Source organism: Xylaria bambusicola, assembly GCF_022495145.1.
Source record: "Xylaria bambusicola strain CBS 139988 unplaced genomic scaffold F5B22scaffold_102, whole genome shotgun sequence".
Taxonomy (NCBI): Eukaryota; Fungi; Ascomycota; class Sordariomycetes; order Xylariales; family Xylariaceae; genus Xylaria; species Xylaria bambusicola.
In genome coordinates this window covers 1-65,924 of record NW_025953655.1, presented here as the reverse complement: position 1 = coordinate 65,924, position 65,924 = coordinate 1, and the positions used below count along the sequence as shown (strand labels likewise).

Sequence of the window (65,924 nt, the reverse complement as noted above, 5' to 3'; positions counted from 1 at the left end):
TAAATGCTAAAAGGTATTATATATAAAATTTAATATAGGTAAATAGGGGCTTTAATTATTTTAATATTTATTAATATAAAAGTATAACTATTAATTTAACTTTTAATTTATAAATTCTATAGCTCCTTATATTTAAAGGTAAAGGGCGTTTCTATATTAGTATTTAATATAGGTTAACTTATTAATCTTTATTAAAAAGTATAAAATAAAAAGTTCTATATTATTTAAAATCTATACCTTTAAGAAACTTAAAAAATAATAGGTATATTTATAATATTAATATATTATATTTTTTACTATATTATTTTTTTTATTAAGTATTATAATTAATAAGCAGTTAAATTTATTAATAAATAGTTATATATAATTATAGCTATATTTATTTAAAGATATATTGTCACGGGTAGGTTGAATCTCAAAGGTCAGGTACAATGTCATAAGTCTCTTCAGTCTCATAGTAGGTATTCAACAAGACTAAAGCTTGAAGAAGGGAAGAATCTCCTTCGAAGCGTGTATGGGAAGGGTACGTGATATATGTGAAGTACATGTACTCCAGGGGTTATGCTTGTTGTTGTAGTGTTCCGCATATTGTTCTGATGTGATTCGCCATTGCTCCACCATTTCGTTTCTGATTGTTTCTAACTTATTAAGTTGTCCTTGTATAGCTGGGACTCCCTTCAGTGTGAAGTTGTCCTCAACGAACAATCTAAATTCAGGAATGTAGCTATATAGGGCTTTAAAAGGTAACTTTCCAGTTGTTAAATTAACTGCTAAATTTATAGCAAAAAAGGCTTATAGAAAAAGTTAAGGCCAATTAGTTTATTCTTTATTAATAAAATATTATAAATAACCTTTAATTACTTAGTTTATCCGTTCCGTTTAACTATTAATCTTAGGGTAAAACATAACCAAAAGGCGTTATTTTATTTTAAAGTAATAATAAAGGTTAAACTAAAATTAGCTTATAAAAATAATACCTTTATTTAAAACTATACCCTATAGGCTATTATATAAGCATTTAATTTTATTATAAAAAAGGATAGCTAGTTCTACCAAAGTAATAATGGTATTAATTAAAAATAAATATATAAGCTTAATAAATCTATTAATAATAACTAATATAAAGTTAACTAGTTTTTCTTTATAAAAGGTTTTAAGTAAACCTATAATAAAGTTTATAAAAAGTTCCTATATAGGTTAATTAAAAATTGGTAAAGCATTTAATTTACTATATTTTTAATAGTATTTTACCTTTATCCTGAAGTAAATTATATAGGATTTTATATATTTTTAAATATTACTTTATATATTTTTTTAAAAGAACTTATAGCGTAAAAGTTTTAAAGTATAAGTTTAATTAAAATAACTAATAATAGGTTAATTATAATATAATTTAATAAGTTAAAAATGGAAGAACTTTTTAAAGGGAATATAAACCCTTTCCTTATAATAAATTAGGTCTTTTTTTATTAACTATTAAAGGTCCGTAGCTTTTCCAACTTTAAGTTGGCGTAAAATTGCCTAACATTTAAAATCTTTCCGTTAAACCTTTAAAATTAAATTACTTAAATCTTTAAATAGCTCCGGGTTTTTACTTTTCTTAATACCTATAGCTATTTATACTTATTTATATATAATTACCTATATAAAAATAATCCGTTTAATAAATATATATATAGTATATAGCTTGCCGGCTAATACTTTAAAGTATAGATTAAGGATTTTAAATTATTATATTATAGTAATTTTCCTTTTTAATATAGGAAGGATATTTATATTAATAGGTAAAATAGCTATAAAATTAAAGCAGTATAAAGGTAAATTAACCTTATTCTTTTTATTTACTTTATATTTAATAATAAAGTTAAAAGGAGCTAAATATATATATTAATAAACTTACTTTCCATTTAACTTTAAAGTCCTTATAAATCTTTAAAAATTATTATAATTAATTAATACCTTAATTAATAAGTAGCTTCTTTAAAGGTAATGCTATTAATACTTAAAGCAATTTATTATTATAAGTATTTTTTAATTAAAAGTACTATACTGCATTTTTTATTTAAAAAACTTATAGGAATAAAACGTAATTAGTTTAAATATATTTTAATTATTCTATTAGGATAGGTTACCTATAAATATTACTTTAAAAGAATTAATCTTTAATAATATTTGCTTTTTAAGGTTAAAATATATAAGGAGAATAGCCTCCTTAAATATAGTTTAAAGATCTTTAAATACTTTTATTATAATTATATTTAATAAAATTCGACTTTTTTTTATTTTAAATATACCTTTTTTCAAATAATACATTAATAATAATATAATTTAAAAAAACCTATTTATAAAATAATAATAAAAGTTATAAAACCTTAAAAATTATTATAATTCTTTATAAGAATTTAAAATAAGCTATTAATTAATTATATTAATCTTTAAAGGATTTATTTTAATACTTTAGCTAAAGATAATATAGCTTAAAAATTTAATCTTTTTTTAATAAAACTAGCATTTAAAAGGCTTAATATAAAAGTCCACTTTTTATAGTCTTTTAATAATAGCTTAAATATATTTTATATATAATTCCCTATTTATAAAGAATATAAAGATATTATTTAAATAAGCAATATAAAAAATATTTAAAATATTGTTAAATACCTTTTATATATAGTTTTAAAAGGTAGTAGGAGCATTTAACAAACCTATAGGTATAATTAAAAATTTATAATAGCTATAATAAATATAAAAGGCTATTTTCCATTTATTTCCCTTTTAAATATAAATATAATAATAGGCATCCTTTAGGTTAACTTTTATAAATATCTTTATTTAAAAGATTTTATCTAATAGCTCCAAAATAAAGGGTAAAGTATAGCAATTTTTGCGTAAAATATAGTTAAATCCCTTATAGTCCATATATAAATATAAACCTTTATCTTTCTTAAGAATAAAAAGGATAAATGCTTTAATTAGATTAATTAATTTTTTAATTTTCTTAGCCTTTAATATTTTATTTAGCCACCTTTATAACTTTTTAAGTTTATCTTATATTAAAGGATATATAGGATAATAGGGAACTATAGCGTTTTTTTTAAGTTTAATAATTAAATTGCTTCTTTTTAAATAGGGAAATATATTAGCTTTATTTATATTAAAGAAATTAATAAGGTTATAAAATTCCTATAAAACATTATTAAATCCTATATAAGATATATATAATTCCAACTTTTTTAATTAAATTAATTTTAATAATTGGATAATTATTTAATAATATAGTTCATTTTTATAAGCTTTTATAAACTAGTATAGGGTAAATATTTTAAAATAATAAGCTTTAAATTTAAAGAACTAATGATTTATATTTAAATTTAATATAATTCCTTAATCCTTTAAGGTAATTTAAAATAATAAAATAGGATTACCTTTTAAATAATAATTATAATTAATAGCTATATATATATATTTAAACTTATAAATAATATTATAATTGTTAATTAATTTATAAATAACCTAATAAGCCTTATATAATGGAAAATTACTATTTATAATATATTATAATAAAGGGGTTTAATAAGGAGCCTTTTTTAACTTATAATAAAATATAAAAGTAAAGCTAATATAATTATATTTAATATAAAAATCTAAGTTAACGTAAATTTATAAAGGGGATTTCTTTAGGCTAAATATATAAATTATATAAGGGATATAAAAATAATGTATAATAGATATATAAAGGGGTAGATTTAATTTAATACCTTTTATTAACTTAAAAGGTATTAAACCTCCGATCTATTTCCTAACTATTTATTATATTCCAAAGGATTATAATATTTTAATAAAAGGGGGATATAAAAATAATATAATAATTATCGTTTATTTTTAGCTTTATCCTATTCTTTATTTATTTAAACTTTTTAAATAATTTATTTTTATATTATATAGTTTATATAATTAAAGTTCCGGTTTTATTTAGGTTAAATATAGTTTAGAGTAATATAACCTAATTAACTATAATTAAAATAAATTACTCTTTTATAGTTTCTTTAATTTAATCCATTTTTATTATTACTTTATAAATAATTTAAAGGAGCTTTAAAAAAAGGTTAACTTTTTAAAATAAAGTTATTAAATTAACAGTTTTCCTAATAATTAAAACTTTAAAAACATTAATAATAACTATTACTATTATTTCTTTAATAGCTATAACTATTATTATTACTTTAATAATTATTACTATTATTATTACCTTTATAACTATTAATATAGCTATAGTTAAAGCTATTATTATAATTATTGCTATTATATCCTTTATATCTATTTTTATAATTATTATTAATAGCTTAGCTATTACTTTAACCTTGGCCTATATTTATAAATAGTCCACTATTAATCCGGGTATTCTTTAATTTAAGCCTTTTTCTTTTACAATTAACCTATTAGTCCTTATTTATTAATTCCTAATATTATTATACTATATTAACTATTTTAATCCTAATTTTTAATAAGGGGTTATAAAAATTTATTAATTCCTTTTATAAGGGTTTACCTAATTTTTAATAATATAATAAAGCTCTTTTACCTTTACTTTGTTTTAAATTTTAACTTTTAATATTAGCTAAATATTAATTAAAGAGTTTTAAGTTTTAATTAGCATATTATATAGCCCTTTTAAATTATATATTAATATTAACCTATAAAAAGGATAATTAGCATAATAAGGTTTTAATTTAATTTAAAAATATATCCTAATTAAACTTCATTTATTTCCTTTCTATATATTTAAGCTTTTTCTTTATAATTTAGTATATATTTTTATAATCCTTATCCATTTTACTATATATATAAAGAATTTTAAGGGTATTAATTTTAAATTTATAATTAGCCCTATAGAATATAGTTTTTAATTCTTCTACCTATTTTAACTATTTTAAATAAGTAAACTTTATATTAAAGGGGTTATAGTTAAATTTAAAAAGCTAGCTTAAATTAACTTCCTTAAAAAAATAGCATTTATAATAATATATATAATTTAAATATAATTAATATATATAACTATTTTAACTATACTTTATATTAAAGCTAGATAATAAAGGGTTATTATTATTAGAATTACCCTTTCTTTAGTCCTAATAATATTATTAATTATTAGGGGTCCATAAATTATTAAAGTTAAAACAATACCCCAATTTATTTAAATTTAATATTTTTAAGTTCTTTCCTCCCTTATTTAAATATAATTCGGAAGGGGTATAAATTACCTTTAAACTTTAAGCAACTTTCTTTCCTTTAAGAAGTTATTTCTTTAGCTTTATAATTTTAATTAAGAATTAAGTATTTATTTATTATAATAATTAAGTATTAGCTTTATTTATTAAATTAAGGTTATTAAAAGATTTTAATAATTAATTTTAAATTTATTATTCTTTTAGAAATAAATCGTACTAGCTTTATTCTTAAACTATTATTAAAAACTCTCCTTAATTTAAATTTCCTAAAAGAATGCTAACTTTAATTATTTATTTATATATAGGTATATTATAATTAATAATATTATAAATAACCTTAAAGGGAAGCTTTAAAATTATTATAAATAGATTAAATTTTAAAAGTTAAATATAATATTATAAGTCTCTTCAATCTTATAATAGGTATTTAATAAAACTAAAGCTTAAAGAAGGAAAGAATCTCCTTTAAAGCATATATAGGAAGGGTACGTAATATATATAAAGTATATGTATTCCAGGGGCCTTAAAATACTGTAATATAATATATATCCTTTTTATTAATTATAATATAGTATTAAATAGCTATAAGGATTAATAATAGGTATAATAATCTAAATATTTTATTTTAAAAATTTTTATTTTATTAATAATTATAATAATTATAAATATATATTTAAATATTTTATTTTAATAAGGGCTAATAATAATCTTATTTAATTATTTTAATATATTTATTTTATTTAAGGTAAATAGCAATTATTAAATAATAAGCTTCTTTAATTAAGGCTATTTAAAAATAAACTTTTAAGTTAAAGGTTTACTTTAAAACAATTAATTAATAGTTTTTATATTTTAAACCTTATTTTTTATTTTTTTATTAAATTAAATTTATTAAATTAAAGCTATATAATATTATTATTTCCTTTTTTATAATAACTATTAACCCTTTTAAAGCTTTAAGTAAAATTAAAGCTATATTATATTTTTTAACTTTATAAGCTTTAATAGTTAATAGATCGATTATTTTATAAAATAATATATTTATTATTTCGTTTTTTTAATTAAACTAATATTAAAAGGTAATATTAAAGTTAAATAAAAAGTTTACTTATTTTATTTATTTTATAAAAAGGACTCTTTTAATAATAAAATATAATAGGGCTTAATAATTAATTATTATAAAGAACTTTATACCTAATAGCTTTAAATAATTATACTTTATAATTTAAATTATAATTAATAGTTCTTTATTTTATATAAAATAAGCTTATTTAATTAATAATATAGTTTTTAAAAAGTATTTTATAAATTTTTAAATGCTATTTTTTTATTATTATTAAATAGTTTTATTAATAATATTTTAAAAGGTATTAGTTTTAATTTTAATAGGTTAATTAAATTAAAAGAAGGTTAATATTAATATTTTATAAGCTAATTTCTTTATTAATTTAAAAGCTTTTTATTATTTATTGCTTATTTTAAATAATATATCCTTCTTAAATAAATAGTTTAAAGGTTTAACTATATTATTAATATAATATATAAATATTTAAATAAAGTTATATAGCTTTAAAAATAAGCAAATAATTTAAATATTAGTTAAATTTTTAAATTTTTAATTAATAATAATATTTATCTTTTTAAGGTTTATTTAAATATTTTATTTAACCTTTAAAATTATACCTAAATAATTTATAAAGGTTATATTAAAGTAGGATTTTTTTATATTTCTTTAAAGCTTAGCATTATAAAGGTAATGTATTACTTTTTTATATTATTTTTAATACTTTTTTTTATTATTTATAAATATTAATAAAAAGGTTAAATAGTTTATATAGTTAAAAATTAATAAAGTTTTATTATTAAGTAAGGTTAATTTTTAATTTAAAGGGTAGGATTAATTATTAGAATATTTTTTATTAGCTTTAAAATGCTATTAAATATTAGGATTTTAAAGCTATTTTTAATTTATAAAAGGCTTTAATAATATTAAACTTAATATAATATTTAACCCTTTAATTATTATATATAATATTATTTAAATTTAATATTAAAATAATATAATCTTTTAAGTATTTATTTCTTTATTAATAATTAATATAAAACTATCTTTTAATTAAATTTAATTTAAAGGTAAAAAGGATAAAGGAAGTATTTACTTTTATATAAGGTTTAATAAAGCTATAAGTTAATAATTTATTTATTATTTCTTTTTTTAATAATAGGTATTAAATTAAAATTTAATATTAAAGGGAGCTATTTAAAGGGTTATTAATAATAATTTTAAGGATTATATTATATTTTAGTTATAATAGGAATAATTTATTAGCTTCCACTTTTAAAAAAAAACCCCTTTTAAATAAGCTAACTCCTTAAGGATTAAATAATAAATTAACTTAATATATTTTAGGTTTTCGTTTTATAAAAAGGAAATATATTTATTATTAAAGGTTTTTTAAATCTTTTTTAATATTATTATAGCTACCTTTAAAGCTACTTTAATAAATTTAATAAATATTAATTTATTTAAAAGTACCTTTTTCTTTTATTATTTTTATTTAAGGTTTAATTTAATCTTTTTAATAAGTTATTAAATAATTCTTTTATTTCGAAATTGCTTTATTTTTAAGCTTTCCGGTTAAATGTTTTTTTAAAGGCCTATAGCTAATTACTTTAAAATAATGTATTTCTTTTCTAAAGCGGTATCCCTTTAATTAATATCCTATTGGATAATAAGGTTAACTTATTAATTATTAAAAAACTTTTATATAATTTTAATTATAAGTAAAAATAGGGTAAAGGGGAATAAATCTTTTAATTAATATAATATTTAATAAGTATAATTTAAAGTAACTTTATTTTTAATTAATTATTTTAAATTAATTATAACATTATATTTAATATTAATAACTTAAAAGGTTTAATCTTTAAACCTTTATTTATTTACTTTTAAAGTAATAATAAGATTTTAATTAACTATATTAATAAATTACTTTTAATAATTATTTAATTATTATAATTATTTTAAAGTAATTAACTTAACTTTTAATTAATAGTTAATATAATAAATTAATTTATAATTAATTATTAAATATATTTAAACTTTAATATTATATAATATAATAGCTTTTATTTTAAAATTATTTATTTATATTTAAATAGGGTATATAAATTAAATAATATTTTAATTATTTTTTATATAGGTTAAGGATAGTTTATAAATTATTAAGGAATTTTCTAGCAATTTAACTAGTTTTTTAATTTAGATTTAATAAAAAAAGAATTAATAAGCTTTTCTTTATTCTTTTTATTTTATATTTAAGTTATATTTTTACTTTTAATAAAGCAATTTATAATATAATATTTTATTTTATTATAGTTAAAGTAAATATTATTCTTTTAATAGGTTTTTTTTTTTCCTTTAAAAGCTTTATCCCTTTAGGGTTTATTATAATATTTCTTTTATTTATATTTTTTTTATTATTAAAATTATAATTAATAAAGCTAATAGCTTATTTTTTCTTTTAATAATTATAATAATAATTATAATTATATATTACCTTTATTATTTTATTATAAAAACATTTATATAATATTAATAAATTAATATTAATTTTAAATATTTTAATTTTAAGGTTAAAGTTAATATATTTTTATAAAAATTAAAATTATTTAAATTTAAATAACTTTAACTTTAATATTAAATTATTAAATTAAAAAATAAATTAATAAATATTAAAACTTAATTTAAAGTAAAACTTATTTAAAGCGTTTTATATTTAAACGGTTTAATTTAAGTTATAATAAGCTATTTTTAACATTTATACTATTTTAATTAAATTATTATATAGTTAAATAATAAAATAAAAGTAAATTTTAAATACTTTTTTAATATTTTCCTTTAAAAGGAATATAATATAATATATTTAACTTTTTTTAATATAATATATTATTATATTTTTTTTAAATTTATTAACTAACTTTTTTAACTAATTATTAAATAAGTTTTTATTTTTTAAAAAGATATTTAAATTAACTTTATAAGTTTTAACTTTTTTTATATATTTTAAATTTAAGTTTATAGGGTTACCTATTAAACTAATTATTTTAAAAATAGTTTATATAATTATATTAATTAATTTAAAGTTAATTTTATTAAAGGTACTTTTAACTATACTTTTTTATAATATTAAAGTTAGGTTACCTTTTTTTATTTAAGCTTAAAAAGTAATAATTTATTTTTATAGTTATTAAATTAAAGTAGCTTAATTAATAACATTTATTTTATTTATTAATTAAAGTAGTTTTATTAATCCTTTATTTAAATTAAGGTTTAATGGTAAAAATGTTATATTTTCCGGTTTAAGGTTTAAGAAGTTTTAAAAGTTATTTTTAAATTTAATATTAATATTTTCTTTTTTAATAAAAGGGATAGGGTTTTAAATTAATTATTTATTAATTATAGGAATGTTAAGTATAATATATAATAATAATTATTAAAATTGTTTTAAGTTATTTATTTTAATTAGGGTCTTTTTAGTTTTAAGGGGTATAAGGTTTAATTTTATTAATTAGGTTTATTATAAGGTTATATTCATTTATTATTAAGTATAAAATATAATAATAAGGGGGGGAAAAGGTTTAATTTATAAATTATAGATAATAGTAATTAAATATAGGTAATATATTTAAATAGTATTTGTTAATAAAAAGGAGGAGCTTAGAATAGTATTACGATTAAAGGTTTAAAGTATAGCTATATTAATGCTATAAATAAAGATTTTAAGCTAAGGAAAAAAGGAAGGAAAGATAAAATTAAAATATAAGCGTACGTAGAGATATATACATACTAATGGCTATTATAGGTTATATAACCTTATTAGTATAGGTTTCATATATTTTTATAATATCCCTCCATAGTATATATAATATTCCGGTATAGTATATATTTAATATATTTATTATAGCATTAATAAAAGTACTTAAATATATACCTTTATATTATATTAAGTATTATAATAAAGTAATATATAATTATAAAGTATAGAAATGGGCAATTGGAAAAGATAAAACTTTTTTTTTTATTTTTTTTAATAAGTTTTATAATATAGGATTTAAAGTTTTTTATAAAATCATATAGGTTAAATAACTATTTATACTGTTATTATCTTTTATTAAAAAGTTAATTTTCTTTTAACTATTTAAATAGCTATTTATACCGCTATTAACTTTTAATAGGAAATTAATATAAGAAATTATTATAACTATTATCCTTTAATATAAAAATATATTATTTATCTTTATTAATTTATACTATTATTTTATTTATAATAAAATCTATAAAATATTTATTTACTATAATATTATTAATAATTTATTAAATAAAGCTGCTTAATAGGATTATATATATTTTAATTAATTTTTATTGTTATTTAATTTAATTAAATTTTATAAAGATTTAATTTATTACCTATAAACCCTTATTTATAATAGTTCGTTATATTTTTTTATAAAAAGCATTTTAATAGTTATAAATATATTTAGATTATTTAATTAATACATTAATAATATAATGTTTTACTTTTATAATATATTACTATATTATTATTTAAAAGGTATTAAAAAAGCAATTAATTAATTATTATAACTATTATAAGCTTATATAAAAAAAAGCTTAACCTTTATAATAATAATTAATATAAGTTTAATATATATATATAAGGTCTTCTTTTTAACCTATTTATAAATTTTAAATTTATATAATAATAATTATAATAATATATATTACTTTTTTAATTTATTTATAAAGATCTTAAATAATAGCTATAATAGTATTTTAGGAAAAAGTTATAAGGATTAATTTTATATAAATAAATAGGGTTATTAGGAATTAGAAATATAAATATAATTATAGTAATTATTGATTAAAAGGGATTAAAAATTTCCAGCTTTTTATTTATAAAAGGATTAATTATTAATTTATTAATATTTTTATTAATTAGCTTACCTATTCTATAGGATTTTATAATACCTTAATACTTTAATTATATAATTTTAATAAATAATAAATAAAAGAAAAGGTATTTATATAAAATATATAATAATAAATATATTTATAATTCCTTAATTCCTTTATTTCATTTTTATTATATAAAAAGCAAAAGTAAATAATATAATTATAAGTTTAATTATTCTATTTTATAATATTTATAAATATATATAAATATTAATAATATATTATTTAAATAAAAAAACTTAATATAATATAAAAACTTTTATATAATAATTTAATTATAATATAGTAGCTTAATATAAATTAATAAAAATATAAATGCTTAATATATATTAAATTATTAAGGAAATATATATAGGACTATATTATTTAATTAACTTTTAAAGGGTTTATTTAAACCTATATCTATTTTATATCTTTTTAAATTATATACCTTGAAATTTATTATTTTAATCTTTAATTCTAACATTTTTATTTAGAATTTAACGTTTTCTTATTAAAGTTTAACAATTTATATACCTTGCTTATTACTTTTCTTTTATTAAATAACAGTTTAATTTTAAAACATTTAATTAATCTCTTTTAAATAAGTTTATTATATTAATTTTATTATAGTTATTAATATTTAAATTAGGTTATAAATATTAACCTTAATAAATATATCGGAAAATATTCTTTTAATAAAGCTATAAATTAATCCCTTAATAATTTTATATTTAAATATAAATATAATATAATTAACTATATTCATTTATATAATACCTTTAATAATAAGGGTATTTTAATTTATTAAATTAGTAATATATTACATTACTTATATTATAAACTTAAAATTATTTTAATATTAATAAGCTTTAAAATATTTAACCCCTATAGCTTTTATAAAGATTTAATAAATTTTTTATTAAATTTAATAAAAGAATTAACGTTAAAAGGGGATATACTTATATTTATTAATTTATTATAAACGGTAAAGGAATAATCCAGCTTATTAAGATATAATAGTTCGTTAACCCTATTAAAACATTATAATTAATTAAACCCCTATAAAAGTTAAATTATAATATTTATAATAAATAATAATGGAAAGATAGGTATATTATATACTATTAATTCTTTAATATAAAAGTTATTTTTTATAGCTTATAAACCTTAAATTTAAGGAAGTCTTCGTTTATTTAATTCTATAAACAACTATATAAATCCAACTAACTTTAAACGAACTATAAGGTAAATCGGAAAAATTCTAAAACTATAAACCATATTATTAATAATACATATAACTTTAAAAATGCTGTTATAAATTAAAGGAATATTAAAGGTAATTATATTATTTTACTTTATTTATAATTTAAGCTTTATAATTATACTTACTTAATTATTTATAACCTTTTAATACTTAATATTAAATAGCTATATACCGCTTTTAACTTTAACGAAAAGATTTAAAACATTTCTTATAATATATTTATATATATTTAATAGGACATTTTTAATTATTATAGTTTAATACTTTTAAAAGGTTATATTAATTAAATTATTATTAATTTAAAAATAGTTATTTTTAAACAATAGTTTTTATAGGTTATTTATTATAGGTATTTAAGTATAAGGTTTTTTAGCATTAAATAATTCCTTTAATACCTTTATTTAATATTTTTAGTTTTTAAGGTGTAATACTTAACAATTACCTTTATAGTTAAAACCTGCTACCGGAAAGAATATTACGTTAAGCATTTTTTTTTTTTATAAAAGGTGTTTAATTAATATAGGTAATTTATATAATAGCTAATATAAATATAAGTAATATAAATATTATAAAAATATATATAATAAAGCTATTATATAATATATATATTATTAAATATAATATAAAAAGTGTAACGATAGTTATTTATATAGGTATAAAATAAGGTAAAATAAAGTTATTAAGGAAAGAAAGAAGTAAAGTTTTAAACTAATAGTAAATAGGTAGAAATAGGTAGGGACTTTAATTAAGCATTAAAACCTATATATTAATAAAAGTATAGTTAAAAAGGTATATAAGGTTTAAAAATTAAAAAGATATAATAAAAGGTCTCTTAGGTTTTTTAAGCCTTTATAAATGCTTATACGGATTATAATAATATTCCGCCTTTACCTTTCAGCAGTTATTAGTTACCTTTTCCTAAAAGGTAATATTATTAAGTTTTTACCTATTACTTTAATTTAGCGCTAAAATTGTTCCATTAATTTAAGGATATTAATTTTAATAACATTTATTGATTTCTATATTTTATTATTATATCTTATCCATTTAACCTTATAATATAATTATATTAAAATATTTAAAAATACATTTATAGATTAAATATAAGTAAAACTTATTATTTTATTTATAATTTATTTTTTAATATTATTGATTTTTATATTGTTTAGTTTAAGTTATAGCTATTTAAGGGCATTTTTTTTTATAATTTTAAAATATTTAATCGAAATCTCCTTTTACTATTTTAGCTATTTTAATAATTTAATATAATATTTAAACGGGTTAATAACCTTTTTAACTAAAAAGGGGCTAGCTTTAAAAAAATTAAATTTTATTTAATTATTAAAATAATATTTTAACTTACTTAATTTTATTAATTTAATATATATAAAATTGTTTTTTTATATTTAAAAAAGCTTTATATAATTATTATTATAATATATCTTTATTTTTATTTAAATAAGGGTTATTATATCCGCTGCCTCCTAATTTATAATTTATTATATATAAGTATAATCTTAATTAATTGCTATATTTATTAATAAAAAGGTTTTAAGCTTATAGCTATATAATATTTTAAATAATAATTTATATATTATAATAAATATAAAAGTATTTAAATAATAAGTAATATATTTTATATACTTTTTTTAATTTTATATATTAAATTAAACTTTAATTTAAATAATTATATATATTTAAAAGGTTTAAATTATTTATTCTATTTAACTATTTATTACTTAATAATAGGAAGTAGTAAATTTTATTAAAATATTATTAGCTTTATATAAAGCTATCTATAGATCATTAAGGAATTTTGGATTTATATTAAAGATAAAATTATTAAAAAGGCCATAATTAAAATATATAACGCATCTCCCACTTGACCTGGCCACCCAATTGACCTGGCCACCCCAATAACCTATATAAAACCCCATTATTTCAATCTTTAATAACTTTACGAATATTAATCGTACGATTTAATAATTAATACCTTTAGATCCGTTAGTTAAAGGGGAATCCAGAGGTATTTTTTACTATTTTGTACAAAATTTATTAAGCGAGATATTAAGCAATACGCTAACGGGGCGCTAAGCAAGGATTAATTTAGCGCTTACTTTAGCGTATTGCTTAATAACTCCGCGAATATAAATCGTAGAATTTAGTGGAGGGTACCATTAAATAGCTCTTTTTATTACGAATCTAATGGTATATTTTATTATTCTATACGACTAATATCTGTAAAGTTATTCAATTATCACGTGATTAGCGCACCGATGTTTCTTGTATGGGCTGGGGGGGTGGCCAGGTCAATTGGGTGGCCAGGTCAAGTGGGAGATGCGTTAAATAAAATATATAATTTAGCTTATTTTTTAACTATATAATTTAATTAGCTAATTATAACTTTAATAAATTTTAATGTTTTATATATAATATTTAAAATAGTATTATAGCCTTTTATTAATTTTAATAAACTAATTAAGAAATTAAAGCATAATATTAAAATAGGAATAATTAATATATTAATTAACTATAGGTTACTATATAGTTTTTATTAAGATTTTTTAACCATTTTATAACTTAAATAGCCCTTAATATATTTTATAATATGTTTTCTTATCTTTAAAAAATAGGTAAAAGTGTAAAAATAGATATAAATTTATATAATTCCGTTATATATATAGTTATTATAAGCTAGCTTAATTATATATATTTAAATTATTATTAAAATAATTAATTTATTTTTTATTAATTATATAAAGTAAAAAAGCTTTAAATTAAAATTATATTAAAATATATATAATATTAAAATAAAGCTATTATCGTTATTCTTTAATAGCTTATATTAATTTATAAACTTTTTATAAATTATTTTAAATATTTAATTAATTAAAAGTATATTTATAATATTATCCTTAAAGTTATTAAAGATATATAATAATAAAATAATAATACCTTTTAAATCTTATATATATATTTTAATATTAATATAATAAGATATATTATCCTTTATAATATATTTAATTAATATAAAGGGGATAATATTATTAATTTAAATATTTTAAATGTTTTAGTTAATTAACTCCTAATGCTGTTCCGCTTGTTTAATTTAATCATTTTAAGCGTTTTAATCGTTTTAAGCGTCGTAATTGTTTTAAAGGTTTTAATCGTTTTAAGCATTTTAATCATTTTAAGCATTTTAATCGTTTTAAGCATTTTAATCGTTTTAAACGTTTTAATCGTTTTAAACATTTTAATCGTTTTAAACGTTTTAAATAGCTTAATTAATCCAACTCTTTTATTTACTTTAAGCTTTAACCTAGGTTTAAATAACTATTAATACTTTTATTAATAGGTAAATATTATAAGTAGTCTATTTTACGCAGGGCAATTATAATAGGGTATTTATATTAATTAATATTTTATTTAGGGTATAATGTATAACTATTTAATTTATATATTTTAAAAGATATAATTACTATAAGATTAATTAATTTAATCCTTTTAATTATTTAAAGGAATTATTAAATAATTATATTATAACATTATAATTAATATAAATAAAAACATTATTATAATTTAAATATTAGGTAAATTTTTTTAAAGTTTAAATAAAACTATATATTTTAACCTTATAGATTTTATATTATACCTTTATAAAGGTTAATAATTATAATAAGAAATAATAAGTTATAGCTTTCCCTTATTTTATATTTAATAAAAAGTAGCATTAATATTATTTAATTAATTAAAATTAACTTTAAGGATAAAGGGTTTATTATAATTAAGGAATATAAGTTAAACTATTTTATAAATATAATGTTTAAGCTTTTCCGATATTATTTAAGTTTATTGCTATAGCTTATTACATTTTTTAAGCATTTTTTAATATTCCTTTTATACTTTTAATATAATAACTCCTATTCTTTTATTTAGTTTAAGGGGAATAATCTTAAGTAAGAGTTTATAACTATAAACCTATTAAGCTTTACTTAAGTTTACCTTTTTTAAATAATTTTTAAAATATATTATTTTAAATTAATTAAATAGTATAGATATATTGGTAAATTGAAAGATATAGGATCTTTAATAACTTATAAATCTAAAGCTTCGTTTTAATTCTTTTAGGTTTAAAGGTATTATTAGGTTATAAATTATTTTATATTTTACCTTATTTATAAATAAACTAAATTGCTTTATATATTAACCTAAAGCTTTTAAGCTATATTATATAAAATAATATTTTTTAAAAGCTATTATATATTTTAATATAGCTAAAGTCCTAAACATTAAGTTTAAATAATTAATATATTCTTTAATATTATATAAAAAGATAATTATATTATTAATATATATTAATAACGCATCTCCCACTTGACCTGGCCACCCAATTAACCTGGCCACCCCACCAGCCCATACAAAAAACGTCGGTGCGCTAATCACGTAATAATTCAATAACTTTACAAATATTGGTTGTATAAAATAATAACATATACCATTAAATTCGTAATAAGAAGGGCTATCCAACGGTACTCTTCACTTATTCCTACAACCTATATTCGCGGACTTATTAAGCAATACGTTAAAGTAAGCGCTAAAATAATCCTTACTTAGCGGCCCTTTAACGTATTGCTTAATATCTCGCTGAATAAATTTTGTAAAAAATAGTAAAAAATACCTTTAAATTTCCTTTTAAATAACGAATTTAATAGTATTAATTATTTTATTATAAGCCTAATATTGGTTAAGTTATTATAGGTTGAAATATTAAGATTTTATATAGGTTATTAGGGTGGCCAGCTCAATTGGGTAGCTAGGTCAAGTGGGAGATACGTTATAAACTTTTATAAGTATAATTATAATAATTTTTTTATTTAATATTAAAAAAATCCTAAATTAGTTTTAAACCTTATAGTAATAATATTAAGCTGCTTATATTTATAATAGGTAATTATAAAGGTTATTTTATATTTATCCTTTAATTTAATTTCCTATTAAAAAAAACCTTTTAAAATATTAATAATTATAAAAACTAATGTATTATATAAAGCGTTTAAAATATTATCCTATTATAGTAGTAGATAAATATCCTTAATTATTTTAAAGTTTACCTTTTATAAATTAATTACTATTTATAGTTTTCCTTTATTTTATATAATAAAAGTAGGTAAGGTAATAGGGTAGGGCTAACCTAAGGGGATTAGTTTAACTACCCTAGCTTTTATAAATAGCTATAAAATATTATCTATTATTGCTTTATTTTTTTATAACATTTAATAAGGTTGTTAAGCTAAGTTATTAATATTTATATTAGGTTTAAAATAAAGGAGCATTTTAATACTATTATTAAACTATTTTAGCTTAAGTTAAAATAATTATCCATATTTATAAATTATTTAAATAATTTATTTCTTTATTTTTAAGTCTTAATTAAATAGGATGTTTATTTTTAATTTATTTAATTTATATTTTTTAAGTGGAGGATTAAATAAATAATAAAGGTAGTTATATTTATATTTATTTATTTTCTTTTTATCCTAAACCTCTTTATATATATTTAAAATTTATAATAATAATACTTTTATAAGTTTTAAACTTAAAGCTTTAACTTAAAGTAAGGTTAATATTATTTTTATTAAATTAAAAAGGTATATATAATATAATAATCCTAATAAATCCCCTTTATAAATAAAGATTAAAATATTTCTTAAATTAATAAAATAATATACCTTATTTTAACTATTAATAATTATATTTATAAACACTTTATATTTATAATATATAAGGTTTATAATAGGTTAAAGGGATATAAAATACCTATTTATAATAATTAATATATTAAGATATATAATAGGTATAATTATTTTATTGCTTAATTTAATAATAATATTTATTATAATGTAAAAATAAGTGTATTTCTTTTTTTTTATAGTTTTAAGCGGTTTTAAAAAGATATAATAATATAATAGTTTATATTTCTAATATATAATTTATTATTTTAAGCTTTATTACTTTAATATATATATAATTAATATATATTTAAAAATATAACTTTAAATATTATATTATAGTTTAATTTATTAATAATATAAAAACGTTTAATTACCTTTTATAGGTTTTTATTAATATTAAGTATAATTATAAATAAGTTAATATATTTAAATATTTATAATTTATTATTAATGTTAAAAAGGTAAAAACTTATTAATAATATTAAAATATTATTTATTAAGTAAAATTTATTTATATATACTTTTAAAATAATAAATAATAAAAAGTATAAATTAATATAAGCTTTAGCTATAACTATTAAGGAATAAATTAATACTTTAATATAAAAAAATGTTTTCTATTTAAACTTTTAACCTTAAAGGAAAAAGGAAGAGGTAACTTTAGCTTTCTTTATATACTTAAGTATATTACTTTAAATTTTAAATTAATTAAATGCTTTATTTATTATTATTAACGGTAGTGTACCTGGTTAATTTATAATTTTTTAAAGCTTATACTTTTTAAAGTTATTTATAAATAATGTTTTATTATAATCCTTTTTTATTATAAGCTTATAATAATTAATTTTATTAAGGTTTATTATAAATTAAAGTAGTATACTTAATATAAAAAAATTAAAATTAATATTAATATATATTAAGGGTTTCCTTTTAATTAATGGTAAATTATTTTTTATTTTTTTAATAATATTAATTTATTTAATAGAATTAATAAACGGGGTAATATAATAATAATAGTTAGTTATTTTAATATTTATAATATATAGGATATAAGGAGTTAAAGGTTTTAAAGGCTTATTTGGAACCAGTAAGATATCCCTTATAAACGTTTATATTATTCGTTTTTTGGATCGGAAGTAGCAGCATTATTACCGTTATCCTTTTCTTTATTAAAGTATTTATTAAACTATAGTTTAAATTGTTATATTTATTTTAAAATATATAGTTAAGTATAAAATTCCTTAAAACTTTAATTAAATTAAACGTTAAATTTAACTAATATAAAGGATTAAGTTACTTTAAATATATTGTTTTATTTATAACCATTTTAAATACCTTAATTATTAAACTTCCAATAGCTGCTTTTACCTTTGCCCGACCGGAAAAGACCCCTATTAAAAGATTAGCTTTAATGGTTGGTACCTATAGTTTTATCCTTTATTTTAGTTGTTTTACTATTATTAAACGGTTTATTAGGATTTTTACTATTTGTAGATTTTTAATTAAGGGCGTTTTAATTATATACGTTAATATTTTAGGGGGGGGTAAGAAAGATTTACTATTCCTTTAAAAAAGTCCTTATTAATTATAATAATATTTATTAAAGGTGGTAAGGGGTAAGGGGTAAACTGGTTAGCTTTATTTATTAATGGTTTAAAGTTATAATTATTATTAAGTTTTTTAATAATAGTTTTAAGTTTTTAAATATATTTATTATAAGCCTTTTAAACTTTATTTTTCTTTTTTTATTATTTTAAGGCTATATATTTATTTATTTTAATTTAATTTTAAAAATTTATAATTATATTATTAAATTGCTTTAATTAAATTAAAAGCTTAAATTAATTATTAAAATTATTAAAAATTTAATAAATAATATAATCCTTATTAGTTTTACCTATTTTTTAATAGTATTAAACCTTATTATTAATATATTAATTTACTAGTTTTTTAATTTTATTAATAAAAGAATGCTTTTTAATATTTATTAACTTTATAATTTTTAATTTATCCTTTTGGAATCTTTTATAAAGCAGTCTTTCCGCTTTATTAAAGCTTTATAAAATATTCTATTTAACTGTTTAAATAAGGCCTTTGAACTATTTAGCTTTTACGGAAATTAAATTAATTATAATTCCAATTTTTAAATTTTAAAATATTATCCATTTTCCCTAAATAGCTTTAAGATACTTAAGTTTATTAATAAATTATATAATAGGAGTAAAGTTATAATATATAAATATTTTAAGCTTAAATTTATTAAAAATAAAGCTTTATATATTAGTTATTTATTAAGGCTAATTAACATTATTAGGATTATAAGTTTATAAGTCCTATAGGTTAACTATAAAAATACCTATTATATTAGGATTAATTTATATATTTTAAGACTGCGGCTCTTAGGGTTGGTAAGGGGGAATAAAAGTATTTATTACAATAGGGGAATTATACTACTACAGGGTTGCCTGGTAGGTTTAAGCAAAAGGGTTTCTTAGAAAGTGCTATTAGGTAAATAGCTACTAAGGCAGCAGTTAATTTTAAATAAAGGGGTTCTTTAAAGTATATTATTAAAATATTAATAGGTATATAAATGTTAAACTATATACCGGATAATTTAATTCCTATAAGAAGTTATTAAAAGCTAGCTATAGTTAAAAAAGGGGGGCTGCTAAATATATTAATAAAGTAGAATTTTATTAAATGTATAATATTAAAAGAAGTAAAACAGTAATAGTTTTAAAGTTAAAATAATTTAAAAACTATTAAAAGTAAGAACCTAATTATATTATTATTATAATATATTAATAAACTTATAATTAATATATTTAAAGTTAATTAAAACTTTTTAATAATGTTTTTATATTTTTTTAAATATTTATTATTATAATTTTAAATAAGTATTTAAATTTATATTGTTAAATATTTTTATTAAAGTAGTTATATCTTTAACTTTATTAAAATATATATATTAAAGATAAAGGGGGGAAGTATAGTATAATAGGTTTAAAATAATAGGTTTAAAGTTTAAAATAAGCTTATTTAATCCTTTAAATTAAATATTATAAGTATTCTCTTTTAAATTATATTAAGGATTTAAATATAATATATATATAGGTTTTTTATTTTAATAATAAAAGGGGCCTTCTTTATTATTTTAGTTTATTATTTTAACCTTTTAAAGGTAAATTAGGAATAAAAGTAAAGAGGATAAAATATTTAATTTATTTAATCTATTACTTTTTTAAAGGAAATATTGGAATTTTTAATAAATGGAAAAATATACCTAGGTTAATTATTAATAATAGTTAAATTATACCTATAGCGGGTTAATAATAAACTTAAGGGTTATAAAAATAATTAATAAATTGGTTAAATTAATAGATTTATTTTATTTAAATTAGTTAGGGGTTAAGGATATTAATATAGGTTTAATAGGTTTACTTTACTTAAGCTAACTAAAGGTTTTTATTTGTTTTATAGGAAGGGGTTCTAATGGAAGATTATAAATAAAAATATAAATAAAGGGATTTTCTACCACTTTTACGTTTAATTACCCTAATTTATAAATTAAACTAATAAAAAGGTTAATATAGTTTTAATAATTTATAAATAAATAAATTAATTTAAAGGATAGTTAAATATATTGTTAAATATATTAAGGATATAAAATTTAAAGTTAATTATTTAAATTTTATTTATTTAAATAAAGTTTAAAAGAAGAATAATAAAGTAATAAAGGTTATAATATTAAAGGTTACCTAATTTATAAGGGGTTAATAAATATTTTAATATAAAAGAGTAATATTTTTACTATATAAGTAAAAAGCTTATATTTAATATATTTAATATTAATTATAATTATTATTAAAGATATTTTTTATTTTATTTAAAGAAGGGGAATTTATTTATTTAAATAAGTAATAAATATAACTACTTTACCTTTATTAAGTTAATATATTATTTATTCCTATTATAAAGGGAAACTTCCCTCCTTTATTTAAATATCCTTTATAATTAAGGTTTAAATATAGTTTAATAATAATATTTAAATTTATTACAGTATTTTAATATAATATTTATTTAATAATTACATTAACTATATTAATATAAAAGCTATTACTAATTTATTACTTATTATTTAAAGGTTATTTATATTAAATAATTTATATATTAATATTTTTAATTATTTATTTATATTTAATAATATTTTAATAAAGTATCCTTAAGTATTTTATAATTATTTTTACTTTTATTTAAGTTCTATAATAAATAATAATTATAAATAAATTAAAGTTAAATTATTAATAAAAATTTAAATATTACTTTTAAGGGTTCTTAATAACTTTTATAAATATTATTTATAATTATAATTAATAGTTAAAAATGCTTTAACTAAATTATATCCTATTTAATTTAATAGCAATTTATTAAATTAAATGCATTTAATAGAAATATAAAAAGCTTATCCTATAAGGTTTATTTATTTAAGTTATGGTGGCTGGCCTGGTGACCCACCTGGGGCTTGGGGCCCAGATGGCCACACTGCCATACGTATCGCAATCACCACGTGACCATCGCTTCGCTGTGCGCACTAAAATACTTTGCTATACTTTTTGTACTTAGAATATTTCCTCCGTTCTCCATCTCACGATAAATATATAGATGGTACCCCAATATAAGCTTTGCCTTATACGTAATACCCCAACTATAATAATTTATATTATTAAATAGCTTTAATTAAAAAATTATTAAAATAATTAAGATTAATTAAATTAATAAAACTTTAGAAAAATTTATTATATTTTAATTATTTTAAAGTTTAAAAATATTAAAACAATCGTTAATTATTATATAATAGGTTAAAAACACTTAATCTAAAGGCATATAAGGCATAAAAGTCATAATCTATATAAAATAGGATCTAAATAGGACTAATTTAATAATATGAACTAATTAACTTCCAGGCCCCTTAGGCTACTTAGAGAACTACGGTCTAAATATATGGTGGGGTAGGCCCCGGTCGGTCTATCACGTGACTTCGTTACGTAACACCCTTATTGCTAAAGAAGGTTTAAAAGGTTAAAAGTCTGACGGGATTTGGCTTTCTTTGACTATATACAATGGATTTCTTTGTTCCTCCGCCCTGAGACCCCTGACAAGATCCTTGTGCAATAATAGAAGTCACTAGCCAGATTACCAGGTCCTCAAAACTGTAGTTAACATATTGCTCCATGTTTGAGGTATTCTTGCGAAAACAAGCCACAGACTCGTTCGTTCTTGGAGCAGTAATGAGTAATGTGCAAGTAATATTAGTTGTATTTTAGGCCGGTCCCGGTGCTCGTGAGGGTGTAATAGCCTAAATTGTCGTGCAAGGTTAAGCTAAAACTACAAGGAGCATAAGTCAGCCCCTCCGTTACTCTGGCGTTTCCATCAAAGGACATGATTCTGACTAAAGTCTCGAACAAGAATACTTCCGCTGTTCTTACTGTTAGCGGAAAATATGTGCATTAAGATTCGTTTTAACGATCTTCTGAGAATCTTTGATCAACTGTTACACATACTGAGCGTATTGAACGCCTTCGCAAATCCTGTATGATGACTACATGCTTGACTTAGTTAGACACTTAAGGAGTTCCTTTGGGACATATGGCGGGTCCCGGAGGTTAGGAGTACCAATTCAATTGTAATTTTTTGCATTGTTGGTGATTCTTACGCAAATTTTAAAAGTGCTTAAAGTAGACGTCCAGTTTACCCCTTATGCTACCGAATTAGACCATGCATTTATCAAGGTTACTTTAAAATTTTATCTGGGCCATTGAATTAATAATCTTTTTTCTAAGATGCTTTAAGAGTTAAGATATTCTATTTAGGAAAAGATAAAAGAAAAAGCGTAGAAAAGCAGGGAGCAGACGCAAAAACCGAAATAAATATATGTCTCACCACCTACGCACTTATCAGCTAAATCCAAGTTTCCGAAAGCAAGCATCGATATCATCAAAACTCTGTGCTCTGAGGAAACTCAGTCCTATAGCAAAATTCTCCACGAAAGCAATGAGATCATCGGAGAAGTGCTTGGATACGGTAGCGCATAAGAATAAGGCAACGGCAAGAAGAGGCACGTGATCCTCCATATTACCCCCTAGCCTCTGCACTTCCTCACAAAGAGGTTTAATCAAGTAATGATTCTTTATGTCGAGGATAGCCTGCGTCAAGCCATTAACCCGGCGTGATAAATCCACAACGATCTCACCTTCAGCGAGATAACACTTCGTCCCGTTATCGATCCGAACATCTAGCGTATTCCCAGGAAGCGCCTCGAACATAGTGTCGATGTACAATGGCGCTGCGAGGTCAAGCATCACTGGATGGAATCCTGAACCCTTAAAATCTGTAAAGACGATCTCCCCGGAACCGCCTTTTTTTGTGAACGTGTCTGACAACATGATGCCAGGACTCCCGAGTCCGAATACTACGGGGCATGCCCGCAGGTATGTCGACCCAGGCGTAACGACTCGCCGAGCGTAATCAAAGGCGTCTTGCAGAGATTCGTACAAATTTCCGTTGATGCGCCAACGGAGTGTGAGAAGCTGGTCCAATTGGATAGGATGGCTGAATCCAGGTAGCTTCACGCCTTGTCCGTAGTGTAGGCGCATCCAAGAATCATCGGCAAGACGATCATGGAAGAATCGCTGGGTGCTGTGCCCCAGTAACACGCCCGCACTATCAATATTACTACTATCCAGCGAGAGTGACTGTCTGTATGCGCGGAGTGTATCTTCGGCTTGTACCATCTCCGCATGAAGTAGCCTTCTCTCGAGGCCTTCATCTTTGCACCCGCCGCGGATATATGACAGTCTGATGTTAGATTTAGCGGTGCCCCTGAAGAGCGGATAGAGTAGCTCACCTTTGGCAGCGATTCGTGGCTTCATCACCCTTGGGAAGAACCTTGAGACTATCTCCGCTCTATATTCTTCGTCTTTAGCGAATCGTGTCTGTTTGACCAATATCTGCACCCCGTTGTTTGTCCTTGCTTTATAGGAGCTGTGTTTGGGTGAGGAGATTCGTGCATTTTCATGAAGGCGGACGACTTGGCCATCGTTGAACTGTCTCAAGGTCTCATCCGAGACTGCATGGGTACTGGACACCGCATTTTCTAAAACAAACAACCCTTGTGTGCTAACTGTTTTGCCTAGAAGAACTTGGAACTCCCCATTGCTTGTTCTAGCATTTGAATCGGTTGTATTTGCCTTCATAGAGGCATATAAGTCATTCAATTGATGACTAAGCCAATTCATGTATGTTGGGTGGAAAGATGGATGCCTACAAAACGATTGTAGAGTCGGAGGGGCCCCGATCTTGGAAAAGTAAAGTTCTGCAACGACCTTCTTTATATTGTAGCCGTAAGTGCCTTGATCGTAGATACAGGCAGAGGTTAAAAGCAGGTCAGCCATGTATCCGAAAGCTGCACCAACACTCTCAACTTCCCTAGGGGAAGTCACGTACACCCATTGGTCGTGCTGTACTACCAATTTGTGAGGAATAGAGGTTGTCTGTACTAAAAGGGATCGTTTACCCCTGAGGCCAACGGCGTCGAATATGCGTCTATCCTTGTAGGAAAGAAGGTTTATCGTATCTTTCCGAGCGATATCGCTTAAGTTAAGCAACTTAACCGACCTCTCAATACCATTCGAGTCGTAGCCCGCAAATCCAACAGCATCGAACTCGGACCAAAGTGGAGAGCTGGGACAAGGAACTTCAAGATCACCGAACGCCTCGTTCTCAATTCCCACAACTTCGGCGAAAAGTTGGCGGCGCTGTTTATCATTTAGGAGGGAGTAGATGTGATACTTAGATGGAACAACTACGATGCTATCATAATCGCTTCCAAGATTTAGCTGCATATTTCGCTTGTAAACGCGACTGCCTCCCAGGAAAATAGTGAGAATCTCTGGTAGGGATGATGGGTCCGATTGGAGAAACGACTTACTGACCTTCTGGAGATGTCGCGTAAAGTCTGCCATCCTGCTTCTTAATTCACCGATAATTTTCTTGCAAGATTGTGTTCGGGTTGTCTGTCTGTATGGGTCGATCTCGCTATTAATAGTCTCACGAAACTCATATTGCATTCTTCAAATCACAGTCAAATCTTCCATCACCCTGAGGCAAGATAATAGCTTTATGTTCTTTATATCTTTCTCAGACAGGCAAAAAGGAAACTGTTGTCACTTTTGTGCTAGCAATACTGCCCCTAGTGCTTTCACATTGACCAAAGAAACAATCATATTTTCTGTGGTTTGCAATACAACAACTAGTGTGATTACCACTTAGCACACCTCAAGAATTAATTCTTTCAAATAATATTCAACTGATGGTTCATGACGGCTTATCAGCTATTGCAAAAAATTAATGCTTCGTGTAAACAGCGCCAAGACGGTATAGTTACGGCACTATAGTGCAGTTTTCTTGATGAAGAAATTGACACCACACGGAAATGGCAGGTGGTTACAATCAATTTCTGGTTTTCAACACATTCAGGAGCTTGAATATGGAGGGCATACTTTAAGCTTCATTTGGCGTTTATTCTTATGTAATATGGTCAGCCACCCAAAAGAAAGTATTAACATATACTATCAGCTGCCGTATGAGCATGACTATCAACACTGATCTATAAGTAATCTTTCAAGGCCACGTCCAAAGACTGAGCTTCTTGGAGGGGCACTACATCCCCCTTCTTCGGCAGTCCAATCCTATTATGCCAGACAACCTTCATACCAGCGTTCGCAGCGCCTTGGACGTCTCCCGCGCTCCCAGCAACAAACAACACGTCTTCCGGCTCGAGACCGATTGCAAGAAGGATGGCCTCGTACGCCTCCTTGACAGGCTTATAGAACCCACTTTCTTCAGCGGTAATGACGGCATCAAACTCGAACCTTTCTCCACTGCCATTGCTGGCCGACATCTCGACTCCATGAGCAGCAAGGTGTCCGAGGCGCTTCGAACAGTTCGTGACCACGGCGAGTTTATACCCTCTCCTTCTCAGAGTTCGTAGCACGGCTCCGGTTTCGGGCCAGGCGGATAAGTGTTCCCATTGGTGCAGCAACGCTTCCGGAGCTGATGGGGGCAAGCCAGCTTCATGTGCAGCTTGTTTGACGAGGTCTTCGTTCGGCATATACGCCCCTGTGCCGAAGGTGATCTGGAGGTAGCGTTCGCGCCAACGTCTTCCCTCGGCAGCGGTTCCTGATGGTGTGCATGCACCCCAAAGATCCCAAGAGTTTGCCAGACCAGTAAGAAGGTCAAAGACAATGGCCTTCGGCCGCCAGTTCGGGTCTATGATAGCTTGGGAGGCAGACATATCTTTGGTAGAAAGTTGATGTTGGTATTAGGACGTAGCGCAGACTAGCAATGGGAAATGATGACGTCGGAGGAGATGTTGAAAAACTTGGTTATACTCCAACGGAAAATGTCGGAACTTATGATTGGAGATGCGATGCGGGAGAATATATGGTTGATTAGTAATCGCTGTTCTCGACAGCATTGCTCGACACTCTGATGCACCTCAGAGATAGGAAGGCCGGTCCAATTGTCTCTATAGCTATCATCTGGCCGTGTAAAACTTGTTCATTTGAGCAGCGTTAACTAGCAGGAAGAAACGACATACCTTAGAGATATGCCCGCATCTACCATCCCTAGGGAAAAGAAGAAGTGAGGTCGATAATGTATATGACTATTCTTAAGCCCAGCCTTGAGGGTTAGAGAATGCTGACCACGGCATTGTCTATCATTGGTTGAAGCAAGCTATATATGGCCAGATCAGGCAATCCCACATACCATTGCCGCTTAACGCTTGGCATGTGCACTCTAATGGAAGTCTCTATCAGGTACAGAGAATGCATCTCATTCTGATCACTATCTGCTGTGTTGCCAGTAATTTCAGCTGGATTCTCCATTGATAAGTAGGCAAACTCAAGTTGGCATCATGCTTACCAAACCACTAGGGACGTTATGTTGGTCATCCCCAGTGCACGGAGCTAAGAATGCAGTGCATTACATCTGCTGGTCCACGGGCTGCGGCCTTGAGCTAAGAACAAAATACGCAATCTGTATAATCCGAAAACCTAAACGCACTCTTTCATTGGGATAGGACGGAGGCATCAGTCCATCCATTTAGAGAGCGAGAGTCTTACTTAATAGACTAGGCCCCTTACTCTGGCGCAAGTTCCTAGTGCCTTATTAACAAAGTTGCACCATGTCTTTCTTAAACTTGTAACATTATTGTTCTTCAATGTAACGAAACAAACTTATGTATAGCATGCCATTATACTCAAACCTTATGGCAGCCTTTAAGGGAAGATGGCTGAATAGCATAACATGGAAGTGGTTATTGTGTACCTAGCAGCTGGTGGTAATAGCAAGCATATCACAGGATTATTGTGACTCTAGAGCATGTCTTAACTTCTTCTTCCTGAAACTCCTAACATTGAACATGCAATACTAACATCTGAAGCTCAGTACACCATACCACGTTCAGCCCTTGTAGCAATGGAACGGGAGAGTACATATATATATACATCAGTGATAATACCAGCGCGTTGAACATCTTTAGGGAAGGCACGTGGTACTTTGGTACTTCGGCTGACTTGCACAACTGTCACACCTCTGCACCTGTCCCTGGAACAACAAACCGCCTGCCTATCCCATTCTTCAATTACAACCGGTCTCTTTCTCAACTTCACGTTGACTTGTGATACGTATCAGAAAGCCCCTCATTGTCATCGCCGGTACGATCACGCTCATTCAGATCTACATCATTTCGAAAACCTCACTTCCCCTTTACTCAAGAACAATGTTGTCTGCCGTCGGCCTTGGCCTCCGTGCCTTTCTCGTAAGTTCCGTCTATAACACGGGTATATGCTACCTACCCTTCCTTTGAACTACCATTAATCAGTATTATCCGGTAGCTGCTCACCGCCTCTGTGGTCCTCGGCCTCTCCGTCTCTCTGGCTAAGCAGCAGGTTGTTGGATCAGTGCCTACTGAGACTGGCTTCAGCGTTTTCGCAGGAGCCACTGCGTTCTTTGTATCCTCTGTTGGCATGGCAGCAATGTGGTTCGATCGCCTCGACCAGAGAATCACGATGATTCTTGACCTGCTTGTGTCCACTTTCTACCTGGCAGCTGCTGTTGTAAGTCATATCCGACTTTCTACCTATATGGCGGTCTTCGTCCCTATGCAGTTTTGCTTACTGATAGATGCTGTGCAGGCCCTCACGGTGGCCTTGAAGCCAGTAACAAGTTGCACTGCAACTGACCAGGTCGCCGAGTACAACAGAATGACCAACAAGATCACCAGTGGTGGCTGCCTGACTATTGAGGGGGAGTTGGCTTGTTTACATGCAACCAGTTCTGATGGCACTGACCTCACCCCAAGTCGTTGCAAGATGGCGCGTGCTGGGTATATCTTCGAGTACATCGGATTCACCGTCGGCATTGCAATGATTACTGCTGGTTACCTACTAAGCCGTCAAGGCCGTGGTGGCACGCCAACTCCCAACAGATCCTACCAGTGATCAACATCCACAACACTACAACACGTGGGATTACTGAGCACACCGGGAAAGTTATGGCATAACTAGGAAGGGTGATTTTCTTCATGGTCCACGATTGAAAGAGATGAGAAGTCTCTAATCTGAAACAAATACGGAGTTCGAGTGTGATATTGCAAAGAAACTGGCTACTGTTATATGCGAATTGTCTGGAGGAGTGAGTTAAACAATCGAGTTGGAACAAGAATGGCTACAGCAAGGCAATGATAGTGACGCATGCAGATTCACACACATGATGAACGATTAGGTATAGGGATAATGAAGATTGATTCTGTCCGCCATCATTGCGCACATGCACATGTGTTAACTAAAAAAAAAAAAAAAAAAAAATCCTTATAGGAACCTCGATGGTTCTGTCCGGAGCTCTTTAGAGCTTCTTTGTTAGTGGACTAGGTAGGTCCTGGCGGGCTTGGCTGTTATCTATGAAGCTTTCCGACAGAGTGGAAATGAGAAAATTCACACCGCCTGAGCCACATCACGTCACACCACGCAGGTTTTCTTGATCCTCTCATCTTACAGATCCATGGAGAGCATATTGTAAGCAAACAAGATGGGTTGTTGGGAGTACTGAGGCAATCACCAAGACAGGCGCAGGTACACAAGTACCTGCAAGCACTGTTGCGGGTAGTCCATAGCGGGGTTATCGCGGGGTAGAAGCGCACCCTAGCGCAGCCCAGGCCCTGCAGTGAGCCTTAGCATCTGAGCTCAGCTACAATCTCTCTCTGAGACTAGTACCTAGTACCTGCAAACATCATCACTTACTTCTCTTACCTCATCTCTCTGCTTTTTCTCTCTCCTCTTGCCAAATCTACTTGATGCTCTGTTCTATCTAATAGTCGATTAGACATGGCTGCCCATCCCAGACTCATCAGTGCCTCTGATGAGTCCGGGGTCCTCTGCATCTACGATGATGACACCAAGCCCAAGGTCAAACGCCGCAGCTATGCACGTGAGGTCCTAGATGTCTTCCTCCCCGCTGGCTATCCGCATACCGTGACGCCTGACTACACGCCTTATCAAATATACGTAAGTTCTCTTCCCCGACCTTCAATAGGCTGAAGACAGAGGTTGTGTAGTTTGTTTATTATTCTGTGCGAGATTGCTCAACGAAGAATGAGACATGGGCCAATGTGCTTGGGAAGGACCTGCTCAGCTGACACATCATCCTTCATTTCTAGGACTCTCTCCAGGCCTTTTCTAGTACAATAGCTGGACTACTGTCATCGCGGGCCGTGCTCCAGGGATTCGGCGTAGGAGATGCGGCATCCTCAGCCACAGGTGCCGTGCTGTTGACCGTCCTTCAAGAGTCGACGGGCCGACTAGCAACGATCCTGTTCGCCCACAGGCTCGGCCAAGCCATCGAGCCAGAGTGCAAGTTCTACCGCTTTCTCGCCGATATCTTAAACGACTCGGCCATGTTCCTCGATGTTCTCTCCCCTGCACTCCCCGGCCCCGCCAAGGTTGTAGCACTCTGCATGTCGGGCGTGCTTCGAGCGCTATGCGGTGTCTCGGGTGGGTCGGCCAAGGCAAGTCTCAGCGCGCATTTTGCGCGGTCTGGCAACCTCGCCGAACTTAACGCCAAGGACGGTAGCCAGGAGACCGTCATCAGTCTACTTGGGATGCTGGTAGGAAGCGTATTTGTGCGTTTTGTGCAGAGTCGACTCGCCGTGTGGCTATGGACCGCGACACTCGTCGGTCTCCACCTATGGACTAATTACCAGGCTGTGCGGTCCGTACAGATGCGGACGCTAAATAAACAGCGCGCTACCATAATTATCACTGAGTTCCTGCGCAGCGGCCTTGTGCTACGGCCAGATCAGGTCGCTATCAAAGAGCGCATATTACGCTGGAAGGCGCCTAACATCGACTACGCACGCAGACACCCGGAAATAGGGGAGATTACCACTACTGATATACTGAACTTTCGTGATAACCGGTACATAATCGTAAACAGCACAGCAGGTCAGAAGATATATCTGAAACAAGGCGCCACGACTGTCGATGCCATAGAAGCTTGGATTGCTGCGCTGGGTCGTCTACGCTCCGTTGACGAAGAGTTCTGGAAAGCAATGGCGAGCTCTGGATGGGATCTGGAGACAGGAGCCATGGAAACTGGTCCTGCCGTTCGCATCCTGGTAGAATGAGAGATGCAACCAAACCAAAGTAGTAAAAACATCACGAAAGAAAAGAAAAAAACACAAGAAAAAGGAAAAGGAACTGGGAAAACGCGGCGCTTTGAATCAAGGAATAGAGATTATCGCAAGAACTGTTCTATGTGGAGTATGTACAGTAGAGATGCCACCTGCACGATACGATGCAGCAAATGAATGAAATATCTCCAAATTCCTTCATGAAATACCTAAACGCCTTGCCTTTCCCCCCTTTTTTGGTTTCGTCATGGCATTGGTATCCAGATGTCTCCATGCAAGTGATACATTAGTTATACAGCGTATTTACAAACCCACTCACCAACACACGCGCCTCTTCTTATTCCTCACTCACCCTACCCTACTACCTAGATCGTATAAAATTCGTTGAAATGAAGTAGGTACTTAAAATCTACGCAAGCCCGGCGGCGCGAAAAGCCCGCATCTTGACGCCCTCCCAGGAGTTCAGCTTCGGCCGCACATCCAAGTAGAACGACAACTTGCCGTCGGCGCCGTTGCCCGTGTTCCGGCCCGCGTAGAAGTCGATCACGTACTCGACTTCCTTCCCGCAGCGGTCGACGACCCAGTCGTGGCGGTCGAAGGGCGCCTGGTAGCCTAGGAGCGTGTTGAAGCGCGCCTTGGGGGACATCTGCGTGCTTAGGCCGGAGAAGGAGTGCAGGCGCGGGCCGGAGCAGCTGGGGGTTTATATCTGTGGTTAGCTAGAAGGTATTGATCGGGAAATGGAATTGGAAAAGGAGGTGTGCGTGATGGAATGTGTGCAGTCAAGGCACAACTCACCTGCTCCCTTGTATCCACGGGCCCTCCCAGGCCTTGATCTCGGCCCACGCGCGCTCGTTGACGGCGTTGTGGATCGGCACCACCGTCCGCATGTCGGCGGCCCGCGGGTCGTGGCCCTTGCGCTTCATCGCGTCGAAGAACATGCGCTCCGACGGGTATATCCAGTTCCCTGTGGCGCGGTCGGCGCCCGTTTCTTGCTCGTTGTTCGCGAGGGGTGGGGCTGGGTGGTCGCTGGCGCCGCTTGAATGGGTGTCATTGCCTGGGAGGATGGATGTCCGCGGGATGGTCGAGACTTCACGGTCTATGCCGAGGGGGGAGTGGCTTTGTATTGTGCTTGGCGGAACTTGGTTTGATGTTGTTGTTGTTGTTGTTGTCGAGGAAGAGAAGAATGGAATTCGGGGGATGTAGGAACTCCATGATGAGGATATGGAGGATGTCGATGGTGTGGTGTGTCTGGGAATCCCCGTGTTCTCGGATGTGGATGACGCACGGGCTTGTTGCAGCCATACCTCGCGCGCGCTGTGATCGACGGGACAGCTCTCTGCGTTTGTGGTTGCGTTCGTGCCCACAGGCGGATGCGATGGTGGGAGCGATGCGGGGGGAGAGTCTGTCGCTGCCGATGCGGCCTTTGCCTTCTCTAGCCATGCTTCCCTGCTCTTGTGGTCGACGGGACACGTCGCCTGCTCGTGCTGTTTGGGATCGGCGGCGGCCATGATGTTGGCGGGAATCGAAGGAGCGCTGCTGTTGTGATGGTGGTCGTCGTCGTGGTGATGTTGGTGATGGCTCAGGAATATCTGGTCGATGATGTCGTGCAGCATGGCTGAACTTTTCCTCCTAGGCCCAACCCAAGCAAGGCCAGACAGACGATAGATTTAGTCGGTGGATAGGGCTAGTGTCGCATTCTCGTTAGGTTGTGTTGTTAGGCGCAGATCGTGGGTTTGCTGGGCGCGGCGGAGGTTCAGATTGGGTGGTTCGTGGTTGGTGGGACGGATCTTGCCGTTTTGGAGGTTTAATTGGACCCTTGCTGCATGCCAGATCTTCAAGTATAATGTACCTATTTATAGACTGCAAACATACCTATCTACTTACTTACAAGCGATCATCTTTCAAGACATCGTCTCCCGTGATCTTTATATAATAATAACTAGAATGGGAGACAGGCTGCTAAGGGAATGTTATTCAAAATTGATACATGATCTTGTTATCAAAATAAGTGTACATCTTAGAAGCAGTGCATTCTAGTAGCGTTACGGAGTAGAGAACAGGGCTGTCTCCTAATCCTGGAAGAATCTGAACTCGGTGAAATACGAATATGGAACATTGCAGGACTCTCTACCCGGAAAAGACCGTGGTCAATTGAATGCTTGCTTCTTATCTAGAAGATCGTCTCCTGCTAAATGGCAAAAATGGTCATCGTCTTCCACTTTCTCCGCACCACTCATTATCCCCAAAACCACCCTACGGCTTGGCAATGGCTGCATTTTTGATTAATATTATGTACTGATATTGAAGCGTCCCCAAATGGATGGGGCGATGGATAAGTTGTTATAAGCTACGTTATTGTCCTATCTTGGTCAAGCTAGCCATTGGGAAGAGCTTAACAAGGGTATAAGTTCGGGTGTCTAGTAACGTGTAATCAAGACTCGCGCTTTCACCGTTACGAAATCTCATAATAAAGCCTGAGTTGACGCTCGCCACCATTATATACTCCAAGGTCGTTTCCTACAGTCACTCAGACGAGAACACGCCGACGGATTCAGTATTCCAAGAACTCTTCTGTCAATATCGAAGCAGAACTTCACCAGAACAAAGTACTGTTGTAGCACTTAAATCAACTTACTTATCCGAGCGTTTGTAAGATGTAGGCATGCTGGACAGGAACGGTGCATAGATGTCGCTTCATATCCAGCCAGTTGTAAATGATCGCCCAGATCACAGCTGAAGGGTTGAACTGCCGGGATGAGGTTACGCTCAAGATATTGTCCACCTGTGGGAGGTTGGTTCAACCTACATCCACCAAGGCGGCTAATTTGAGCAGCCGACATGTTCCATATTCATTACTACTCTTAATTGATGCACTAAGAGTCCCGGATGCGTGTATATAGGACTCAGGCCTTGGGTCATTCTAGATATACCGATCCAATTTGCCATTAAACAGTGCACTGATTTATTTGCTGCAGTAGACCTTGTACTCCACTCCCCCACGAGAGCATCATGTTGCCAAGAGTTCAGCCGCTTTTGGCCCTGGCATTTGCCAGTCTCGCATTGTCAGAGCCTTGCAGCGAGCCTCCAAGCTGGTCCATCCGAGATCTCAACATCACAACGCGCGACAACGTCGGCGAGGAGGGCACGGCGGGTTTCAAGTTCACGTACAATCTGACCAACCAAACTGAGCTCATCACTTGTCCTCTGCACTCCAACTATCGGTGCACGATATCCGGCACGAAGACCGACAATTCGACAGTGATCGAGATCCAGATTGGATTAGGTATGCTTTATGCGAGTGTTATACAGGTGATTAATTGTGGCGATTCTGGCCCGTATGTGATAGCTCTCTGACACTCATAAACCTTAACTTAGATGAAGAGGGCTGACTGAAACACCCAGGACCACATTTGTCGGGAATTCCGAAGCAAGCATGGACTGTAACACCGTCCCTTTTGGACCGCAAATCTGTACAGCAACCTTTGTGACGCTGGAAGGGGCATCTGGTGTATAAGGGATATAGCGAACAAAGCCAAAGTTGCAAGACTGTAGGAGATGAATGATGTGCAGTCTGCCTAACAATAGCTCCACGAGATAGGACTGACAAAGTTTAATGAAAGAAGCTTAATCTATATGCATATATCACTTCGTTTGCTAATATGGGTTTGCTACTATCTTTAACACATCCAGTTAGATAATATCTAGCGAAAGTTTCCATGTATATTAATATAAAAAAAAGCAGGGTAGCATAAAGCTCTGACATAATAAAACCAAAGGGTAAAAAAAAAAGTTAATATGCCTTGCCTCTATTTGTCAAAGTCTCTAGAGCTACAACGCGCCCTGCTTTCGCATTTGAGTGGGTATTTCTTTGCGGTCGTGATCCAGCACCGTTGTCAGGTGATATAGTCACATAGACCCTAGGGGTGGCTGTATTAGACCTACTGGCTATATAAAGGGGTGTTGGCCCCCCCTTCGAAGGTTAGAGGGTTCAGGATTCAATGAATATTGACGCCTATACTATCCCTTCTACCTACCTACTTGACTGTGACTGACCTTCTACTCACTCCGGGACCAACCCTTCTGACAACCGTGCACCGCGGGCGACTTCGGAGACTCCGGGATTTCCTCATAAGAGCCGCCAGGCCTCCAGCGTCCCAAAGGGGGAAGCCCTTATGAGTAAACCCCGGTGTCCGAATCTACTTATAGAGGACCTGCAGTCCCCGATGTCTCGAAGTGGTGGCATCTACTAAGTAGACCCCAAAGTCTAGCTGGGACCGTAACTGAACTGGTGTCCTGGAGGTCATTGAGGGAGCATCTCTACCCATTAGGTTACCAGTACTTGTTGGGAGACGCGTCTATTGTTGACTATGTAGTTCCTGGGTCGCACATTGGGAGGTACCTTTGTACCTTTGTTGGCAGTGATGCCTTAGGCAACCGTAGTTGCTGTGGTTGCTTAAGGGTGCAAGTCTCGAACGCGCTTAACAAACTGGACGCGTTCATTATGTAGGCTATGGGCACATACCACAACTGTGGAAAGGAATCAAACAGACGTCAATAGCTAATTATGACAGATGGAACTATTGAAAATGTTACGCGCGTACAAGCTGTACAAGCCGAATAAGCTGCTCACCTTGCACTTCAGCCGTACGAAAGGCCATTGCAGGCTGATCATGATCATTTCAAGACATGCCGCCATGAGGCTATACAGACTTCGCTTCTTGAAACAGACCCTAGAGACCCAGGCGGTCTGGGCTGGCAGACCAGTTGTATATAGAGTCGAGTCGAGCCACCAACAGCCGAGAAAGAGTTGGTTGGTCAAGGACTCATGCAGCCCTAGTTGTTCATTATAATATAAATTGCTCAAGTTCTAAGCCTAGTCATCTACCCTTGTTATAGATCTTCCTTTGAGCCCTGATGGACAGAAAACAGCCTCATACTGTGGGATCCCTAGATCCTGTGTTTCATCAAGCATAACATCTTTCCAATTCGAAGACTACCTGCTTCTCGAATGCAACTTGCAAGGAAAAATCATGATGACCCGAAACCCCTTCATCGCTCAACTCGAAGTCATCATTCAGACATCTTTGGACAACCCTCCAGTAAACGAGTCCCATTTTTGCCTGTAACCTATCACAGTACTCCGTCCGCACACGCAGCCGAAAATCGTCATCGTTCGTGACTTTGCGACGGATTGTGTCTAGTGTTCTCCACAGTCCAACTTCGAGGAGAATCAGCTAGAAAAAAAGTTAATTATCGGTCCTCAGTTGGTGATCTTCGAGATTGAAGAGCTGCTAGGTTAGTAGGCGGGTAACAATATTAAAGGGTTTTCCAGGGCTGTGCGCAAGAAGATAAGAATACAAAAGTTGCCACTCACACCAATACTGTACATGTCCCACTGTGGACGATACCGTAGTCGTTTCCCTGGTGATAGATGCTGGGCGGAAAACGCATCTGGATGGGTATACATACGAATAGCCTCCAGCTTAGTCTGAAAACCTAGAGTAGAAACTGAGATAGACTCAGAAAGCTCTTCTGGGTGGTCTGGGCGTGACAGATCCCATCCCAATAGGTAGAATGTAGGGAGCGGACTAGGGGCCTTTGTTAAATGGTGATCTTTTTCCTTTGAGCCTACCATTTCCCCTATGGGATCTGTTTCACCAGTTGGATCCGTAGGTTTATTCTCTCGCAAGATATCGAGGTTGTCTTTGCTACCAATATCTTGAAAGCATAGGATCTGTTGAGTCAAGTTAGTTCGTATCACATAGCTCAACGTGATGGGACACAAACATTATCGCTGCGAATCCCCTTGTGTAGCCACTGTACAGCGTGGAGGTTGTGAATGGCTAGAACAAAGCGTCTCGCTATCGCAAATCGCTCACCCACTGGCGGGGGTGTTTCTGTTGTGCCATGTATTGCACCTTGAAGGGACTGAGGAGTCATCGTCGAACGATGCCCAGTTGAAAAGATCATGCCGACTCGAAAGTTCTCGTTGTCAGTGACATAGCCTTTACATGGGAGGGCTTGGAACTTCTTGTATAGATCAGTAGTATTGAGAAGTTGGACCAAATCCATAAGACGAAACGACTGTTCGACGGAAAATGGTCGGTCCTTGCTAAAGTACTTCCATTCTACCACAACCGATTCTCCACCCAAGATGGAAAACGATCTCGACTCCCCGAGGTGAATGGTATTTTTCTTAAAGTCCTGAGTTGAATATGTGGTGTGCCTGGCCGGCCTCGCATCAACTCCGAAGCTTGTTCCAGAGTATGATGAGGCATTATCCTCGGATTCTTTGAGCCCGCGCGCTTGCCAAAGCCTCATACCAACCAAAGCTCGGACTTCACTGTCTCGGGGGAGGATCTGCGTGATGTAGCGTTCTTGATGTTCTACGCTGTCCAGGATGGCCAGATTTATCTGCCGATTTATTTGGGCTTGGTGTATTGACTCCAAGAGTCCCACCAAAGAGTCATTGACTTTCACGATGCTCTTTAGTATATCTTGCGCAGTTTTCTTGTCCGTCGCCACCCATTGCATCTTAGAAATAGGGCGTGCGATTCGGCCCCGAATTGAACTGATGTCCTCTGCAGACATGTCGCTCGATGGCAATGATAGTTGCTTTGTTCTTTTCAAGACTCTGGGAAGCGTGAAGTGGTGTTTGCGAGATGGGGTTGGACTAACAAACGGGGCTTGAGTATCTGTTGAGACTGAATATTTCACCATTAATTTCTCAGCCTCGCTGAACTTTTGTTCCATCGACTTCAAGGTTCTCAACACAAGGGTAACGAGGTTATGACTCCTGAATCGTAGCCGATCTTGTAACAGGTCTTCGAACTCCTTGACTTCGACTTTTTGCTGCCACTGACTAGGCGACATTTCGGATAGCTCAAACATGTTCTGTATCCCCAGCAATGAACACCAACGATCAAATTTGAGGCCTTGCACGATAAAATGGAATTGTATATCTCCTTGGGCTCTCGCCTGTATGTCCGCATTGCGTAACTCATTAAAAGTTGACAGACAGCTTTTTGTTATTTTGACCAGCTCAAGCGAAGCCGCGACACCACCTAAAACCTCGAGACCCGTGGCCATTGGGGATTATACAAGAGATGAATAAGGAACCTAGGAAAGGGAATCCATAGATAATGATGTTCTAAGATGATTGCAGAGGAATAATCTATGTTTATCTTGTAGATATCCTCTGAGGCAGTGCAGTGGTCACTTCTGCAATCATAGCAGAGCCTCATTGCTGCGCCACCATTTCCAATATAGTGGCAGAATGCTACCGGGGGATCTTTAGATGCCCCTTAATCGGCACGTATAAGTTGAGCGGGGTAAGTCGGGTTTGGGGGAAGCTGCATATGCATCCAGAGCAAGGCAGCTGAGGCTCGGACCCGAAATGTAAGCAACAATACCTCGCAATGAAATTCGAAAACCACTCTTGAGGTGGATGTTCATAGAGAAACTTCAACGATACCCATTTTCCAATCTAGCCATCGAAACCAGTGACTATATTGTACAGTATCGGGATTCTACGATGACGACTCGGTCAACGGGACTAGGTTCCCAAGCCACCGTGAATCTTGCTGACATTCGCCGAAACTGGTCACAATCACGATCGCGATTCACACAGACACGAGGTGCGCCGAGGATTACACCCGACAATGCATTAGCACCAGATTTCATCACGTTGATCTCCCTGATTAGCGAAATATACCGACAGTACGGCGATGAGATGGAGCCCGTTCGCCAGTTTCATCGTCACAAAGAGATACAATACACCAAGGGCCACACGAGTAGTGTTAGCCACACTCGAATATCGCGTCACGTTGTGTCCGCCGTATCCTCCAATCCAATAATTACAAAATGGGAAAATATCATCGTCAAAAGACCACGAGAACGCATACTTGAGCCAGAGACCTACGCCTTGGTCAGCTTTATTACAGAGTTGAGAGTTCGAACACATGCGCCCCTCAGAGAACATCCAAACATTGGTCAATTGCGAGGGGTAGCGTGGGATTTTGAAGACGAAGAAGCTACTATTCCCCGTCCTCTATTCCTCGAAGAGCTGGCACCTCAAGGCACTTTGGACAAATTTTGGGTGAATTGGGATTTTGTTCGCCTGAAGTTCAAATCTAAATTAGATTTAGCCCGTGATATCGCTGAGGGCTTAAGAGTGATGCACCGTTGTGGGGTTGTTCACGGAGATGTCAAGCCCGAGAATATTCTTATTCTTCCAAGAGTGAATAAAGACAATGAATTTTTGGCCAAGCTGACGGATTTTGGCCATTCAGTGTTCGAACATAGCGACTCTAAAAGCCTGCCAGCGTTCACACCGCAATGGTGCGCCCCAGAACTATTACCTGAGAGGTCAGGTCCTAAAACCATGGGGTTCTGTGAAATGAAATTAACGGACACCTACTCTTATGGGCTCGTTGTTTTATCCATCATGATCGATCATCCGTTTTACGAGTCTATTGGTGACTCCACAACACTTCGATCCAGTGGTTCAATATTGTCGGAAGCTATCGAGCTAGTCAGGAGGGAAGATCGAGAGAAACATGACTCGGACTTAGATCTTGCTACTGTCGATTTATTAATGCGGCAAGCTATTCGATTGAGACCGAAACGTCGTAATTTGGATGAGTGTATCAGAATAATAAATCAGTACGTCTTCAAGCTTGTCGTATGGTGATTGGGCACAACGACTTGGAATTAAGAACTACATTTGCATGGCTCAAGCTTACAATGATTGGTAGGTACGATAGTGACGACATGCCAAGAGGACAGCGCTCTCATAGCGAAAAGACTAGCCACACTCAAGTCATAAAGGACCTTGACGTGAAGGAGATGGTAAGTAACGCGCTGATCAGCTACCGCTCTACTGGTTGTTAACGTACCTCTAAGGTTGCAATAGGCTACTCCAGCTTCTCCCAAACGAGTCATCACTTAAAGTCGCGTATCGTGGAAAGTTTATCCCTTATCGCTAACGATGGTAACGACCCTCGGCGGTGGGCCGCCGCATGGGAACTCTCGATCTGTTATTTTTCCGGGTTTGGCGTAGCAGTGTCACATGATAAATGCTCAAAGTGGTTGTCGATTGCATCAGAAGGAGGCGTGGCTGCTGCCCTAGACTACTTCACAAGTCTACATGAAGCGATGAAGCGCCCCTATCAAATGCCGCTCAGGCGGGTCAAAGAGCGTCAAAGTCCGACAATAACAACACCTAATCGTCGTTCCTCATCGCAAGTCAGGGAACCTGAATCGAAAAGGTCAAGGGGCACATTTTCCGACGGAAGCGAAACTGAGTCAGATACAGACGATAAGTTATGGCCACCCGTCAAGTTAATGCCAGATGAACTGCTCAATATTCTTAATTCGGGAACGCTCCAAGATCTACAGGGTTACCTTAAATCTAACCCGATAAATATGAATTGTCAAGATAATGGCGGAAACACTCCCCTAATACTGGCTGCCAGAAGGCAACAAGTCAATATGCTTGAATTCATTGTCGAGCAAGAAGATATCAATGCTGGTATATGGAACCGGTCGGGGCATACAGTGCTGCACTTCCTTCCTTTACTTGACGACGAGACAGTTCAAAATTTGGTACCTAAGCTAGTGGAACGACGCGCAGACTTACATCATGAAGCGCTTACTATTCATCTCACACCTGAGGATACTATCTTAACATCGGAAATCCGTTCTTGCGCTATTTTGAATGCGATTCTTTACGGTAACATGACACTCTTAAAATGCCTTTTAGATGCATGTCATTCTCAGGCAACGAGCGGTTTATGTCACATTTGCGAAGGTGGCACCCAATTCCGAAGGATCTTCGCTGTGGCACTGTCTATATTTCAGGCAAGGGCCCTTACCATGCTAGTAGCTCATGTAAGGGACCACAGGAATCAGCAAGACATTGGCCTGAAAGACATGAAGGTTTGGGCTGGAAACAAACTTCTCCCACTTCATGTGGTTCCTTTTAACAGTGTTGTAATAGGAGCATTGGACCTTCCAGACTTGTTATTTCGAGCAATGAAATATGGCAAATATTATACCGAGGCATTGGAGAATACGATCCTGCTACTTCTCTCTACGGAGGACCATGTGGAAAACCTGGCGTACTCTATGATGTGTGCGGCTGTGGAGGGTAACAACTTAGAAGCAGTGAAATTTCTGCTTAATGAAGGCGATAAGCGCCGATTCGCAAAGTTATGGTGGGTCCGTGGCCCCTTGGATACTTCACCCTTCATGCGATCAGTCAGTCTCGGGTTCCGAGAGATCCTCCAATCGTTCTTGGAACACACCCCCAACTTATTAAAAGGGCTCTTAACAGTGCCTTGCTGGATTGACGGATGCCAGGATCATTATAACAGATGGTGGGACCAACCACTCAGCCTCTTTCGACCACGGCGTCTACCCCCAGTCAAAAGAGAACATGACTTAAATCCGGTGCAGATGGCACTCTTGATACTGTGTAGTTCTAGCCATCAAGACAACTTTTTCACGTAAGTAGACTTCGTCCAGTGTTCTGATCGAGAAGGATTATTGTGAGATGCAAACTAACCTCAACCGTGTTCAACTTCAGGAATGCTATTCTAGATGCTGCAGAGCCAACATTAGTCACAAGGAATGAGGAAATAATCGCGTTACTGCCCTCAACAGTGGGGACACCTGCAGTCAAAGATGTATGGCTACGGGGCGAGACATCCGATTCTCAATACCGCAAAATATATGGCTGTTATTTTCTAGAGCGCGCAATCCTTTCCTCCATGTTCACGCCAGCAGCGACCATCATTAAGAGGTTCCCCGACTTGTTTCGCACGGGAAAGTCTTGGCACTACGTGCGAAATTCGAATGTCCATAACACATCCATAGTTCTTGTCAAGGCGGTACTACATTATGGCACTTACAGACAATGCCGCTTTGTTATGGAGCACCTTTTACCATTAAGACGAGCCAGTAGAACCAGCAGTAGCCCTAATAGCATATTATTTTGTTCAAGGGCATCCAATTCGGAAGAAGACGGCGTACAAGAATGGACTCGCTGCCCTCTATCCCGAGAGGAATATGACCGACTCGTTTGGGGAAATATTCGAAGTATAAGAAATGATAGAAAGGATTTATGGAATATCATAGAAACACAAGCGGGCCTCGGACATTACAGACCCGTGTCGTACCTACGAGACGCTATACAACTTGGTAACACAGAAGCGCTCAGGGAAATGCTTCGGCGAGGATGGAACCCAAATAGCCTGCTCTGGGATCAGATGGAGACACCATTACAATATACTAAGAGGCTTCAGGAAAAGCGGGAAGGAGACATCGACCTGTATCCTTGGACTTTACGGCAGCCGCATCTCCCGCAAACTGACTGGGAAGGGAGCAGGACACACGCTGCCGTATATGAGGCATATAAAAAGCAGTCCGGGGTTCATGTTTCGAGTAATTGGAACGCCCATCTGAAGCTGAGCCAAGCGATACTCCGCGAGCATGGAAGGAAGACCCTGCCCCTAAAGGGTGTATTCACTAAATGGGTCACGAAAATCCTTCGAAATTGGCTTAAAATCACGCTGTTCGTCTTTATTCTCCCGTTACCCCTGATTTTTACATATAGGACCGAGCACAAATGGACGTCGATGTCCACTGGTCAGAAATTAGCGTTCTCGTATCTATGGAGCTTACTCGTTCTTTGGGACTTGTTAATAATCTCCAGAAACATTCCGACCACATTTGAGCAATGGATCCCCAATGTACTCGTTATTTCCATCGACTTTGTTGTCCTCCCAATCCTCGTCATACAGGTCAACTGGAGTCCGTTCCTTTCTTGCCGCGATATCTACGCCAACACTGAAACCACCGCCACTGCCTGTAATGTCGCAACCGAATGTACTAATTACACATTCTTACTTCCTCTAGTCGCTGTCACTATCGGGGCTATATACAGCGCCTATTACCGCCATGAGAGAAGGCACATGCTCCCAAGGATGGTAACAAGAGTGCGGACAGTCCGGCTGTTGCTTTGATATTGTCAAGGTTGGGTGTCCTATAGTGAGTAGAAGGCTAGTTGCAGTCGAGTAGGTAGGAAAAAGGCCAAGTATAGGGCTCGATACGGTTCAATTGATCACCAGCCTTGAAACTTCCAAGGGGGCAACACCCTTGTATCCCTTTAAGGCCCACGAGCGCTCCAAAGCCTGCCAAGGCACTAGTTGAACCCCTGTAGCCAGTAAGAACAGCTAAAATAATAGTTACTTCCATTCCTATACTAATTTTGCCTATATTAGATATAACTATAATGATCGTTATTATAAAGTGCTATATTATATTTATTGTAGCTATAGATTATTTAAAACCATTTTCCATTAATATTACTATTAATATTACTTAAAATAATACGTTTTTAACTATTAATTAAAAAGCCTTTATAGGCCTTATAATCTCCTTTTTTATTCCGTTTAATTAATTAATAGCTTAAAAGCTTAATTTTAAAGCTATTTTTACTTAAAAAGCCTTATTAACCAGCTTATAATTTAAAGCTATATTTTTTAAAGATAACTTTTACTATAGCTTATTTTTAAAGCTATTAATTATTATATAGCTTTTAAGTTATATTTTAAAACTACTTTTATAATAAAAAGGTATTATAAATAATTAATTAAAGAATAAATTAAAGAAATATATACTTTTTATAGCTTTTATAAATTTTATAATTTTAAAAGTTATATATTTATAATTAATTAATTATATTTATCCTAACTTTAAATTTATTATAATTATAAATAATAATAAGTAAAGTAATTAATTTAGCTTTATCTTTATTAAAATAAGCTTTTTTAAATTTAATATTTATAATAAATATATTAAATATATATTATATTTAAACATTATACACATTATAAAGGGATATTATAAAAATATAGAAAACTTATATTAATAAAGTTATATAACCTATAATAGCTATTAACCTATATATATTTCTATATATATTTATATTTTAATTTTATCTTTCCTTCCTTTTTTTTTTAGCTTAAAATTTTTATTTATAATATTAATATAGCTATACTTTAAACCCTAATTATAATATTATTTTAAACTTTTCCTTTTTATTAATAAATGTTATATAAATATATTATTTATATTTAATTACTATTATTTATAATTTATAAATTAAACTTTTCCCTATTATTATATTTTATATTTAATAATAAATAAATATAACCTTATAATAGATTTAATTAATAAAATTAAACCTTATACCCCTTAAAATTAAAAAGACCTTAGTTAAAATAAATAACCTAAAACGATTTTAACAATTATTATTATATATTATACTTAATATTTCTATAATTAATAAATAATTAATTTAAAACCCTATCCTTTTTATTAAAAAAGAAAAGATTAACGTTAAATTTAAAAATAACTTTTAAAACTTTTTAAACTTTAAATTAAAAAATAGAACGCTTTTACTATTAAACTTTAATTTAAATAAAGGATTAATAAAATTACCCTTATTAATAAATAAAATAAATGCTATTAATTAAACTACTTTAATTTAATAGCTATAAAATTAAATTACCGCTTTTTAAACTTAAATAAAAAAAGGTAGCTTAACCTTAATATTATAAAAAGATATAATTAAAAGTACCTTTAATAAAATCGATTTTAAATTAATTAATATAGTTATATAAGCTATTTTTAAAATAATTAACTTAATAGGTAACTTTATTAATTTAAACTTAAAATATATAAAGAAGGTTAAAACTTATAAAGCTAATTTAAATACCTTTTTTAAAAATAAAGATTTATTTAATAATTAATTAAAAAAGTTAACTAATAAATTTAAAAAAAATATAATAATATATTATATTAAAAAAAGCTAAATATATTATATTATATCCCTTATTATAATTGGGGGTTTAGGGCATAGCTATATTGATGCTATAAATGAAGATTTTAAGCTAAGGAAAAAAGGAAGGAAAGATGAAACTAGAATATAAGCGTACATGGAGATATATACGTATTAACGGCTATTATAGGTTATATGACCTTATTAGTACATATATTACATCTTACGTATCTCTATAATGTCCCTCTATAATGCGTATAATGTTCCGGTATAGTATATATTTAATACGTTTATTATACTTCCCCCTATTAAAACTGAAATACGGGTGTAAAATAGGTTAAAGAATTATTTATAGCGTTTAATTTTAATTATAATACTATTTTATATAGTAACATTATTATTAAAGTAGTTAATAGCAAATTTATTAATTGTTATAGCTTTTATCTATTTATTTAATTATTTAAGTAGTCTTAATATATTAAGCTATTTTTTATAGAACTTTTATATTTTAACTAATAAATTTTTAAAATTCTTTACCAAGTATTAAATATCGTTAAGGTTATAACCTTTTTAAGCAATTTAATATTATAATGTTTTATTATACTCTATTATTTATAACTTAAATAGTTATTTAACTTTCTATTCTGGTCCTCCTTTAATATTTTTAAGTTTTAATAATAGTTAAGTTTATTAAAGTAATAGGTTTTTACTTACTTTATACAATCAATCTATATAAAAAAGGTTAATTATCTTTATTAACTTTAAAAGGTCCAATATATAGCTATATCCTCTTTTTTCGAATATTTTAAAGGGTTTAACCTATTAGGAGTTTAATTAAGTAGTTGGGCTATTAATCGTAAAGCCTTTCTTCTTTAGGAAGACCTTATCTTTTATATAAAAGTCTACCGGGCGTTACTTCCTATTTACCTATACTTTTTATTTCTTTTATATAGCTTTTATTGCTTTATAAACTGCCTTTTATACTTTATAGGTTTATTATATTAATTATTAGGTTAGCCTTTTAAGTACTATTTTTTTAATAATATTTAATAAAGGTAACAATAAAGGGTTCCTTACATTAATTCCTATTAGAACCTTTAATAGTACTATATTAATAGTTAAATATTAAGAAATGTTATATATAAAATTTAATATAGGTAGGTAAAGGCTCCAATTATTTTAATACTTATTAATGTAAAAGTATAATTATTAATTTAACTTTTAATTTATAAACTTTATAGCTCCTTACGTTTAAGGGTAAAAAGTACTCCTATACCGGTATTTAATATAGGTTAATTTATTAATCTTTACTAAGAAGCGCAAAATAAAGGGTGCAATATTATTTAAAATCTATACCTTTAAAAAACCTAGGAAACGGTAAATATATTTATAGTATTAATATATTATATTTTTTACTATATTGTTTTTTTTATTAAGTATTATAATTAATAAGTAGTTAAATTTATTAATAAATACTTATATATAATTATAACTATATTTATTTAAAGGTATATCCTTTTTATTAACTATAATATAATGTTAAATAATTATAGGAATTAATAATAAGTATAATAATCCAAGTATTTTATCCCGGAAAGTTTTATTCCATTAATAATTATAACAATTATAAATATATATTTAAATATTTCATTTTAATAAGGGCTAATAGTAATTTTATTTAATTATTTTAATGCATTTATTTTATTTAGGGTAAGTAGTAATTATTGGATAATAGGCTTCCTTAATTAAGGCTATCCAGAAATAAACTTTTAAATTAAAGGTCTACTTTAAAACGATTAACCAATAGTTTTTATATTTTAGACCTTGCTTTTCGTTTTTTTATTAGATTAAATTTATTAAGTTAAAGCTATATAGTATTATTACTTCCTTTTTTATAACAACTATTAGCCCTCCTAAAGTTTTAAATAGGATTAAGGCTATATTATATTCTTTAGCTTTATAAGCTTTAATAGTTAATAAATTAATTATTTTATAAAATAACGCATTTATTACTATATTCTTTTAGCTGGGCTGGTATTAAAAGGTAATATTAAAGTTAAATAAAAAGTTTACCTATTTTATTTATTTTATAAAAAGGACTTTTTTAATAATAAAATATAGTAGGGCTTAATAATTAATTATTATAAAAAACTTTATATTTAATAGCTTTAAATAATTATATTTTATAGTTTAAATTATAATTAATAATTCTTTATTTTATATAGGATAAGCTTATTTAACTAATAATATAGTTTTTAAAAAGTATCCTACGGGCTTTTAAATGCTATTTTTTTATTATTATTAAATAGCTTTACTAATAATATTTTAAGAAGCGTTAGTTTTAATTCTAATAGGTTAATTAAATTAAAAGAAGGTTAATATTAATATTTTATAGGTTAACTTTTTTATTACTTTAAAAGCTTTTTATTATTTATTGCCTATTTTAAATAATATACCCTTTTTAAGCAAATAGTTTAAGGGTTTAGCTATATTGTTAATATAATATATAAATATTTAAATAAAGTTATATAGCTTAAGGAATAAATGGATAGTTTAAATATTAATTAGGTTTTTAAATTTCTAATTTATAATAGTATCTATTTTTTTAAGGTTTATTTGGATACCTTGTACAGCCTTTAGGATTATACTTAAATAGTTTATAGAAATTACATTAAAGTAGGATTTTTTTATATTTCCTTAAAGCTTAATATTATAAAAGCAATATATTACTTTTTTATATTATTCCTAATGCTCTTTTTTATTATTTATAAATATTAAGATGTTATTAACGTAAATGTTAATAAAAAGGTTAAATAATTTATATAGTTAAAAATTAATAAAGTTTTATTACTAGGCGGGCCTAATTTTTAATCCAAAGGGTAGGACCAACTATTAAAATACTTTTTATTAAATCCGGAATATTATTAAATATTAAGATTTTAAGGCTATCCTTAATTTATAAAAGGTTTTAATAATATTAAGCTTAATATAATATTTAACCTTTTAACTATTATATATAATACTATTTAAATCTAACATTAAAATAATATAGTCTTTTAAATATTTATTTTTCTATTAATAATTTATATAAAACTATCTTTTAATTAAATTTAATTTAGGGATAAAGAGGATAGGGGAAATATTTGCTTCTATATAGGGTTTAATAAAGCTATAGGTTAATAGTTTATTTATTACTTCTTTTTCTAATAGCAGGTATTAAATTGAAGTTTAATATTAAGGGGGGCTATTTAAGGGGTTATTAATAGTGGTTTTAAGGACCACATTATATTCCAATTATAATAGGGATAACTTATTAGCTTCTACTTTTAAGAAAAATCCTTTTAAATAGGCTAGCTCCTTAAGAATTAAGTAATAAATTAGCTTAATATATTTAGGATCTTCGTTTTATAAAAAAGGAATATACTTATTATTAAAGGTTTTTTAAATCTTTTTTAAGGTTATTATAGCTACCTTTAAAGCTGCTTCGATAAATTTAATAGGTATTAGTTTATTTAGGAACGCCCTTTTCTTTTATTATTTTTATTTAGGGTTTAATTTAATCTTTTTAATAAATTATTAAATAATTCTTTTATTTTAAAATTGCTTTATCTTTAAGCTTTTTGGTTAGATATTTTTTTAAAGGTGTATAGCTGGTTGTTTTAAAATAATATATTTCTTTTTTAAAGCAGCATTCTTCCAATTAGCATTTTATTAAATAACAGGGTTAATTTATTAATTATTAGGAAACTTCTATATAATTTCGATTATAAGTAAAAATAAAGCAAAGGGGAATAAATCTTTTAACTAATATAATGTTTAATAAGTATAATTTAAGGTAACCTTATTTTTAATTAGCTACTTTAAACTAATTATAATATTATATCCAGTATTAATAACCTAAAAGGTTTAATCCTTAAACCTTTATCCATTTATTTTTAAAGTAATAGTAAGGTATTAATTAACTATATTAATAAATTATCTTTAATAGTTATTTAATTATTATAGTTATTTTAAAGTGGTTAACCTAACCTTTAATTAATAATTAATATAGCAAGTTAATTTATAGCTAATTATTAAATATACCTAAACTTTAATATTATATAATATAATAGCTTTTATTTTAAAATTATTTATTTATATTTAAATAGGGTATATAAATCGAATAGTATTTTAATTACTTTTTATATAGGTTAAGGATAGTTTATAGATTATTAAAAAGTTTTTTAACAATTTAGCTAGTTTTCTAATTTAGATTTAATAAAAAAGGAATTAGCAGGCTTTTTTTTATTCTTTTTATTTTATATTTAAATTATATTCTTGCTTTTTCCGGAGCAATTTATAATGCGGTATTTTATTTTACTATAGTTAAAGTAAGTATTATTCTTTTAATAAGTTTTCTTTTCTTCCTTTAAAAGCTTTATTCTTTTAAGCTTCGTTATAATATTCCTTTTATTTATATTCTTTTTATTATTAAAGTTATAATTAATAAAGCTAGCAACTTGTTTTTTTTTTTAATAATTATAATAATAATTATAGTTATATATTACCTTTACTACTTTATTATAAAAGTATTTATATAGTATTAATAAATTAATACTAGCTTTAAATACTTTGGTTTTAAGGTTAAAGTTAATATATTTTTATAAAAATTAAAATTATTTAAACTTAAATAACTTTAACTTTAATGCTAGGTTATTAAATCGAAAAATAAATTAATAAATATTAAAATTTAACTTAAAGTAGAATTTGTTTAAAACGTTTTATATCCGGGTAGTTTAGTTTAGGTTATAGTAGGCTATTTTTAACGTTTATACCATTTTGGCTAAATTATTATATAGTTGGATAATAGAATAGAAATAAATCTTAACTACTTTTTTAACATCCTCCTTTAGAAGGGATATAATATAATATATTTAGCTTTTTTTAATATAGTATATTATTATATCTTCTTTAAGTTTATTAACTAACTTTTTTAATTAGTTATTAAATAAATCTTTATTTCTAAAGAAGGTGTTTAAATTAACCTTATAGGTTTTAACCTTTTCTACGTATTTTAGGTTTAGGTTAATAGGGTTACCTATTAGGCTAATTATTTTAAAGATAGCTTATATAACTATATTAATTAGCTTAAAGTTAATTTTACCAAAGGCACTTTTAACTATACTTTTTTATAGCGTTAGGGTTAAGCTACCTCTTTTTATTTAGGCTTAGAAAGTAATGATCTATTCTTATAGCTATTAGATTAAGGCAGCTTAATTAGCAGCATTTATTTTATTTATTAATTAGGGTAGTTTTATTAATCCTTTATTTAAATTAAAGTTTAATAGTAAAAGCGTTATATTTTCCGGTTTAGGGTTTAAGAAGTTTTAAAAGCTATTTTCGGATTTAATATTAGTTTCTTCTTCTTCGATGGAAGGGATAGGGTTTTAAGTTAATTATTTATTAGTTATAGGAATATTAAGTATAATATATAATAATAATCATTAAAATCATTTTAGGTTATTTATTTTAATTAGGGTCTTTTTAATTTTAAGGGGTATAAGGTTTAATTCTATTAGTTAGGTTTATTATAAGGTTATACTTATTTATTATTAAATATAGAATATAATAATAGGGGGGAAAGGTTTAATTTATAAATTATAAATAATAGTGATTAAATATAAATAACGTACTTATATAGCATTTATTAATAAGAAGGAAAAGCTTAAAATAATATTATAATTAAAGGTTTAAGGTATAGCTATATTAATATTATAAACGAAGATTTTAAGCTAAGAAAGAAAGAAAGGAAAGATGAAATTAAAATATAAATATACGTAAAGATATATATATACTAATAGCTATTATGGGTTATGTAACCTTATTAATATATATATTGCGTTTTATATATCTTTATAGTATTCCTTTATAATACGTACAGTATTCCAGCATAGTATATGTCTGATACGTTTATTATATCCCTTTTAAAGAAAAATATTAAAAAAGTAATTAAAACTTACTTTTATTCTATTACTTAACCTTATAATAATTTAATTAAAATAGTATAAATATTAAAAACTGCTTATTATAATTTAAATTAAACTACTTAGGTATAAAACGCTTTAAATAAATTTTACTTTAAGTTAAGGTTTAATATTTATTAATTTATCTTTTAATTTAATAATTTAATATTAAAGTTAAAGTTATTTAAATTTAAATAGTTTTAATTTTTATAAAAATATATTAACTTTAACCTTAAAATTAAAATATTTAAAATTAATATTAACTTATTAATATTATATAAACACTTTTATAATAAAGTAATAAAGATAATATATAATTATAATTATTATTATAATTATTAAAAAAAGAAATAAACTGCTAATTCCGTTAATTATAACTTTAATAATAAAAAAAATATAAATAAGGGGAATACCTTAATAAAGCTTAAAGGAATAAAACTTTTAAAGGAAAAAAAGAAGACCTATTAGGAAAATAATACCTACTTTAACTATAGTAAAATAGGATATTATATTATATATTATTTTAAAAAAAAAATAAAAATATAGTTTAAATATAAAATAAAGAAGTAAAGAAAAGCCTATTAATTCCTTTTTTATTAAATTTAAGTTAAAAAATTAATTAAATTATTAGGAAATTCTTTAATAATTTATAAATTATCCTTAACTTATATAAAAAGTAATCGAAATATTATTTAATTTATATATTCCATTTAAATATAAATAAATAATTTTAAAATAAAAGCTATTATATTATATAATATTAAAGCTTAAATATATTTAATAATTAATTATAAATTAGCTTATTGCATTAATTATTAATTAAAAGCTAAATTAATTACTTTAAAATAATTATAATAATTAAATAATTATTAAGGATAACCTATTAATATAGTTAATTAATACTTTATTATTACTTTAAAAGTAAACTAATAAAGGTTTAAGGATTAAACCTTTTAAGTTATTAATATTAAATATAATATTATAATTAGTTTAAAGTAATTAATTAAAAATAAGGTTATTTTAAATTATATCTATTAAATATTATATTAATTAAAAGATTTATTTCCCTTTACCCTATTTTTACCTATAATTAAAATTATATAAAAGTTCTTTAATAATTAATAAATTAACCCCGTTATTTAATAGGATATTAATTAAAAAGATATTACTTTAAAAAAGAAATATATTATATTAAAGTAATTAGTTATATACTTTTAAAAAGATATTTAATTTAAAAGCTTAAAAATAAAGCAATTTTAAAATAAAAAGATTATTTAATAATTTATTAAAAAGATTAAATTAAACCCTAAATAGAAATAATAAAAGAAAAGAGTACTTTTAAATAAATTAATATTTATTAAATTTATTAAATTAGCTTTAAAGGTAGTTATAATAATATTAAAAAAGATTTAGAAAACCTTTAATAATAAATATATTTCCTTTTTATAAAACGAAAACCTTAAATATATTAAGCTAATCTATTATTTAATCCTTAAAAAGCTAGCCTATTTAAAAGGATTCTTTTTAAAAGTAAAAGTTAATAAATTATTTCTATTATAATTAGGGTATAATATAATTCTTAAAATTATTATTAATAAATTTTTAAATAGCTCCCTTTAATATTAAACTTTAATTTAATACCTATTATTAAAAAAGGAAGTAATAAATAAATTATTAATTTATAGCTTTATTAAACCTTATATAAAAGTAAATATTTCCCTTATCCTTTTTATTTTTAAACTAAATTTAATTAAAAGATAATTTTATATTAATTATGAATAAAAAAATAAATACTTAAAAGATTATATTATTTTAATATTAAATTTAAATAGTACTATATATAATAGTTAAAAGGTTAAACGTTATATTAAGCTTAATATTATTAAAGCTTTTTATAGATTAAAAATAGCTTTAGAATTTTAATATTTAACGGTATTCCGGATTTAATAAGGAATATTCTAATAGTTGGTTTTACCTTTTGGATTAAAAATTAGCCCCATTTAATAATAAAACTTTATTAATTCCTAATTATATAAATTATTTAACCTTTTTATTAACGTTTATATTAATAATATCTTAATATTTATAAATAATAAAAAAAAGTATTAAAAATAATATTATAATAGGGCTAGGAATAGGGGTATAGATATTATGGAAAAAAGAATATAGCGGACGCTTTACTTTGATTTTTCTTATTACTTTTATATATATAAAATATAGGTCGCTTTAATGTAAATTAAATTAAGGAAAACTTAATAAATAAACTATAACATATTTTAAAAAATATATATTGCTTTAGCTTATATATTTATTAATTAAAGCTTTTTATATATTATTTTATAATTCCTAATAGAAGGGTATAGGTTTATTAATTTATTATTATTACTTATTAATTATCCTTTAACTCCCTTTATATTAATATCCTTAATAAGGTAAATAAAATTAAAATGTTTAATACTTTTTAAAGTATAACTTATAATTGGAAGATTAATACTTTAATTAATGGAGTTTATAAAAATAAAATATTAAATATTTACTTTTAAAAAGCTTATTGCTTCCCTTTTTATTTTTTAAATTTTACTATTTAAATATAATGCTTTATTAATTATTTTAATTCTTATTATATAAGATTATTTAAAATATAAAAACTAAAGAAATAATATAAAGTATTAAACTAATATAAGCTTATTAAAATAGCTTATAAATTAAAAATAACTTAAAAAGAAATTATTAATTAAACTATTAATAAATATTAACTTAAAAATAATAAATTATAACTTATATTTTCTTTCTTTATTTTATTAAATTCTTTTAATTAATTTAACTGTTTATAAAATATTATATAAGCCTTTATAAATAAAGCTAAGTAAACTTTTACTTTATTATATAAATAAATAAAAGAATAAAAAGTAAATAATAAAAGATAAAATAGTTAAACCTTTATATTTAATTTTAAAAATCTTTATTACCTTTATTTCCTTAAACTATTATAAAAGATATTTTTATAATATTATAAACTTATAATTAAAACTATTTTATTTATTTAATTTCCTTATATTATTAAATAAAAATCTTTAAATTTAAATAATATTATTTAACGCATCTCCCACTTAACCTGGCCACCTAATTAACCTGGCTACATTTTTAACCTTCGTACGCATATGAAAAAAATCCTTTATTTTTCCACTAACAATTATAAAAACCCTTTATAAAGAAAGCAACCTATAGCTTATATTCTAAATTATTAAACAAAATCCGAAATTATTTATTTAATATGCTGCTACTATTTATAATATTCCTTATATAACACTTACCCTTCGAACGAAAGGTTTTAAATTAATAAGTAAAATATTACCTTTAAAAGCCTAATTAACTCCAGATAAAGAAAAATCAATTATATAATATATTTTTAATCTTATAGTAAAATTGTTTTTACCTTTATATAGTTATATAAAAGATATAGCTAACTAATTAATAATATTATAGGGTTAAAAGCTAATTGGAAAGAATTAGATATTAAATTTTATATAATAAACTTTAAATATTTAAACGTATTTTAATTAAAAAATCGATTACTAATAGGTATTAAATAAAAATAATATTTAAGAAAAAAATATTTATAACTTTAATAAAACTAGGTTTATAATAAGTAAAATTATATTTAAAATAGTTATAACTTTAACTAAATGTAAATAAAAACTATAAGCTATTTAATTAAGTAATTTGGAATAGTTTATAGTTATTTAAATAATTTTATTGTACAGTTAGATTATCCTATTATATATTATTTTAATAGGGAAAAACTACCTTATGCCTTAATATAAAAATAATAATATATTAAATAATTAAAAAATTACAACTATAAAAAATAGTTAAATAATAAATAAATAAGCTATAAATTAAATTAAGCATTTTAATAAATATATAAAGCTTTATATAAAAAGACATTATTACCTTTTTTTCCTTAATAATTATAAAAGCTATTATTTATATAAATTTAAATTGTATTATAAAGAAAATAATATTATTACCCTTTATATACTTCCCTATTCCTTTTATTACTTTTAATTATTTAATATTAAGGTATTTAGCCCTTTAAAACGGTTATATAGAAAGCAAATCGAAAGCTTTATATAGGTATATATTACCTATATTTAAAAGGAAGATTTTATAACCATATTTCTTTATACATTTAATAAAGCAATTATTTTAAATAATATACAAAAGGGATTTAAAGGAATAAGTTTAATATTATATAATTTAGATTATATTATTAACCAATTAAATCGTTTAGTTATACTTTAAATTAACCCTTTATCCTTAGTACTATTTAATTCTTATATAATTATAACTTTAAATAACCTAACCAAAGTTAATTCCCTTTTTAAATATATTAAATAAAGGATTATATAATATTAAAATAGCTTTTTTACATTTATTATTAAAAGGTTAAATTAAATTATATATAATATAACTAATATTATATATTGTTTTATATTATTAAAGGGAAAGGTTAAAAGCCTTTATAAAGTAAATTATAAATTTAATAAATATTACTGTATAAAAAGAATTAAATTATAAAGTAAAGAATCTTTTACTATTAAAGATATTAAGGATTAAATAAAGGTATAGGGTATTTTTAAAGCAGAAAATTACATTATACGTTAAGGTAGTTATTATATAAAAAGGAAGGAAACTTATACCTAGCATTATAAGGCTTATAATAAACCTAATTATAATGCGTAAATTTATAAAAATATTATAGAAACGTTTAATAATTCAGATTTAAATTAGTTTAAGTTAATTATATAAATAGTTATTAAGATATTTTTAAATACATATATAAAGGTTAAAAATGTAGCTAGGTTAATTAGGTAGCTAAGTTAAGTAAAAGATGTATTATATTAATACTTATTAATAATTATTTAATTAATAAACTTAATAATATTATTTTAAATAATTTAAGAATTAAAGGATTTACTTTTTTAAATTTATTATTTTATAAAATAATAGCTTTATAAAAGTTTATTCCTATAATTACTTATATTATTAGTTTTCTTATCCTTAACCTTACTTTATACCTTTAAAACCTTTTTAATAATAATAAGGTTATAAAATAGCTTAAAAAATTAAAGCAGCTTTTTAAATTTTATTAACTTCTCTTTAAAAAAAAAGTTAATTAACTTCCCTATTAAATAAAGATAATAATTAAAAAGTATATAATTTAATATTTAATTAATTTGATAATAAATTAAAATAAAATAAAAAGGATCCTTAAAAGTAAATATAAAGCTAATAACTTAAAATAAATTTAATTTAAATAAGAACAATTTATATAATTATTTATTTAAAGATATATAACCTTATAAAATTATACCTGTTTTTTCCTTTAATATATTATTATAATTATTAAATTAAAGGAAGAAATCCCTTTTATTTTCAAGGTTTTTTATATATATAATTTAATTAAGGCTATCTTTATTAATTAATTATAATAAATCCTAATTTATAATATAATTATTACGGATAAATTATAAAGTAAAGGTTATAAAGAAGTTTTAATAATATTAAAGGGATAAATTAATATTAAAGCATCTTTTTAATCTTAAAATAGCCTTATTATATTAATAGTTATTTTAAATGTTAATTATTAATTGTTAAATGCCCCTATATACTCTTTTATATCCTTAATTACCGGAAGCTATTAAGCCCCCCCCCCCCCACTATAGTAATATTGTTATTAAACCTTATAAATAATAATATTATAACATTAGCTTTAATAATTTAAAGAAACCTATATATTAATTAATTAATTATATAAATTTAAAGTTTATTTATTAACTTTAACGCATCTCCCACTTAACCTGGCCACCTAATTAACCTGGCCACCCCACCAGACCATATAAAAAACGTCGGTGCGTTAATCACGTGATAATTCAATAACTTTACGAATATCAGTCGTATAAAATAATAAAATATACCACTAAATTTGTAATAAGAAGAGCTATTCAACGGTACCCTTTACTAATTTTTCCAATTTTTATTCACGGAGTTATTAAGCAATACGCTAAAGTAAACGCTAAAATAATCCTTACTTAGCATTCCTTTAACGTATTGCTTAATATCTCGCTTAATAAATTTTATAAAAAATATTAAAAAATACCGTGGGATTCCCCTTTAAATAACGGATTTAAAGGTACTAATTATTAAATCGTACGATTAGTACTCGTAAAGTTATTAAAGATTGAAATAATAAGGTTTTATATAAGTTATTGGAGTGGCCAGGTCAAGTGGGAAATACGTTATACCTTTTAAAATTATTAATTTATAGTAAATTAAAACCTTTATTAAAAAATAAATTATTTTTTAATATAAATAACTATTAAAAATTAAATATAATAATAGTTTTAAAAATAAAAAAAAAGTAATAAAAGTAATAAAAAACTTAAGCTATTATATTTAATTTAGCTTAATATATTACCTTTAAAGTTAAAGATTAATAAAAGATAATTATTAATTAATTATTAATAATCTTTTAAAAGCTATTAATAAAATAAAAAAGAATTAAATAAAAATGCTAAATAAAATAATATAAGTTAATAAAATAATAATTAAATATTATAATTATAATTTATATAAAATAATATATAGATAATTATTAATACTTTTAATTAAAAATATAATATTAATTTAATAAATAATTAATTAAACTGGATCTATTAATTATATTAATCTACTTTTTAATAAAATATATTAATATATTTAAAAAGAAAAAGATATTATAAAAATATAGTAAATTATTATTAAAAAAAATATATATATAATAAAAAAAGCTAATTAATGCTATATATATAAAGTATAATTAAAAGCTTTAAAGGTTAATAATTTAATTTTAATATTTAATATCCTGTTAAATAATAATAAATTAAAAAGTATAAAGCTTTTTTATAAATAAAAAGGTTTATACTTAATTATAATATAAATAAAAAATAGGAAATATAAGGTAAAAGAATTAAATAAGTATATAAAGAATAGTATATATATATTAAATAGCTTATAATTATTTATAAAAGATAAAGCTAGATTTTAAAAGCCTTTAAACCCCTTAAAGGATAAATGGATTATTAAATAATTAAAAGCAAAACTCTTTAATTAATTAATTAATAGTTAAAAAGATTAAAATATTATTAATAAAATAAAAGATAAGTAATAAAAAATAATTAAGGAAAAAATAATATTATAAAAGATTAAAATCCTAATTATAATATAAAAGAAAAAAGGTTTTATAAAATTTAACAATAATTAATTAATAATATTAATAAATAAATTATTAAAGTAATAAAATAAATATATTATATTCCTCCTCCCTTTTTTTTAAAAAAGATTTAGCTATTTATAAGTAACATTTATACCCTTATTATACTTAATAATTAATTTCCTATTATTCCACACCTTATAAAAAAAAATTTTAAAAGAAAACTTAATAAAATTAAAAAAGTATTAAAAGTATAAAAAGCTTAGTTATTAAATTCCTAACTATAAATATAAAATAACTATACTTTAAGGTAAACTTTTTTAAAGAATTTTTTAAATTTATATCCTTAATCCTTTTATAATAACTATATAAATATTAAAGATAATAGTATTTAATATTAATATTAAAGTATTTATATTTAAATTATTTTACTATATAAATATAAAGGTTATAAATACCCTTATAAATAAAAGATAATTAATAATTAAAAAATAGCTATATTTTATATTAATTTATATTATTAAACTTAAAGAATTAATACTTATATGCTTAATAAGAAATTAAATTTAAATAACTTAATTATTAAATAATAAAAGTTTAAGCTTAAAAAGGATAAAATAAAATAGATAAAAGGTATTTACCTATAAAACTACTATTTTAAAATTTAATATAAAATAGTATTAATTATCCTTTATTATAAATAATAATATATCTTTAAAAGTAATTAAAATATAAAGGCTATAAGGCGTTAAAAAAGTTAAGATAAATAATTTATTATATATATTAATCTTTAATTATACTATTTAAAATCTAAATAGTTATATATTTAAAAACTTATATAAAAAATTAAACTATTAAATATTAATAAAGCTATTAAAATTAAAGGGATAAAAAGAAATAAATTATTTATTTATATTAATTATTAAAAACTTAAATAGAATAATAAAATAACTTCCGGAAAATGTTCCTTTAATAAAAGGTTACTACTTTTTAACTTTTAAATATAATTAAAAGATTTATTAATTAATCTATTTATAGATTTATTAAATATAAGGAATTAAAGTTAAATATTTATACCTTTTTAAATTTAAAATAAATAAAGTAAAGATAAGTTAAAATAATATTATATAAATTAAAGGAATAAAATATATAAAATAATTAATAATTTAAAGAAGTAGCCTTATTATTTAATATAAAGAAAGAACGGTTAATACTTTTAATAAGTTAGCTTAAGTTAAATTAAATAAATTTAATTAATTGAAGTATATTATAACTTACTTTAAAATTAAAATCTTTTTTAATTAATTAAAGTAAAATATTAAAAGATTATAATTTAATTAAACGTTAAACTTTAAATAAATAATAATAATTTAAAAGGATTAAAAAATAAATTAAAAGAAATTATATAAATATATACCTTAAATAAATATAATATAAGGTAATATTAAATTAATAAATCTTATTTAATATTAAAGATATTTTAAAAGTATTATATTTAATAATAGCTATTACTTACTTTATTTTTATAATTTAACTACTTATACTATAAGTAAAAATAGCTTAAATCTATAAATATATATTTATTATTATATTAAATATATTTACTTTAAGCTAATATAAAGAAAAACTAATGTAAAACATATAATTATATAAAGAAGGAACTGGTATAATTATAATAAATAATAATAAAAGGTAATTAATAAGGTATAAAAGAAGTAATAAATTATTAAATTTATAAACTATTATATAAAGTATAATAAAGGAAAAAGGTATTAATAAATAAAGTTAATAAAAAGATATAAAAAGGAGAAAAGGAAGGGAAGTATTAATAAAAATAACTTAATCTACTTAAAGGAAAATTAGCAATTTATTAATATAAGTACCTTCTTTAATAAAACGGAAGGAATTAACCTATTAAAAAAAACATTACCCCCCCCCCTTAAAGTTAATACTTTTAATACCTATTATACTTTTACTTCGTTAATTACTTTAATTAAAAGGCTTTACACCTATTAATATAAGGTTAAAAACTAAATATTTAAATTATTATTATTATTATATTAGTTGCCCTTTATTACTTAAACATTAATAATAAAATAAAAGAAATAATATATAAATAAATTAAATAATAACTTTATATATAATAAATTAAAAAAGTTATTACTTATAACTATATTCCTTTATATTAATTACCTTACCCTTTCTTCCTTATTATAAATTAATATCTTATTATTAATAAGTATTATACTTTATAAATAATTTATAATAATAAAAAGTTATACCTTTATATTTACCTTTATAATAGCTATTAGCTTTTATTTATTTTAATAATTTAATTATTAAAGAAATAATAAGTAGTAATTAATATATTATTTATAAAGAAGATATAATAAATAGTTAATTATTATAAGGATTTAAATACCTTCCTATTAAGTATATATAATAACTTAAGTTAAAGCTTTTATTCCCTTTTTAAAAGCTCTTTAAAATTATATAACCTAAAAAGTATTAATAAAAATATTAATTATAATAATATAAAAGGTATTAAAAAAACTTTAAAAGATTAATAAGCTTCCTTAAGTATATTTAATTATTAATTCTTTAATAAAGTAACCTTAATAATAATTATTATTATATATAAATTATAAAAGCTTAATATAAATAATTAAATATTAATTACTTTTAAACTTAATAGGATTATTTATATTATTACTTATTAATTTAAACAACTTTAAAAAACCTTTAATAACTTTTTAAATTTAAACCTAATTATTAAATAAATTAAGCTGTTATAACCGGAAGTTTAACTTTTATTTAGTAAGAGGCTTACATCTTAAGCGCAGATAGCAAATGCGAAGGAAAATAGGGGAATAGTAGTAAACAACCCATTTATTAATAACGTAACGGAAAACTAAAATAAACCTACCGGTAACGTAACCGCAATATAATAGTTACCTAATAAGGAGCAGGCTATTATTAATCTAAAAAGAATTAAAGGGATATTAAATAAAATATTTAAACTAATATTATAGCTTATAATAAATAGGAAAGTAAAGGAAGGATTCTTTTTATAAAGAAATATAAAAAGGGTATAATTAATTTACTTTATTTATAAATTAACTATAAAATAGGTATAATTAAAATTAAATATAAAAAAAAGAAATAACGCCTTAATTATTTAAAGAAACCTTAAAGAAGCTTTATAAAAGGCCTTATAATAAATTATATATATAGTAATAAACCTTTTAAAGTTATAAGCTTAAATAATAGCTGCTATATAATTGAGTAATATTAATAAAGCAATGCTATTAAAGTATAATAAGGAAATCCTTATTTAAATTAAGGAATAAACGGATAATTTTAAAAAAAGGATATTAAGGGATATTATAAAGGTAATAAATATAACACTTTTTAAAAATAGCACTATTATAATAAAAAAGCTATATAGTAATAATATAATAATAATATTTAAAGATATAATATTAAAGGAAGCAATAAATAAAAAATAAATAATAAAAGCTTTTAATAAAGGGTTAAAGCTATAGTATAAAGAGGTAGCTATAATAATAAAAGGGATCTTAAAGAATTAAATTTAAAAAATATATATAAATAAGGAACTATTATAATTACTTTAAAAGGAATACTTAAATATTATATATTATAAAAGATAATATTTAAAAATAGTAAAATAAAGTTAACATTTATTACTATTTATATTATTAATATAATAATAATAAAGTTAATATATAATAATAGTTTTTTATAAAAGGTTTAACTTTTTAATTATAAACCCTTTTTATTAAAATTAAAGATTATATAATACTTTAATTACTATAAATATAAATATATTATAAAGTATTTTAAAAAGAATTTAAAGTATAGCTTTTATATAATATTAAAGTATTAAAGAAGAAAAAAGAAATATTTAATAAAAAAAGCTAACGGAAAAAAGAAATATATAAATTATAATAAAACCTATATAACTTAAAATAAAGGATATAAAAAAGGAATAAAGGAAAGAAATAAAATAAAAGTAATATATATATTATAACCTAAAAACTTTTAAAACAAAAAAAAGGTAAAAGCTATAAATAGGAAAGCAATTAACTTTAAAGCTCCTTTAATATTAACCTTTATTAAGCTTAATAATAATAAATTATTAATAAAGAAGTTATAAATTAATAATAATATAAAAAGATTAACCCTATTATTTATTTAATAATATATAATATAACCTTTTAAAATATTATAGGATTAAAAATTAATATAATAAAAGTATTTTTAAAAATTAACTTTAACTATATAATAATATAAAAACCTTTAATTAATAAATATAATAATATTTATTACCTTAAAAATTATAACTATTAACCTATATAAGGAAAAGGTAAAGTAATATTATATATTAATAAAAGAATAATAATAAAGTTATTAAAAAGAAAATATAAAAGGATTAAATAAAGGTAATAATAAATAGTAATAATTTAATAATAATAATTTAATTAATATATTTCCTAAATTAAAAAGGAATTAAATAGTAAAGCTTAATATAAGAAATAAAAAAAAAAGGAAAAATACTGGAAAGATATCTTTTTATAAAAGATTTTAACCTTTATTACTTATTTTAAAACTTATTAAATTATAAAAGTTAAAGGGTTAAAGAACTTTTAAAGTTTATAATATAATAAAACCTTATATTAATTATACTTTAAAAGGAAATAATAAAATTAAAGAAGGGTTAAAGGGATTTAATAATAGATTTAATATAAATAAATAATAACTTAATAATAATATATAAGGGAAATTTAAAATAGTTAGGATTAAACTATATAATAATAAAGGTTATAATAACTTTAGGAATAATTTTATAAGGTTATTATTATTAGGTAAAAGGGTAAAACTAGTTAAAACTAAATAAAAAGAAAGCTATAATAGAAGCTTTAAGGAATATTATTAAAATAAAAGTTTTATAAATTAATAATAAGTTTAATAAAGCTTTCGATATATTTATTTTATAGCTTATAAGAATAATAAATAAGTTTATATTTAAAAAAAGCTTAAAAATAAAATAAAAGGCCTTTATATAATAATTATTAAAGGTAATAATAATAAAGAAAAAAGTTAAAAAAGATTATTACTATTTTTAAAATAAAAGAATTATAATAGTTTAAATTACTTTTAAAAAAGAGGAATAGTTATTTAATAAAGAAGTAATAAAAATATAGGAATATAATTAAAGGAGGGCCTTAATAAAAGCATTTAAAGATTTAAAAATACTTTAAAGCTTAATTAAATAGGTAAAGTTAACCTATAAATTAATATTTAAAATTATAATTATACTACTATTATTTAAAATTAAAGGTAACCCTAATATAGTAAATATATTTAAAGGGAAAATAACCTTATTAATAAAATATTTTTTTAACGCTATTAATAAACTTATTTAATATTTTAAATAAAGACTTTACCTATAATAAATATTAATAGTTTAAAATAAATACTATAATAGGGGAAAAGGATATTATAAAAATAATTTAAAAGCTAGCTTTATAAAAAGCATTAAAGGGGGATTTATTACTTAATAGTTTTTTAAAAGCGTATAGATTAACTTTAATTAAATAATTAACTATCCTATATTTCATTAACTTTACTTTAAAATATTACTTAATTAAATTTTAATAAATAAAGGTAATAATAATTTTAAAGTTAAAAAAGCTGAAAAAAATTAAAAGAACCTTAAAGGGTTAATACTTAATTATACTTATTAATATATTAAAAAAGGTTTTAAAAAAGGAGCTAAATTATAAAATAATAAAAGTAATTAAAAAGGAAAAACTATTATTAAATAGTTAAATAAGGAATAGGAAAGGTAGGTTAATAAATATAGCAATTAAATTAATATTAAAGGCAATTAAAATAACCTTTAACTATAGGGGTATTATATCCTTTCTTTAATTAAATATTATTAAAGCCTTTAATATAATTAATAAGAAAAGTTTAACGGATATTTATAATTAATGGAATTAAACTAATATTTCTAAGCAACGTTTTTAAAGTTAAGTTAAAAGTATTGTTTTATTATTAATCCTATAATAAAGTATATAGAAAATTCTAACTATATAGGTATTCCGGCTAATCTTCGGAGCGTAGCGCCCCTATTAAAAGCGCCCTTATAGGTGCGCTTCTGCCGGGGCATAATATGCCCTCGTTAGGGGCGCATTGCGCTATTAGCCAAAAGTGCTACGCCATTAGCGAAAGCGCTGCGCCGTTAATAAAAGCGCCGTGCTATTAGCAAAAGCGCTACATTATTAGTAAAAGCGCCGCGCTATTTTATTATATACCCCCTAGCTAAATAGTATTACCGTATAATTAATTATTTAACTTTAGCATTTTATATAATTAATAAACTATAATATATTTAATATTTCTTTTATATATTTAAACCTATTTTTACCTTTTTAACTTTAAAAGTATTTTTATTTAATTTCCTTTTAATATATATTTAACCCTTTATTAATTAAAATAAATAAAATAATTTAAATGTTTTATATTTTATTTTTTATTAATATATTTACTTTAATTAATATTCTTTAAGTTTATAATATTAAATTATATAATTATTTTTATATATTATTTATAATACTTTATTTTTAATATTTATTATAATAGTATTTAAAATTAATATATAAAGTTTATATTATTAATTATTTAATATTTATTAAAATAACCTTTATTATTTATATTTATTAAATATAATATTTAAAATTAATATATTAATAAATATTTTATTAAAAAGTATTATTATTATATAAAGTTTTATTATTTATTTATTTAATATTATTATAATAATTA

The 65,924-nt window shown here is 26.0% G+C and overlaps 8 protein-coding genes across 8 annotated transcripts; 4 read left to right on the top strand and 4 right to left on the bottom strand.

The window, feature by feature from the left end:
• Nucleotides 1-24,173: 24,173 nt before the first annotated feature.
• Nucleotides 24,174-26,240, bottom strand: F5B22DRAFT_652654 (uncharacterized protein; the record flags this gene model as incomplete). The annotated part of the gene is made up of 1 exon (XM_047979641.1): nt 24,174-26,240. The coding sequence occupies one exon, from the start codon at nt 26,238-26,240 to the stop codon at nt 24,174-24,176; it is 2,067 nt and encodes a 688-aa protein (XP_047824767.1).
• Nucleotides 26,241-26,770: 530 nt separating this feature from the next.
• Nucleotides 26,771-27,984, bottom strand: F5B22DRAFT_631650 (putative 2-deoxyglucose-6-phosphate phosphatase). The gene has a single exon (XM_047976630.1). It carries the CDS (start codon nt 27,569-27,571, stop codon nt 26,885-26,887), a length of 687 nt encoding a protein of 228 aa, XP_047824766.1. The 5' UTR covers nt 27,572-27,984; the 3' UTR covers nt 26,771-26,884.
• A 1,078-nt stretch (nt 27,985-29,062) lies between these two features.
• F5B22DRAFT_653558 (marvel domain-containing protein) lies at nt 29,063-29,783 on the top strand (the record flags this gene model as incomplete). Its single annotated transcript, XM_047979727.1, has 3 exons — nt 29,063-29,101; nt 29,178-29,399; nt 29,478-29,783. 3 exons carry the CDS (start codon nt 29,063-29,065, stop codon nt 29,781-29,783), a joined length of 567 nt encoding a protein of 188 aa, XP_047824765.1.
• A 476-nt stretch (nt 29,784-30,259) lies between these two features.
• F5B22DRAFT_43377 (vitamin B6 photo-protection and homoeostasis-domain-containing protein) lies at nt 30,260-32,362 on the top strand. The gene is made up of 2 exons (XM_047971777.1): nt 30,260-30,845; nt 30,998-32,362. Exons 1-2 carry the CDS (start codon nt 30,666-30,668, stop codon nt 31,961-31,963), a joined length of 1,146 nt encoding a protein of 381 aa, XP_047824764.1. The 5' UTR covers nt 30,260-30,665; the 3' UTR covers nt 31,964-32,362.
• F5B22DRAFT_631647 (cytochrome c/c1 heme-lyase) lies at nt 32,078-33,760 on the bottom strand. Its single transcript, XM_047976629.1, has 2 exons — nt 32,765-33,760; nt 32,078-32,661 (listed from the first exon to the last, which is right to left on the bottom strand). The coding sequence occupies exons 1-2, from the start codon at nt 33,580-33,582 to the stop codon at nt 32,379-32,381; spliced, it is 1,101 nt and encodes a 366-aa protein (XP_047824763.1). The 5' UTR covers nt 33,583-33,760; the 3' UTR covers nt 32,078-32,378.
• Nucleotides 33,761-34,978: 1,218 nt separating this feature from the next.
• Nucleotides 34,979-35,542, top strand: F5B22DRAFT_653556 (uncharacterized protein; the record flags this gene model as incomplete). Its single annotated transcript, XM_047979726.1, has 2 exons — nt 34,979-35,304; nt 35,372-35,542. The coding sequence occupies 2 exons, from the start codon at nt 34,979-34,981 to the stop codon at nt 35,481-35,483; spliced, it is 438 nt and encodes a 145-aa protein (XP_047824762.1). The 3' UTR covers nt 35,484-35,542.
• Nucleotides 35,543-36,732: 1,190 nt separating this feature from the next.
• On the bottom strand, nt 36,733-39,234 carry F5B22DRAFT_631643 (uncharacterized protein). The gene is made up of 3 exons (XM_047976628.1): nt 37,757-39,234; nt 37,344-37,703; nt 36,733-37,203 (listed from the first exon to the last, which is right to left on the bottom strand). The coding sequence occupies exons 1-3, from the start codon at nt 39,056-39,058 to the stop codon at nt 36,934-36,936; spliced, it is 1,932 nt and encodes a 643-aa protein (XP_047824761.1). The 5' UTR covers nt 39,059-39,234; the 3' UTR covers nt 36,733-36,933.
• A 269-nt stretch (nt 39,235-39,503) lies between these two features.
• F5B22DRAFT_652647 (uncharacterized protein) lies at nt 39,504-43,995 on the top strand (the record flags this gene model as incomplete). Its single annotated transcript, XM_047979640.1, has 4 exons — nt 39,504-40,633; nt 40,726-40,819; nt 40,874-42,477; nt 42,558-43,995. 4 exons carry the CDS (start codon nt 39,504-39,506, stop codon nt 43,993-43,995), a joined length of 4,266 nt encoding a protein of 1,421 aa, XP_047824760.1.
• Nucleotides 43,996-65,924: the final 21,929 nt, after the last annotated feature.

Coding starts and splice junctions, on each gene's coding strand:
- F5B22DRAFT_631647 (XM_047976629.1), bottom strand. CDS start 33,582: ATGCTGCACGACATCATCGACCAGATATTCCTGAGCCATCACCAACAT. Junction 32,662..32,764: donor CCGTGGATACAAGGGAGCAG/GTGAGTTGTGCC, acceptor ATAAACCCCCAG/CTGCTCCGGCCCGCGCCTGC.
- F5B22DRAFT_43377 (XM_047971777.1), top strand. CDS start 30,666: ATGGCTGCCCATCCCAGACTCATCAGTGCCTCTGATGAGTCCGGGGTC. Junction 30,846..30,997: donor ACACGCCTTATCAAATATAC/GTAAGTTCTCTT, acceptor CTTCATTTCTAG/GACTCTCTCCAGGCCTTTTC.
- F5B22DRAFT_631650 (XM_047976630.1), bottom strand. CDS start 27,571: ATGTCTGCCTCCCAAGCTATCATAGACCCGAACTGGCGGCCGAAGGCC.
- F5B22DRAFT_631643 (XM_047976628.1), bottom strand. CDS start 39,058: ATGGCCACGGGTCTCGAGGTTTTAGGTGGTGTCGCGGCTTCGCTTGAG. Junction 37,704..37,756: donor AGGGGATTCGCAGCGATAAT/GTTTGTGTCCCA, acceptor TTGACTCAACAG/ATCCTATGCTTTCAAGATAT. Junction 37,204..37,343: donor GGGACATGTACAGTATTGGT/GTGAGTGGCAAC, acceptor CTTTTTTTCTAG/CTGATTCTCCTCGAAGTTGG.